General features: G+C 37.6%; 1 non-coding gene across 1 annotated transcript; it reads right to left on the bottom strand.

Moving 5' to 3' along the window:
- Positions 1 to 46,324: 46,324 nt before the first annotated feature.
- Positions 46,325 to 46,488, bottom strand: LOC119621097 (U1 spliceosomal RNA). Its single transcript, XR_005237620.2, has one exon. It is a non-coding gene; the product is annotated as a U1 spliceosomal RNA (small nuclear RNA).
- Between the last annotated feature and the right edge of the window lie 25,601 nt (positions 46,489 to 72,089).

The raw sequence follows: 72,089 nt of genomic DNA, 5'->3' as shown, positions 1-72,089 counted from the left end.
GCCCAGGTAAAACTGCTGGAACTTGGAGCTGAGGAGAAGAGAGAGGAAAGATTGCAGTTCATGATTCTGATGCCACAAACTCGGTGTTCTTAAGGAGATTTGTAGATTTGCTTGAATGAATGTATCTAATACAATTTCCAGATACTTTAAATGACAGTGTTTTATAATTTTCACCTAATGGTTGTTTCAATGGGGAAACCATCCACCAAGGATCTTATTCATCATTTCTGAAGTCCCTCTATTATTTTACAGAGCCAAGCTTTTTCTTGCCTTGAGTCCTTTCCCATGTTATTCCCTCTGCCTGGAACCCACATCACCTGACCATTCACAACCTGAGCTCCTGCCCATTCTTCAGGTATTTGATTGAAAGTATATTCCTTAGGAACATCCTTCCTAATCCAACGTCCAATACATTCCAATCTGGATGAAATCATCTTGTTATAACAACATCCTAAGCTCTCATTACATCTGATACTTTCTTTCATAGTACATATTGCAATTGTAGTTGTAACAGGTTATTAAAGGGGATTTTTTCCTATTTCTGGCATTTGTAACTAAAGCTCCAGTGCTGAAAACAATAGGCACCAAGTACACCCACATTCTTCAGAGACAGCCCATAGGATTTACCTGTAGCAGAATCAGCCCTACCGTAATCACTTGGATTCAAGTCCATGTGACAGATAGTAATTTCTAAGAGGAGTTATTGGAAGTTATAGAGAGTTTCGAGAGAGGTATCCTCTTCCCCAAAGCCAAGACATATGTGTGTTACTCATGGGTGGAGTAGACACTGCAAAAGGTAGCCAGATTTGAGGAACTTGACTGAATCCTGCAAACAGAGTGGCCTTAGAGGTGAGGGGAGCTTTGCAGCAGGCGATTAACAGGCACACAACTGGAGGTAGAAGCAGGAGCTGAAGTGGAGCTACCAATCATAGCACTAGTTGATTAAAAAAACTTTTGCCTCTTTTCTGTATTTCTCCTTCCTTACATTCCCCCAAACCCACACTCTACAGATGGGGCCCAAAGCGACAAAGTGAGTCGGGACAAAAGGAATGAAAAAGACCATGCCTCCCTCCCCAGTGTCACGCCCTCATCAAAAATCATGCCAGAACTGGGAGAGGGAAAAAAATGTGGATCAGACAAGAGAGTTAACTTCTCAAATGACCTGGATTGGAGTTTTTATGCCAGATAGTAACTGGAAAGTTACTGAAGCTCACGAAAGGTCATTAAGGAGTGAGAAAGAATCACTAAATATACAGAAAGGCACGGACTAGAGAAAAGCACAACTGTTTCATGCTTGCATCCCACCATATTCATGCAGCTTAATTAGCTGATGTGATTATTCTGTAGTTTTACAAAATTCTTAGTGTGTTTATTTGCTTAACGTTTACGTCTTCCAGTAGACCATAAGTTCCATGGAGGCAGAGGTTACATCTCCAGCACCAGCCCAGCTCTGACACATAATGGGCCTCTAATTAATATTTATTGAATAAATAAATGAATATATGCAGAAGTGAATGCTTTTGATTTTCATCTAAAATTTTTCAGTTGTTCAGAATAATAGACAAAAATGTGCTTTGTGGTATCGACAAATAAAATATATAAATATCAGACTAGTCAATTAAAAAATGAGAATCTGAGGGGTAAAAAGAAATTTGGAGAAATAAAAGAAAGCCTCTGCTAAGAGGATTACTTTCCTTTGGAAATATTATTTTAAGTATAAACTTGATATTCTTTGGACAGGGAAGCTTGTGGAGAAACAGTAAAAGATCAGTCTGCTGGAAAAACAGGCTCCCTTAAAGTAGCTATTGCTTGTTCCAGAGAAAAGGCAGACGGGTGGGAGGTAGAGGAGTTCTTTATCCTGTACTTTTCTCTTCTTCTTATAATGTCTCTTAAGGTAATATTTCATCCAGAGTGATCGCAGTCCCTGAAATTTCAAGAACAGGCAGGTCTTCTTTTACAAGCAACAGTAAAAAATTTTTGAGCAGCTAAGCATGTTACCAGGGAATTAATAATAAATCTGTACAGATTGATATTCCCCTGAGATAAAAGGAAAGAGAAAATATTAAAAAACTGATGCTTCTGGCAAATGAAAAACTAATGGAGTGTGTATCTCTCAGTGGAGGGGAAGAACGCAGCATTTGCTTTTATTCCCAAGACTAAAGCCTGCCATGCCGGGTAATGATCAGCTCTCTTCTCACGTATGCTATGCTCTCAATACCACTGACAAAAACTAAATAGCATGGTGCCAAGACCCAGTAGGCTTCGGCTGGAATGCCAGTTCTACCACTAATTAGCTGTGTGACCTCAGACAAGTAACTTCATGTCCCTGGGCCTCAGTCTTTGCAACAGGAAACAAAGATAACACCTGCTTCATAATGTTTTCAGAATTAAGCAGGAGTACGTGCACATTGGCTAGTATCTAGTAAGGACCCAGTAAGCTTCTGATTCTTTCCCATAATATGGTACATTTTTCTAGGTCATTTAATCTTTATGTTAAAAAAAATCCTTTACTCCACATAAACTGTCAACTCTTTACCTACTAGCTCACATGCTACTCTATTTTAATAACAAGTCGAGGTCCATAACCTCAGGAAATTGTTCGTATCCAATTTTATAGACATCAGTTTCCTGAAAATGTTAATCATGCTTCTTTGGATTTTATCTCCTTCCACCAGCACTTCCATCCCCATCCTTATTAGTCACCAGTAGATTATAAGAGCAGGGAAGCCAAGTTCTATACATTTTTTTCACTGTTGTAACATCAGCATATAACATAGAATTTAGCACTCTGTAAGTAATCATGACGTATCTATTACATGAATGGAGGAATGTAAGATATATTCATCAAAACAAGCTAACTGCTGTATCAAACAACCTTGATATCTCAATGTCTTAAATCAGAGAACACTTATTTTTTACTTAGCCACAGTCGAATGTGAGTCAGCAGGTGGCTGTAATCTGCACAACCATTCAGACACTGAGATCTTTTCATTTAATGATTCCACTCCCTCCACAGCCTCAAAGTCTTCCACTAAATCTTCTGCATTCAACCAGCAATTAAAAGAAGAGCAATGCCAGACGCAGTGGCTCATGCCTATAATCCTAACACTTTAGAAGCCCAACGCAGTCAGATCACCTGAGGTCAGCAGTTAGAGACCAGCCTGGCCAACATGGTGAAATCCTGTCTCTACTAAAAATTAAAAAAATAAAAAAATAGCCAGACATGGTGGCAGGCATCTGTAATCCCACCTACTTGGAAGGCTGAGGCAGGAGAGTCACTTGAACCTAAGAGGCGAAGGTTGCAGTGAGTCGAGATCATGCCACTGCCCTCCAGCCTGGGCAACAGAGTAAGACTCTGTCAAAAAAAAAAAAAAAGAAGAAGAAGAAGAAGAAGAGTAAACCAATGAGAAGGACTTACAGGGAGATTTTAGGAGCCAGGCCTGCAAATGATATCCATCACTTCCCCCTCCCATTCCATTGGCCAGAACTCAGGCCTATGTGCCCACCTATCTTTAGAGGAGCCTGAAAAATGTAATACAACTGTGTCCCCAAAAAGAAGAAGGAATTGGTTTGATGGAACCCTAGCCAAATTCTCTAACTTAATAGGCAGTCCATGTCTGTTGAGTGACTAAGTGATGAGCATTAGGAACTGGACAGACAGTTGTATCCAACAATAATAGTGAAGGTTAGGGAACAGGAATCTAGGAGTCAGAAAAATATGAAAATAAAGGGAAGGAACACGTAAGGAAAAATCAAGATCCAAAATAAAAGACCAGGACTGAAAATCAAGGCAAAAGTTCTACAACTCCAGAGACACTGGCCAATATCATAGATCAATATTATCAAATATTTGCACCAAACCAATAGCAACAAAAGTAGCTGCTCAAGTTATGCCTGTTTCGAGTCCAAACTATTCTGGAAACTGAAGTAGGGTAGGCTTCACATAAGATGAATGTGTTTAAGTATGCAGAAGTATAAATTCAGAGGCAGAGACAGTCAATAATATAAACAACCAAAGCCATAAAACAGCTTACATGAAAGCTACTCTTGGCTATTACTCACTGAACATGATTGGGAAAAAATTGGCTCTTCCATAACCTCAGGCGTCTTCATTCTTTGTTCCTTACTGGCGTACTTTCAGACCAAGGGGCAGATTCTAGAAAGGTCATGCTTTGCTGGAAGGAACAGGCCTCATTCTGGAAGACAGGCACAAGATTCCCTGTAATACATAAGAGACAGAACCTGCATCTGCAACCCTCACCTTGGCAACTGGCACCTTTGCCTGAACAAGAACAAGGTGCAGCACTATCCATCCAATTACCCTGCAGCACTGCCCTTGACAGGCCAATGACAAGACCATTCTCCCATCTCACTTGTAGGTTTCCCTTTTCAGCACCTTTTCCCCCTGCTAGGCATCGTAATTAGTGCTTCTTTGTGGGCTTAATTGTACATTTGTTTTGATTAATTAGCCTCAGAGCTGACTTGGCAGTTATTGAGACATTGGAAAGGGTTCTGGATTTATTTAGTGTTCATACCCCTGCACCCTCTGAGACTCCTCTTTCTGTCAGCAGCGAAACTTCAAGCTGAAAACTGTCTGTGTTAGAAAATGTTTTATGTGTCCAATTAACTATTTGTCATGTTGAGGTAAGTACAAAGATAAAATCTCACCATCTTGTGTAAAGTGATGGATGTGTATCTTTTTATAGTGCCATGGACCAGGAAACTCACGAATCAATTTCTATACTCTGAAACAATGACAAAATTGTCTAATATATTAATTTGTGCTGTGACACATTACTCATGATGTAACCTTCCAAATGGCTTCTCAAAATCTTAACTTTCCCCTACCCCCACCCTCTGCCCCTGAAAGTTTTCTTAAATCTCTACCTCCAGGATTCAATGCAAAAACTGAAGCTAGTAATATTTAGCCCAGCAAAGTAGAGCCAAGCATCACAGTAAGGTTTATGGAGAATCCAATCAAGAGATTGAAGATCTGGGTTTGGACTGTATCCTTGTCACTAAGTAGCTGATTAGGACTCCCAGACATCCAACTATAAGGAGTTTAAAGTAGGGAATGTATTAGCTCCTATAACTAAAAGGTCCAGGGACTGGTCTGCAGACACAGCTAAATCAAGGGGATCCAACCATGTTGCCAAGGCTCTGTGTTTCTCCCTCCTGTGCTTGGACCTTCTTTACTTTTTATATTGGCTTTTCTCTTCAGATAGTTTGTTCAAGACAGTTAGAGCAGACAGCCAAGGGCAGCCCTAAGTACACATGGGTCTTGCAACTCTCTGTCTCATTAAAAGAGACTGCCCCTCTCTCTCTCTCTCTCTGAATACCCACAAACAAAATTTTACATTAGTTTCTGATTCCTCATTTGGACCATGGGCCCAATGCTGAGCCAATCACTGTGGCAAAGGGATAAAATAATGTTAATCATGTGAGCCATGTAGACTGCAAATTACACCCCTCTCTATGGGAAGAAACGAGGAGGAGAAGAGATCAAAACACAATGATAGACTTATCATAACATTTTGGAAATGTCATCCAAAAAATGAAAGATCAGGTGCTATTACTAGATGCAAAAGACAGAAAGGATAAACAAACAAGAACACCAGAAATTTGCTACTTAATTATTTAAACCAATCACTTATTCCATCTGAAAAATAAGCGTAAGAATAACACTATTGACTCTACATGGAAGTGCAAAGACAAAGCACAAAAAGTGCTTCCAAAAAAGGCCTTTGGGGAGAAATCTGTTAGATACTTTACAGAATAAATTACATTGCTTGTACATTGCTATTGAAAGTATAAATTTGCATGATGACTTCGGAAAACAATTTGGCATTGCCTTGTAAAGCTACATATTATAAACTCTAAAGCCTGGGAATTTCTTTCCCAAGTGACTGAGACAGGGGTGATCATCAAACATTTCATCTGCTCCCCTACAGTTCTTACTTCCCTTGAGTTATGTTTGGCCACTGGGCTACTTCAGGTAAAGGAAATGTGGATAGAAGTTGTATTAGTCAGTGTTTGCCAGAGAAACAACCGATAGGGAATGTGTGTACGTATGTGTGTGTGTGTGTGTCTTCCTAGATATTATATTAGCCCACATGATTATGGGGGCTACATCTTACAATCTGCCCTCTGCAAGCTGGAGATCCAGGAAAGTAGGTAGTATAATTCAAAGACAGCTAGAGATCTGCTGGTATAGATTTTAGTCCAGATCTGAAGGCCTGAGACTGGGAGCATTGAGGGCAGGAGAAGATCAATGTCCCAGCTGTAGCAGTCAGGCAGAGTTAATTCAGTCTTCCTCCACCTTTTCTTCTACTCAAACCTTCAACAGATTGGAGGATGTACACACACACTGAGGAGAGCCACCTGCTTAACTCAGCCTGCCAATGCAAATGCTAATCCCTTCTGAAGAAAACACCTTCACAGGCACACCCAGGAGGAATGTTTAGTCAGATATCTGGGCATCCCATCACCCAATCAAGTTAAGACATAAAACTAACCATTACAAAGGTCATCTGTCACTCTCAGATGAAGCACTGAAAGGCCCTCTGCAGTTCTATCACATCCCTCTTCTCCTGCCAAGGAGCCAAAGGAGGTCTCACATTCCTGACAGCACAGTCTCTGTCAGCCTTCATCCCTGAAAGTCCCCCATTAAGGAATAAGCTTTATTGTGTTAAGCCATATAAGGATCGGAGTTAATTTGTTATCACAGCATAATGGTTTATATGTCTGATAAAATCCTGAAGAGAACTTCTGTACATGTGCAAGATGACAATAGTCACACTGTCAGTAATGGTAAAAATGCTCAGGCAACCCAAATGCTCATTGACGAATACAATGAATAAAAGAAGAATCATGATGTATTTATGCAGTGAAATGCTGTGTAGTGGTAAAATATATTACTATAAGCAACACTATGTATGAATCTTAACATAATATCAAGTAAAAAAAAAGAGTCAGTCACAGGAGACTACATATAGTTTGATGCCCTTTTCAAAGGTTTAATAATAAGCAAGGAAAATATATTATTTAGGTATACAGATAGCAAAAATTAGGATTAACCCAATTTTATATAACTAAGGTCCAAATAAAGAGATATGTATTAATAATAATAACAATAGAAATACAAGTGATAGCAATTGCAAGTTTAGAAATACTGAAACACTTTAGGCATACAGACCAAAACTGGAACTGGTAAAAAGAACTTAAACTGTTAATATCATAAACTCAAAAATATAGATTTAGTTTATTTTTATTTACTCTGTCATTGGCATGTAGCATCCTATCCAGCTTCCAGCTTGTATCTTCAGTAAATGTGTATAAACGTCATAGAATGGGGTTTGGTTTGGTTTGGTTTGATTTGATTTTAGGAGGATGGAGATGACATCTAAAGAATGCTATTGGAAAAGACAGTCTCAACGAGGAAACTAATTCCAGTTGCTTTCAGTTTTCAAATTTTTATGAAGAAGAAGCAGTCATTAGCAAAACTGGGAAGTCACTGAACTCTGCTTTTGGCTAACATATCTCCTAAATTTGAGCCCTTGTTCCCTTATATTGAGCCCTTCAGCCCCTTACTTTAAGGCATCTTTATCTTCATATTCTCTCCAGTCTCTTATCTGCTGAAACATGGTTTCAACAACAAACCTGACCTCTTTCTCTGTAATGTATTCCTCTTTTCTCCACTTTCTAAAAACTATCTCAAGGCAGTCTCAACAACAAATATGGCTTTGAAAGCCACTATAAGCTGATAACCCCCCAAATTTACACATTTCTCTCCTGAGCAACAGAATGGTAATGATAATGTCTCATTTGTCATCTCCACTTGGGTGTCTGACAGACACCTTCAGTACAAAACGCACAATAATCACTTCTTAATTTCCCCTCAAAATTTGTTATTCCTCTACTTCTCCTTCCCCTTTTTAAAATCTCATACTTTATTTCAAAACCCCTTTTTGTTTAGTGGGTAACCACTAGTTACCCAGTTTCCAGAACCATGGATCTGGAGTTCATCCTAGACAATTTCCTGTCTTTAGATGCCTGAGAGAATGTTTCCTATGGGATTTCAACAGCAGTGATCAGGGCAAAAATGAATGGCTAGAGAGGAAGACATAAAGACTGTTTTTGAAGACATATGAATTACTCCCAGGAATCCCCATAACTGAGGGGAGTATTAAAGAAGGCAGGATACGTGATATCAAGAACAACTATGAACCACAGGAATTTAAGTTACTCCATTTTACCCCTAAGCTAATAAAACCTAGACATTTCCAAATTCTTTGTTGTCTGATGCCTGTTTCTTCCACTATATTATAAATCTCTGGAGATTATGAGCTGTATTTTATTAATCTTTGATTTCTCAGTGCCTATCATGGTACCCAACATATTGTAGATACTTAATACTATTTAATATTTAAATGAATAAATTCATATAAAAGGTAACTTTTCCAGAGCCATTTACTTTTTTATGATTGAGGCAATTTAGTGGCAGAAGGAGCCTTCCTCTGAGTCCCTGATCAGCAAAGGAGTCATTGCTCCATTATCCTTCACATCAGGCCATTCCCAGTGAGAGATACGCTTCAGGCCGGGGCTTCCGGATTGCTTGTCAGCAAGTCATCTTGCTCTGTACATAACATGTTTTCTAGCTCCACATAAGTAAACAAACAGCAGAAGAAAAAAGGGGAGAGGCAAAAGATCAGGAACAAATAGATTGCTATGTTTTGGAAACACTTGCCTCAAAGGATTTGGCAGCACTACTCATAATAATTTTGTCTTTGTTTTTTTGAAGCATCAACAAATAATATCATAAAAAGCAGCACGATGTTTTCAAAGAATGCAAATGAGAGGAAATAAAAAGGATATTATTTCCACTAGCATAAATACTTACCAATCTGGTTAAACTTTATAGAAGTCATGATAAAGGGATGCCTGGCTATGGTCAAAGGAGCACTGTTCACTGTATATTAGTTATGAGCTATCCACTGTGAACTGACTATATTCTTCCTTGTATAATTTTAGTGTTGCTTTTTAGAGTATGTTTATTTATTTACCTTTTGGGATTCCACATTTTTGTCAGGTCATTTCCCTTATGTTATAAGAACTAATGTCAGATGTTCATGATGGTGGCATTTGTAAAACCACCCAATGGAATATAATGAGGCCTGCAGTCAATGAATAAATAATGTTGACCTGAAAAGAATAGTGAAAACACAACTTATACCCACAAGTAACTACTGACTATAAACTGCTCTGCAAAATATCATGAAAAGAACACTGTGTCCATGACAACCCAGCAGTGGGGCTCTGATGGTGTTTTGTCGGGTTTTGTTTTTTTTGGTTTTTTCCATCTTGGGAGGGGAGTGAGTGTGTATTCACATGCTTACCAGAGTTAATAATAACTTCTAAATCTGGCATTTCCTGATAATTCTACAAGCTTATAAAACAGCTTTCATCCAAGAACCTTTAAAAGGCCTAAAATCAAGCTAGTACTATCAGCATTTGAAAGATAAAGAAGCCCCAAAAGATTACACAATTTGCCCAAGGTCAGTCTGAAAAACTTACTAAAGCAAAAATACAATTCAAGGTAACCAACTCCCAGTCTGTTGTTCTGATTATTAGACAATCCTCTCCTGTGTCAGGCTTGAAGCTTTGCCTTAGATTCTCAAAGCCTTCAATGGATTGCTGAAGTCCAGGGAATGTTCCCAAAGGGCAGCTGTGGTTAATTGAACATCTTGCAACTTGCAGAAATCTGTTATTACTCTCATTAATTAGTTTAAAGCATTTCTAACCAAACAAATTCTCAAAACACATGAAAATTAAGGATTTCCCTTTTGTTTTATAATCGCACAAATGAAGATGTTAGAAACAAATTATAATTGAAATGAATGTATCACATTTTCGTTTATAACTCAATAGAAAATAAAGCCTTAATTATACTACGTTAGGGTAGCAACAAAAAGGTTGGACGTGTAAAGCCCTTCCATGAACACTCTCTTTGTGGTGCAGAGAGCATTCTAAATTAAGTAGCATAAAAACAATAGAAGTTCATTGTCTAAAACAGCAAAACACTGTAAGATACTAAGCAATAATGTCTAAGGCACTTTCTCTTTCATCTTTGTGCTGCTATACTCACTCTTCTTTTAACCCAGACCATCTTTCCTCTCTCATCTCTCCTTCTTCAACATGTTAACTACCAAAACACAACTCAGATACTGCCCATCTCCTGAATCCTTGCCTGCCTGCTCTTCCCATCCATATTCCGTCCCATCCCCTCAGGCTGGAACCCAGCCCTCCTCTGTACTCCGATAGCCTCCTGACATATCCATCAACCACCTATCTTCCTGTATTTAAATGATCTCTTTTGTACATTAGACTGAGCTCCAAGAAAGCTGGGAAAGTATTTATTTTGTAAAGGTGTGAAAAGATTATTCATAATTTCCTCTGATCTAGCTCAACCATTTAAGAGTTTAGGAGAATTGTCCCAAATTGGAAAAAAGATTTCCCTACTTCAGCTCCAACATGTAAAAAATTAAGAAATTGCCTGATATGGTTGGGCTTTGTGTCCCCACCCAAATCTCATCTTGAATTGCAATCCCCAGGAGTTGAGAGAGGAATCTGGTGGAAGGTGATTGCATCATGGGAGTGGTTTCCCTAGTGCTGTTCTCATGATAGTGAGTGACTTCTCATGAGATCTGATGGTTTTATAAGTGTTTGGCAGTTCCTCCACTGCTCTTCTCTCTCCCTCCTGCCACCATGTAAGATATGCCTTGCTTCCCCTTCACCTACCACCATGACTGTAAGTTTCCTGAGGCCTCCTCAGCCATGAAAAACTGTGAGTCAATTAAACCTCTTTCCTTTATAAATTACCCAGTCTCAGATACTATCTTTATAGCAGTGTGAAAAAGGACTAATACATTGTCATTCTCATCCTAACAACAAGAAGAAAGCTGAATATGGTGAAAATCAATGGCTTTCCTTGGACCCCTCATAGAACTGAAGTTGTGGGGAAAACAACCATCCCAAAATTTGGGGAAACAGATGAATCCAGAGAATCATGTACTTCTTACCTGGATCTGCTTACCTGGAGCAGAAGCTTTTGGAGCTATAAACTAGTAGGAATAGTTAAATGACAATTTTGATGAATTTCTAGAGGCTGTGTATGGACCAGTGTGAAAATGAGAAACTCCCAGGAGCCTCAGACTTAGGGGCCCCCACACTTTTCTGGGTTTTATGTCTGGGAACTCTGCCAGGTTCTCATGGTAAAAAGCCAAAGCCAAGAAAGATATTGTGGCTCTGACAGGTGCAAGAGACAAGTAACCAGTATGAAATGCCCAGAGCATTTTCCATTATAAAGCCCACTTTCCAGAAAAAGACTTTACCAGAGCCTTATCCTACATGAAGATGGGTACCTCCCTGATTCCTGTTCTTTCTAGCCTTCTAGTCTCACACAAAGGGTAAAAATAAAACTAAGAAACACTTGTGAAGATTATAGCCCAGGCCTACTAAAGGACTGAAATTCAATCATAAGATTATAGAGTCTTTCTCCTGCCCACACCTTTACCATCACACCAACAGGGCTCTAGTGTAATAGGAATGGACTGCAGCTGAAAGGTCTGCAAAATGCATACTCTATCCAAGGAAGAATTTAGGAAGAGCAAGGACAACAGAAGGAGAAAAACAAGGATGTTCAAAGAATGTGAAGCCTATGACACCTACGGCTACAGTAAACATTAAACACAGAACAACTCCCACTCAGATTAATAGGCATATTCACCCTAAGACCTATTTACCTCAGTCCCTATTACTCAATGCCTGTTTGACTTTCAAAAAAAAAGTTACAAGCTGCCAAAATGCAGGAAAAACACAATCTGAAAAGACAAAACAAGCATTAGAACCAGAATCAGATATGACACAGATTTTTGAATTATCAGACAGGGAATTTATAATAATTATAATTGATATATTAAAGATTCCAATGAAAAACAGTGGAAAATATGTAAAAACAACTGGGTATTAGAAGCAAAGATTATGGAAACTCTAATATCAAAAGACAATCTAAAACTCAAAAACATTAACAAATGAAGAATATCTTTGATGAGGTGGCCAGTAGACTGAACACAGCCAAAGAAAGATTCAATGAGCTTGAAGGTAGGTCAGTAAAAAACTTCCCCAACTGAAATGAGAAGACAAAAAATAAATTTTAGCAGAAAAACATCTGTGACCCAAACACTTCCCATTAGGCCTCACCACTGGGAATCAGATTTCAACATGAGGTTTAGAAGAGTCAAATATTCGAACCGTAACAGACACCAGATCACACATCCAGGAAGCTTAGAGAACACCAAGCAGGATAAATATCAAAAAAAATTTACACTCCAGAAACTTCAACTATGGAAAACAAAAGTCAAAGTCTTGAAAGAAGTCACAGGGAAAAAATAAATCTCAACCTATAGAGGATCAAGAATAAGAATTATAATGAACTTCTCATCAGAAACTATGCAAACAAAGGAGAGTAAATTAAAATATTTAGTGTTGAAAACAGAAAACCAAAGAAAGTTTTAAAAATGGATTTATTAACTTTTATTGAAGAGAGGATATTCTTTTTAATAGCTTTTTTGATATATATAATTGATACATAATATATACTGTACATCTAAAGTATATAACTTAGTAAGTTTTTACATATGTACATACCTATGAAACCATTATCACAGCCAAGATAATGAATATATCCATCACTTCCCCTAAGTTTCCTTGGACCATTTTGTGATCCCTCCCTCCCAGCCCTCTTTGGGCAACACCTGAACTGTCACTGTGGACTAGTTTGCATTTTCTGTAATTTCATGTAAAGAAATCATACACAATATTATTTTGCATCTCACTTCTTTCAGCAGAATTATTTTGAGAATTATTTATGTTGTAGCATGTATCAGTTGTTCATCCCTCTTTATTGCTGAGCATTAAAGGGATTACTTTGTATCTATGTTCCACAATTTATTTATCCATTCACCTATTATTTGGTTATTTCAGTGGTTTCCAGCTTGGGGCTACTGCAAATAAAGCAGTTTACAAACATTCATGTAAAAGTCTTTTGTGCACATGTATTTTTATTTCTCTTGGGTAATACATAGTAGTGATATAGTTGGATTATGCAGTATGTAGATGTTTATTTAAGAAACTGCCAAGCTGTTTTACAAATTGGTTATACAATGTGTTGTTCCCACCAGCAATGAATGAAAGTTGAGTTTCTTCACATCCTCACCAATACTAGGTATAGTAAGTGTTTTTAATTTTAGCCTTCCTAGTAAATATGTAATGATATTTCATGGTTTTAATGACCATTTCATTAATGACTCATAATGTTGGACATCTTCATGTGTTTGTTTGACATATGTATATCTTTGGTGATGTATTTGCTCAAATCCTCTGCCTATTTTTTAACTGAGATGTTCAGATTTTGTTGAGTTCAGAGAGTTGGTTATATATTCCTGATTCAAGTTATTTATTAGATGTGTGGCTTGAAAATACTTTCTCCCAGTCTGTGGCTTGTCTTTAAAGGCATTCTTAAGTTTGGTAAAAGTCCAATTCATTCATAAGGTTGTTAATGAATTATGCTTTTTGTGTGTGTCATGCCCAAGAAATGTTTGCCTAACTGAAGGTCACAAAAGTTTTCTTCTAAGGTTTTTCCTAGGAGTTCTATAGTTGTGGTTTCATAGTTTTGCATTTAGTTTTATGATATATTTTGAGTTAATTTTTGTATATGATACAAGATATGGTTTGAAGTTCCTTTGTTTTGCCCATGCATATCTAGTTGTGCTAGCACCATTTATGGCAAAGGCTATCTTTTCCCTCTTTACACCTTTGTGAAAAATCAGCTGTGTGCCATGTATGTCTGTGTTTATTTCTGGACTTTCTATTCTGTTCCACTGGTCTATTTGTCTACTTTTGTACCAATACCACACTCTCTTGATTACTACACCTTGTAAAAGTCCTAAAATCAGGTGACATTAGTCCTTCGACTTTTTTAAATTTTAAACTTATTTTAGCTATTCTAAATCCTTTATATTTCTATATAAATTTTAGAATCATGTTATCAATATCTATCCAAAAAATATATGCTGGGGTTTTATTGGAATTTTATTACATCTATAGATCAATCTGGGGAAAATTTACATATTAATACATAATCTTTGAATCCATAAACACAGTATATTCATTTTTTAGGTCTTTTTTTTTTTTTTTTTTTTTTTTTTTTTTTTTTTTTTTTTTAACCAAACCTCACTGTTGCCCAAGCTGGAGTAAATATTGTGCCTCAGCCTCTTGAGTAGCTGAGACTACAGATGTGTGCCACCGTGCCCTGCTAATTTTTGTATTTTTAGTAGAGGCGAGGTTTTACCATGTTGGCCAGGCTGGTCTCGAACTCCTAGCCTCAAGGAGTTCGTCTTGTCTTGGCCACCCAAAGTGCTGGGATTACAAGCATGAGGCACCATACCTGGCCATTTGTAAGGTCTTCTTTAATTTCTTTAATTTATAAGTTTTCGTGTATAGCTATTGCATATTTTGATAGATTTATTCCTAAGTATTTTATATTTCTGTTGGTATTATAAATAGTATTGCTTATTGAATTTCAATTTCCAACTGTTTGTTACCAGTATACAAAAACAGAATTCATTTTTGTATATTAATATTTTATCTTGCATCCTTGGCAAACTTAATAGTTTTACTGGCTTTATGTTTTATAAAGGTTCCATCAAAATTTTTACATGGATGGTTATGTTGTCTCAAAATAGAGTTTTACTTCTTCTTTGTGACTTGAATTGCTTTTTTTCTTATTTTTTTTTTTTTTCCCGAGTTGGAGTCTCGCTCTGTCGCCCAGGCTGGAGTGCAGTGGTGCGATCTCAGCTCACTGCAAGCTTTGCCTCCCAGGTTAATGCAATTCTCTTGCCTCAGCCTCACTTTTTCTTACTTTTATTGCACTGGCTGGAACCTCTACTATAATGTTAAACAGAAGTGGTGAGAGGAGAAATCCTTGTGTTATTTCTGATCTTAGAGAGAAAAGATTCACCGTTACATTTGGTGTTACATGTAGGTATTTTACAGATGCACTTTATCAGGTTAAGGTGATCCCATTTATTTTTAATTTGCTGAATGTTTTAATTAAGAGTAGATGTTGAATTTTGTCAAATAATTTTTCTCTATCTACTGAGATGAATTTACTTTTCAAGTTATTAATATGATAATTTAATTGACTAATTTTAGAATGTTAAACAAATTTTGCATTCCTGGGATAAGCTCCTCTGATCATGATGTATATACTTGTGATATTTTTGAATATAATGTTTTTATTTAGAATTTTTGTACTTATGTTAATAAGAGATATTACCTTTAGTTTTTGTTCCTGTAGTGCCCTAATCTTGTTTTGGAATTCAGTTATGATGAACTCATAGACTTAGTTGAGAAGTATTATCTTCTTTTCAATTTTCTGCATGAGTGTGTGTATAATTAGTATTATTCTTTCTCAAATGTTTTGTAGAATTTACCCACAGAAAAGCAGACAAGAAAAAAAAAAAATTACCCCAAATCTCCCACCCAAAATAATTACTGTGTGTATGTACTTCTGAATAATATTGTTAAGTTACACTCCATATTATGTTAAAATAATAGAAAATTGAAAGTAATCTAAAGTACAAAAATACAGATATGGCTCAATAATGTAGCTCATCTTTACAATGGAATATTATATAATCACTATAAATGCTAAAATAATTTTAACTATATGTAAGTAGTTAGTATCCTGGGAGGGTGGGCTTTTCGTTTGCTGTTTTGGGGATTTGTTTTTATTTTGTTGTCATTGGTTTTATTTTGTTTTGTTTAATAAAACCTTGTTGATATAATCTAACAAATGACTTTTTAAAGATACAATAGTGTTCTGCCTCCCCAGAATTGAGTATTCAATTGACCTTTGAGTTAAATTTGTTTTGTTTTTTTTTTTAAAATGTTGATACAAATGTAAATAAAGTAGCCACTGAATGGGCTTGAAGAAAACTGTGACACAGTGACATCACCTAATTACCTAATTCAGATGTTTTTGACTTAAAAGATGTCTTTTTGTGTTTATGGTTAAACCATGGCTGTCTCATTCTTTCAATTGTGTTTATATGAAAAGGGACAGGAAAGAAGGAAATGTCTTACCTTTGTAAAACTTATGCTTCACATCTCCATATGTAGCTCATGTGCTCCAAACTGCTACCTATTCTTTTAAGAACACATGTTGAGGTTGTTTGTTTGTTGTTTGTCTGAGATGGCAGATAGGAGGCAGTGTCAGCATGCCTCTCCCATTTGGAATGACAGGATAGTGTGAAAAGATTCACACTGTGAACTTTTGTTCCAAGAACCACCAGGGGAACTTATCAGGAAAACCAAAAGAACTCACAGATCCTTTGAAAGAAGGAGTAGGCCACAGCATACTCCATGACACAGGTGAAAACTGAGTTTCTGGAGTGTGAGAGGAGGAGGGCATGCCTCCAACTGCACATTTCCACTGGGGAATCCGAAAATCCAGATCACGGGAGAAGATCTTAACCCTATCTAGAGCTGGAACAGATTTAGGGAGTGGTGTGAAATATGAAAGTAAAAGCCATGATGGGAAGAGCCTTGCAGGCATTCCCAGTCTCCAGCATGAGCCCAGGGAAGCCATCTCTGACTATATCTCACGGGGGCCTGCAGGGAAGTCAGTCAGTGAATTCTGGGAGGGGTCACAGGGCAAAAGAAGCTCTCAACTGAATTTTATGGTATAATTTCAAGTGGACATGAACTCCCTTGAGCAGAATCTAGGTGGTGAGCAGGAAGTGCCACAGATACCAGCACAGGAGCTAGGCACCTGGCATTGTGGGCAGATAAGTAGGGGTGTGGTCTGAAAGTCATGCTTGCTTTCTCAACTGGGAAGCTTATGGCCTGGGACAGGTCTGAGTTCTGAGCACAGGCTGCTTGGATCTAAACCCAGTGCTGTTAGAATGGCACTGAGGGAATGAGACTGGTCTCATCAGCTGCATGGGAGCTGGGTAAGGCCTAATGCTGCCAGCTATTCCCCCACTTACCTTGCAAACGCTACTGCACAGCAGAGGCAACCATAATCCTCTCTGGAACATTAACTCAGCAGCCTGAGAACCATCCCTTGTACACCACAGTGGCCACAGCAGGCCCTAGCCAAGGAGAATTAGAGCTCAGTTCCAACTAACCCTGCCCCTATCTGATGATATTTCTCTACTCACCCTGGTAGCTTAACACAAAGGACATAAATTTTTGGGAGCTTTACAGCCCATCCACCACCTAAGAAATCAGAATACTTACGCAGAGCATGGTGGGTCACACCTGTAATCCCAGCACTTTGGAAGGCTGAGGCTGGTGGACCACCTGAGGTCGGGAGTTCGAGACTAGCCTGACCAACATGGAGAAACCCCGTCTCTACTAAAAGTACTAAATTAGCCGAGCATGATGGTGCATACCTGTGATCCCCGCTACTTGGGAGGCTGAGGCAGGAGAATCGCTTGAACCTAGGAGGCAGAAGTTGCAATGAGGCAAGATCGTGCCATTGCACTCCAGCCTGGGCAACAAGAGCTAAACTCTGCCTCAAAAAAAAGAAAAAAAAAAAGAAGAAGAACAGTCACTTAATGGCACAAAAGCAGCTATATGTTACCCTCACCTTGAAAAATTGAGTAACCTTGACAACTTATTAATAATATTATCCAAAATAGAGGGGTGCTATATATTATGTTATATTATATTATATATAATGTGTAGGGAGTAAATATATAAAAATGTAGGGAGTTTATATATATATTAATATAAATATACTCCCTACATACATATATATATATATATATATATATATATATATATATATATATATATATATATAAACTCCCTTTATTTTTACAACAATCTTATAAGGAAGGCACTACTATTAGCCAAATTTTATAGTGGGGCCACAGAGGTTAAATAACTTACCCCAAATCAAACAACCAGGAAAGGAATAAACCAGAATTCAAACCAAAGCCTGGACATGCAGATAGGCACTCAGACTAGCTTTTAGCTCTAGGAACACAGAAGGAAACATTCACACACATATGATACAGAAATGGAAAGTGCCTTAGTCCATTTGGGCTGCTATAACAAAACACCATAGACTGGGTAGCTTGGAAACAATAGAAATGTATTTTTCACAGTTCCAGAAGCAGAGAAGTCCAAGATAAAGACACAGGTAGAGTTGGTGTGTGGTGAGGATTCACTTTCTGGTTCACAGACAGTGCCATCTGGCTGTACCCTCAAATGATGGAAGAGGCAAACCAGCTCTCTGAGGCTCTTTTGTAAGGTAAGGGCACTAATTTCATTCATTAAAGCTCCATTCTCATGACCGAATCACATCCTAAAAGACCCCCCCACCACCACCACCTTCCCATGCCATGACATTGGTAACTAGGTTTCAACATACAGATTTTGGGGGGACATAAACATTTGGACAATAGCAGAAAGAATCTTCAGCATACATTTTATAATTGTCCCAAAGCTTTTCCCAGCACTGACCCCACTGACTTCAGAATTGTATATTGGCTTACAGTTTTGAAGCTAAATGGGAAAGGAGAAAATACCACCACTAAAAACATTGAAACATAAGAACATCACACACCTCTCTATGCATAACATCTAAAAACAGTATACTCTAAGTCTGGGAACTAGGCAGTACAGTAGGCTTTTTTTCTTTTCTTGTCATTATAGAATGTAAATGTCATTCGTCCATTTGTTGCTTTATTCCACAAATATTCCCACATGCCTGTTCTGTTGCAGGTACCGTGTGGTAGGCATTGATGGTGGTCTCAACAGTTCACTTAGAAGCACTTTATTTTTTATTTCGAGCTTCTCAGATCACCACTCACTGAAATTCAGAGTTAACAGAAAGAAAAATATACCTGCCTCCAAGCACATGCACACTCCCGCATGGCCATAGACCACAGGTTTCTCTTATGTTCCCCAAAAAAGGCACAAATTTTTTATTCTCCTTTAGCAACAATCAATTTTTATATATATATATAACATATATATGAATTATATATACACATATGTATGAATTATATATATGAATTATAGTGAAAGCAAATATCTATACAAATAAATGCAAATACAGTTGAAAGACATATATACCCTGTACGTGTCTTTGTAATCGAGGATTCATTTATCCCTAATGATTTTTAAAAAAAAAAGCTATGAAAATGACCATCCTCTGTAAATGGCGGCTAAATCTAAGTCTGTACCCATTGAGGGCACTTTGTTTTGATGGTGATGGCATCTTCCTCCTTCCTCCACTTCAGGGAGAACTCTTGATGAGTACGCCTGCATCCTTTATGATGGAAGGCATGCTTTGTAATGGAGTCATTATCTGGCTGAGGACTGAGTAAGAGAAAGTGTTCCTTCTTTTCTGTACTAAAGTGCCTGCTCCTTGACTCAGTTATTAAAATGAGGACGCAAATAGCTCCTTGTTCTAATTTTCCTTATCAGCCTCCACAGGGCCCATTTCAGGCTGTCTGTGAAGTGTTAGAATGCAATTGTGTGCTTGAATAAAATGGAGAAACTGAATTAGAGCCTCTTAAGACCATTATATTGTCTTATTTAGTGACACTGTTTGCCTCACCATTATGAAGCAACGAGCTAAGTGTTCTTCCGGAGTAATAATAATAATATCCACATTTAACCAGCACTTTACACTTGCAAAGCACTTTCACATACTTTACCTCTTGTGAACCATGCAACAATGTGAAGCAGATCAGGTGGGTGTCATGATCACCAATTTACAAAGAGGGGGACTGAATTGTGGTTAAGCTATAGGTTTAAAACTTCAAAGCAGGACATGAAAGCCAAAGAACCTGGTATTGGAGAAGATGAAGGAATTTGATAAATGGCAGCACAGGAAGACTCTCTGCCCTTTCTCTGAAGCAGGTCATAAGACACTCATCTAAGTGCTGCCCTCTCTATACCTGGAGGAAAGGAGCATCCTTACCACAGAAGGCAGAGGATCAGGTGAGAGGAATCTGAACCCACAGGCCTTGCTAGGTTTCCCTAAGTTGCCCCTTTTAGCTCATACTCTTTTCTCCTATCGTATTTCTCCACTAATTTTCACACTTCATCAAACCTAGTATAAAAATGCTCAGGTTTAACCACTTCTTCAGGTCTTCATTTCCTTATGAAGGCTCCCATGTCATGTAAGGCTTCTATTAAATAAATTGTATGTTTTTATCTTGTTAATCTGTCTTTTGTCATGAAACCTCAGCCAATGAACCTAAGATGGGTAGAGGGAAAAGATATGTTTGCTCTCCTACAACCACCTGACTAACTTCACTGATCAATTTGTATTTTGAGTAAATATAAGGTTTTCTTCAAGCAGAATGCACGTATATGACTTGTAGACATTTTATTTGTTGAGCTTCTACTATGGGCCAGCACTCTGCTGGAGACTGGAAATTTAAGATAGAGGTACAAACCCTTGTACTCAGGTTGTTCACAACACAGCCCTGGGTGGAAAGAAACTAACTAGGAAAATGTTTGAATTTCCCATTTGATGATGAAAGATTTCAGTAAATGCCACACCTAAAATATGCTGCCTTGGTTTACAGGTTGAGTATTCCTTATCCAAAATGCTTGGGACCAAAAGGGTTTCAAATTTCTGATTCTTTTGGATTTTGGATTATTTGCATTATACCTAGCACTTGAGCATCCAAAATCTGAAACTCTAAAATCCAAAATGCTCCAGTGATATTTCCTTGGGCATAATGTCTGTGCTCAAAAGTTTTGGATTTTGGAGTAATCAACCAGTACTGATTCCTTCAAGCCGAAGGCACTTGGTGAAAGTAAATGAAGGGAGGAGCTTTCCCTGAACTCTCTCATCTGCCTAAAGACAAATGCTCCAAAAGGAATTCAATTGTCATCAATCCCCTCCCCAGGAATTTCATGAACCAGAGGAGATTAAATTCACAGGAGAGGAAGACTAGAAGTCAACAGCACACCCAAATTTTGTCGAAAGCTACCATCTATTCTTCAAAAAACCCATTCCTCCCTCCCCTAAATCATTTGCTCTCCCTTAAGTTGCCTACATGCCCGCTCTTCTCTCCTAGATGAAGGAGGTATATAGGCTTCTATATCTCACTGGGTTGGGGGGTATTCACTTTTCTTTCATGTGATGCCCTCATGCATATAATAAATACTATCTTTCTTCCTATAAATCTGCCTATTGTCAGTTAATTTCATAGACACAGTTATCACACTCTCAGAGGGTAGAGGGAAAGCCAAGTCTCTCATTCAGTGGTTTGTAAATCCCCAGAGGTTTCTAAACATATTTGCGTCATTGCCAAAAATAGGTTGCATCATTACCAAAAAGTAGCATCACATCTTAGCCTCCAGAAAATAAAGCCTTGACAAGTATCAAGATGGTAACACTCTGGATAGGAGTGGAAATGTAACAGCAGGCAATAACAGAGAAAGGGAAGGAAAGCAAGGGAAAAGACATGATGCGATACAGTAACACGACTATAGGGGCTCTGACTTCACCATGAGCCAGTAAGTTGAGGAGCAGTTGTGTTTATTCTATCTGGGAGCTTCTCCAGGAAGGTTGTAAGAAGGAGCTACTCCTCAAGGTAGTCCCTAGAAGAGAGAAAGGATAGGGAGCTTATGTGCCAGGCTCCTGGTTTTTGTTTTTTGGTGTTTTGTTTTTGCCTTGGTTGAGATTCAATTCATGGCGAGCTAGATTGTGTAAATAATCCACTCCTGTTCATTTAGAAAACTAGTTTCCCCTTCTAAGGGATGGTGTTTTACCTGAGTCAGAACATGGAAGGAATGCCTGGTAAGAGTAAAGCATCGATCAAGAGAAAGAGGCAGGGAGGGAGGGAAAAATAAAGGGAGTCATAGAGGGACTTTGAGATAGTGCATGATCTTTGATCTCAATAGAGCATCTTACATTTTTAGGTTTTCAACTCAATACATAAAACAATTACCTGATTTTTTATTTTTTCGCGGAACACACTGAGTGGAGGTTACAGATGCGATTCCTTTTTTGCATGATCTTGACAAATTATGTTTCCTTCAGAATGCTTTCCAGTTTATACTCATTGGTATTATTTGATTGATAACCATAGCTTCCAAAAAATAGTAAATTTTTGATAAGAAAGATCAAGTCTGATTTTAATTTTCATTATATCTCCCGGAGCTGGCACTTAGTAGGAGCTCAGCAAATACTTGTTGAGTAAATAAGTGAATGGATAAGATGAGTGTGCTCAAAACAATCCCTGAGTTGTTGGCACTTAGCTACATTTCAACTAGCTTCTGTGGTGAAGTTGTCGTACAGACCTAAAACACTTCTATGTTTTGTCTTTTTGTTGTTGTTGTTCTTAATGGGTTATAAACAAGAAATGTTTTTTTTCCTTGTCTGTTCTTCAACTCCTCTGCCCACTCTTCACTTTCTAATTCCTGGGTCCTTTGGACAAGGAAGGGAGATTAGAGGAAATGGCATGTTTTTATTTGTGGATGCTCCTGGGTCTCTCTAAGATGCGGATGCCCTTTGGGTGGCAAATGTCCAAATACTGGCTTTTTTGTGGAGTGTGTGTGTGCATCCTTGGAACGGAGAAGCTTCTGCAGAGGCCCCAGCTGCACTGTTGTCCGTTGATGTGGGAGATCAGCTCCAGTTCAACCCTTCTAACATCCCCTTAGCTGCTACTTCTGGTAGCCTACCCCTCAGGATCTTGCTCCTGGGGTCTCTTCACCAGGAAACCTGCCCTCTTAGGCAGATGGGGGGAAAGTATTAGCAAGATGGCCCAAGCCTAGCTACTTTCCAAAGTATCTACTTGTCAAGGAGGATTTTCAGTCATAGCAACGTGAAGGGCCAATAATTGCTCTCCACAAAAAGACAGAAAAGAAAAAGTGTAAAACTGGATAAAATTGTCCAAAACACCCATTTCAGAGCGCTGGGCATCCTCACTCCAAGCTATCCATCTTTCCTAATCCTCTCCAACATCGGACTTTCTGGCCTTTGCCCTTTGTACTCAAATCACACCCAGGTGATTAGATGACTAAAGCTAATCTAATTCCTGTCATGGGTATTGATAAGTATGCATGATATAATGGTTTAGCACATGCACATGCCACATTTGCAGATTACTGGATGCTTCAAATCCTTACCCATAAAGAAGAAGAAATAACAAAAAACTTTAGCACTATTAAAAATTAGTGAGAGATATATTTTAGATAGGAAAGAGAATGATTTTTTTAGTTCTTGCTAAGTCTATCGCATTCCTACGTTGCTGCTTCTTCTCCCTCCTATAAGCATTAAAATCTACATTTGTAGTTAAGTTAAAGAGAATTAACTAACTTTATAAGATTTTTGTGACACACATTTTGAGATAATTGAAGACCTCCTGATGTGCCATAAATCCAGGAACTGAAATTTCCTGCACTAAATGATTTAGTAGTTTGTGGAGAGCTTATTCACTCAAGATTACTTCCAAAACAAGACCAGATACCCAAATCTTCCCTCCAGAGCCTTGGCTCTAATCCTTAAATTATTGTGATCTGCTTTCACTGGAGCTTCTTGTGAAAACTGAGCTATAATTGCTAGAGGCACTATAAATTAGATGGTATGTTATGTCTTTTTCTTTCCTAAAGTTAAAATGTTAACATTAGTAAGAAATTGATTTTGAGTCATTTATTAATAGATTGAAGGTTCACAGCGCCACCTAGTGGTATAACAAGTAAGTTTATGCAACTTTCCTTGATTCGAGTTGTGGTCAGAATTCTATACCAAAAATAAATTTTTAAAAAATTAATTTTCTAATGGAAATAATGAACATACATACAAGTGTGCATACATTGTTTGTGAGATCATTCAAAAATTTCTTTAAAATTACTGAATTCAGTGTGATTAGGTTGGTGCAAAAAATATTGCTGTTTTCCTTTTTTTTTTTTTTTTTTTTAAAATGAAAAAACAGCAATTGCTTTTGCACCAATCTTATAGAAAACCTGGCTTGGCTCTGCTAACTTCTAGCCATATGACCATGAGTAAATTTTTAACATCGTTGTGCCTTGAGTTTCTAATCTGTAAAATTTGGGGGGAAAAAAAAAAAAAAAACTATTTTTGAAGAAGTAAGATGCCACAGCATGCTGAAGAAGGATAATGAAAGTGCTGAGGGTGATGGGATTCAGGACATGCTACCCCAAAATAAGTCACCTTGGCATTTGAGAAAACAGCAGAAACAGGAAGGCCATAAAACTTAGCTGACCTTCTTCTAAAGTAGGTTATAAGAAGCTTATATGCCCTGCCCAGAGGAAGGGAATGTCTCACAAGGACACAGAGGAGAGCCTGACAAACAGGCCCTGCTAAGTTCCCCCAGTTTATTACCCGTTAGATCATACACTTGTCCTCCCAGCATACTCTTGCATGCCTAGCCACAAAAATTACCCAGTTTGCCCTGTTTCTTTGCGATGAGAGAGAAATACTATTCCCCACAAGGGTTAAGAAATAAATGCAGAGCAAGGAATTTACTTATATTAATTCAAGTTCTGAAGAATGAATTTTGCTGTTTGATGGAAACATGAGAAAATAAGATACTACTTAGAGAATTTTAAAAATTGTACAAGCAATGCAGCCTGGCAAGAGAAAAAGAAAAACCTGGGACATGGGAGAAAAAAGTCAAAAGGCAAGAGACTAGTGATCATACTGAGGTGAGAGAGCCAATAAGCCATAAATAAGGAAGAAAAAGATCCAGAAGGATAGGAGGTAACAGAGATTCATTCCAGAGCTTTCCAGATGAGGACGATGTCACAGGTGTGCACAGAGGTGGATGTCACAGGGGTAGAGGTACCATAAGACTGGGTGTTGGCTGATTTGTCTGGATATGGAATGCTCAAGGGCAGCAGAGAGAAAAGACCATCAGCAGGAGTCAAAACCTTTAATAATTTATGCGAGAGAGACCGATACTTAAGAAGATGACAATAAGAAAGGAATAGAGATGGGATGGGCAGATTCCATCAGTCCCAAAGCATGTAGAATTTTGGCTCGAGGGTGTCAGTTTCCTCAATCGTTCAATCAGCCTCTCAGTCCATCTGTGTGTGGATACATGGATATGTCTGTGTCTCTGTCTCTCACGTCTCTCTCTCTCTCTCTCTCTTTCCCTCTTTGTCTGTCTTCTGCATAGTGTCCCAAAATTCCTAGTGTGGTTTTAAGTTTTAATAACTTCGAAAGTATAAATGCTACCAACAGACACACACGTTCACACATATATATGCACATAGAGACCAATTCAGAATCTTGAACTTGGGAAAGCTTCCAAGTTTATTCCTTGAGGTACACAAAACAGCTGGTCAACTATTAAGATGTGGCACTATTTCCATTTCAAAAAATAAGATCAAGCTCCTGGGAAATTTTTGCTAAATTACCCAGGTAACAGCTTAGAGTCCCTGACTTTTAGCTTGCCCTTACCCCCCTCATGAAAAGAAGTAAATTACATTAAAAACGTATTTTAATAAAAGTGCAGTCAATTACTTTTTATAACAGGGTTCAGGACATGCTATACCAAACTGTGGTACCGTGGCATACTGAATAAGCTGAAGGAATTTGAGAACCTCAGGTACGCGAAGAACTCTCTGACCTTCCCGTGAAGCAGGTCAGAAGACCTCCATCTGCGCGGTGCCCTCCCTATACCTGACAGAAAGGAGCATCCTTATCTCAGAAGATGGAGGCTCAGGCAACAGGAATCTGAACCAACAGACCTTGCTAAGTTTCCCCAGTTTACTGCTTTTAGCTCATACCCTTTTTGTTCTATCATATTTTTCCATGACTTTTCACTTATCATCAAACATAGTATAAAACACCCTAGATTAACCATTTCTTCAGGTCTTCGTTTTCTGATGAAGACTCTGACATCACATTATGTTAAATAAATCTGTATGTTTTTGTTTCTTATTAATCTATTTTCAGTTAATTCAGGCTCAGATGAAAACCTAGAAGGGTAGAAGAAAAAAATATTTTTCCTCCCTTACATATATGGTAGTATATGTTATATGTTATACTATGTCAGCATATTGTTTATTATGTATTATGTATGATACACTTTTATAAAAAAACAAAACTGAAGCTATCCTATTGTTAGCATGTGTTCAGGGGTGGTGGAATATAATAGCTAAAGCAAGGACTGTAGACTTAGACTATCTCAGTTGAAAATGTGATTCATCAACTTAATAGCTAGGTAATCTTTGGTTAGATACCCGTCTTAATTAAGCCTCAACTTTTTCTACTACATAATGGGGTGGTACTAATACTACTCACCTCATAGGGTCATGGGAAGGATTTAAAGATATAACATGGAAAGCCACAGTAATGCATCAGAATGTTTTCCTTTTACTATAAAATTAGCTCAACCTCTTTCTATCATTTCTCTCCTCTTCCTTTTCTTCTTCACATATTAACTTGGCCTGCCTCAGCAATAATTTGAGGTAGGAAGTTTAGCCTAACTTGCTTCTGAATCTACTTCTTCCAAATTCATTATAGAAAAAAAGTGCTTCTTTTTTTCCTAATCTCCTCTCCCTATATGAGAATTTGGGACCAAAATGTAAAACAATTCACTTTATTTGAATTCCAGGGAAATCTTAGCATATTTGAGCTTTGTGTCTACTGACTGTAATAGATTTTGTTAGGTTCTAGTCCTTAAACCAAAAAGAAATGTAGATTTATTCTCAGCAAGTCAAATTCTCATTTCTTGCTGTTCCCTGGACACAAATGAGATGGAGATTATTAAAAGGTTAAAATATTTTTGGAAACCATAACTATTATGCCTAGCTTTAATTAACCCTTCCATTGAATTAATGACAGGGTTAATTAGCTCAAATAGGATACAGCTTTTAGTTTGGAAAAATAAAGCCTTAGAGATTAGAGTCATTCTTTCGCCATCTTGTGGTTTCATTCCCACACTGCAGTGTGTTAAATAGATCTTTTCTATAAAAGCTGGATAGCTACATCGTTTATCTACCTAATTTTAGTATATCTTGGCATGTATTTAAAGCTGCCACTTAAAACTACTAGACGATTGCATTTTGTCCTTTTTTCTTAAATGCCACATACTCAAATGTTCAGTCTTGATATCCCTCTAAAAATGGAGAATGTTTTCATATACATTTGGCAATAAATGAGAAAAGATGCAATGAGGAACAGCTGAGTTTACAAAGGAAGGCTGACACTTGCACAGTTCTGTGGGTTTCTTACTTATACACTACATTCTCTGCCAGTGTCTCATTCATAGTTTTAATCAAGACAAATAATGATACCCTTAAAGGACTCAATCAATACAATTTGACTACTTAACTTGAAGACGGTGTTTTTGCTGTTGGTTTTATTAACTTTTTATCCATCTGTCTGGATGGTCACTTTCTACATCACCCTTACTTCATTCAAACTACTGACAAGGAGAGAGCCTGAAAGCTACCCTCATGGGCAGAGTCTTCTGCATTGGTGAGGTAGACACAGCCTGAGGGTATCAGTGCCAAGGTCAAGAAAAACTCTTAAGTTTTCTAATTCCTCATCTACTTTTATTTCCATCACAGGCTTAAAATACGTTCTTATTTACATCGCGCAAATAAAACAAAAATTCTCTTATGTTTCCAAAACAAAGACTACTAGAGCTAACCTTTGAAGCCAAAATGGAACCAACAATCGGAACAAGCAAGTCTGTAATTTTCCAACTAAAATTATAACTGAGCTTCAGACTACAGATAGATCCATCCTTAAATAATGCCCTGCTTTGTCTCAGATACAGCATTATAAATGAATTCACTAGAAAAGACTTCCTATTCTTTATCAGTTAGCTATTGTAGCAAATAGCTAGCTATTTCTATCAGTTAGCTGCATATGAAACTATACCAAAACTTAGTAGCTTAAAACAGTAATTCTGCAGGTCGGCAATTTGGGTTAGGCTCAGCTGGTCAATTCTTCTGATCTTCACCGGGCTAATGCATACATCTGTGGTCATTTGCTAGGTTAGCCAGAAGATGGCCGGTCTAGCATTGTCTCAGCTGGGATGACTTACCTCTGCTATACATGGTCTCTCATCCTATAGCAGGTTAGCTGAGACTTGTTCTCATGATGTCTGAGCAGGTTTCTACGCCTTATTAAGGCCTAAATTTGAAAGAGGCCTGAGACACATTCAAAGACTCTTGAGGCCTTGGCACACTGTCACATCTGCTGCATTGTATTGGCCAAAGTAAGGCCCAAGGCCAGCAGGATCACATTGCAAAAGGCATTTATACAGGGAAGAGTGAAGGATTATGGCCCATTGTTTGCAATGTGCCATTTTTATACCCAACATATGTGACTGTATCACTCTTATTTGAATACTTTTATATTCATTCCTATTCAACTTAGGACAGTATTATAATAGAACAGACTCCCAATGTTACCAATAAGCTAATAATGTTGCCATAGAAACTTATTCAAATCATTTATACACATTTTCCACATAATACAAATTCTGTTTTAACATAACCATGTTGTACATTAACCCCACAGGTTATAGCTGGGAATTGATAATTAACTTCAATGCCACACAGAAAACCAATGTATCCCAGTGGGGAAAAAAAAAAAAAAAGCAGTGAACTACAAATCAAATAAAACAGTTTTACTTTGGTTCTACCAATAACACCCTATGATGGTGTCTTCACGATTAAACCTGAGGACCATGTAGTTAAATGAGTTCCTAAGTTCCACTCAATTAAAATGAAAGGAACTAATAAAGAGGAGAGAGGAGAGGTAGTGCTTAGAAGGAAAAAAGTTTCCAAGTCTCATTGGATATAGACATATTTCAGGATAGTTTCCTAAAATATTCTTGTTGGGAGAAAGCCTGGTAACCTAGAAAGCTAGCTTGAGAAATAGAAGACCTGGTCTCTGCTCCCATCTCTACAACTTATTTGTCGGTGACTTTGAGAAAGAAATTGCTATCCATAAGCCAGCATTTGCTCATTTCCATAAATTATGGCAATAGACTAAGTGATTTTTTTTAAATCTCTGCTAATGCTTAAAAAAAAAAAAAAAAAAAAAAAAAAACTGTGGCGGTTTGAGTTCTGAGTTCACTGTATATAATTACTATGCGTGCCTAACTCCCATCCTTACTCATCCTCCCACTCCACTTTCCATCCATCCTGGAAAAAGAAAAATCCAAAAATGTGTATGTCAAATGGCCTTAATCCAGTTGGGCTAAGAGTACTTGCAATGTAAATGAGAGAATTCAATATGCTAACATTTGTAGTGAGTGACAACTTGTTTGACAATCAGATTATATGACAGACGAGACAAGAGAAGGCTGCCAACAGCATACTAGATGTGTGACTGGGGGTGGGGTGTGAGAAGTGACAGTGACATGAAAGAAATAAAGGCTTTTTTCAGGAAACGGGTGATCCAACAGAGTATAAATGAAGCTGTTCTGGGGAAGGCAGATAAGACTTTCTAGATAAGCTGCATGAACACCTACAAGGCACTGGCAATTAGAAAAGGTTTAAAACCAAAATTCAAAATAAGAGAGAATAGACTTCAGGGGAGGTGAGCAGGGGTGTATGCCAGAAGAGAGCAAATTTAGAGTGATTTCTAGGAATAGGACTCCAGAAGAGAACCAGCACTCAGTTTAACCCAACAAAGTCAAAAGATACTTGCACACACATGTTTATAGCAGCACAATTCACAATTGCAAAAATGTTGAACCAGCCTAAATGCTCATCTGTCAACAAGTGGATGAAGAAACTGTAGTGTACATATATAGATGTGATGGAATACTACTCAGACATAAAAAGGAATGAATTGATGGCATTTGAAGCAACCTGGATGGGATTGGAGACTATTATTCTAAGTGAAGTAACTCGGGAATGGAAAACCAAACATCATATGTTCTCACTCGTAAGTGGGAGCTGAGCTATGAAAATGCCAAGGTTTAAGAATAATGTAATAGACACTGGGGACTCAGGGGGAAAGGGTAGGAAGGAGGTGAGGGATAAAAGACTACAAACTGGGTTCAATGTATACTGATCCGGTGATGGTGCACCAAAATCTCACAAATCACCACTAAAGAACTTACTCATGTAACCGAATATCACCTGTTCCCCCCAAACCTAAGGAAATAAAAAATTAAATAAATAAATAAGAATTTAATTTAAAAATGCCCTTTCCTCGTGGAGCATTTTAGAAAGCGAAAACAGATAATTTTTATGGGATAAATAAAGCAGGAAATAGGTTCCTGGGTAGGGTCAAGGAGGTTGCAATTTTTAAAAGGTTAGTCAGGGAAGACTTCAAAGAGAAGTGGTATTTAAGTACAGACTAGAAGGAGAGGAGTGCAAAGGTTCTCTACCACTTGTATGAGCCTGATAATTCTGAATACACACAAGACATCAGGCGAAGCAGATTTATTACTCACAGATAGGCAGCAAGAACAAACAAAAGCCTAAGATCCATGGTGAGCCAACCTCCCAAGGCTCAGGAAAGCTGCTCAGGGTGGATGGAGTCTCACCTGTATGTGTCTCTTGTCAAACAGCAGCCGAGAGACCCCCAAAGCATGCACCACATCTTGGGTTTTACACCCTGGGTGCTGCTTGGACCACCAAGTTCAAGCATTGCAAGACATTCTGTTCTAGGAGGAACAAGGATATATCCTGGGCTGTTCCAGAGAGTTCCTTCTTATCTCAGGACATTGCATTCTTGGTACATTCTACAGCTATTCTAAGTATTACAATCAGCAGTCTGAGAGAGACAGGTCAGTCCAAACCAACCAAGGACCTGTTCTACTGCAGTGAGGGGGTTATACAGGCTGACATTTGAGGACAGATGTTCAAAGCAGATCATGCCTCATATATAGTAGGATCTGCAGAGGCCAGTGCAGCTGAAATGGAGTGAGCAGGTAGGGAGAGATGTAGGAGTTAAGAAAGAAGAACTAGTTTGTGGGCATGTTAGAAGGCCTCTGTGAGGACTTGAACTTTTACTCAGAGGATCACAGGAAGTATGGGATGGCTTTGAGCAGAGAGACCTGACCTGATTGTCATGAAAGTCACGGGGCTTTGGGCTCAGTCTGGTCATGTTGGTTACACAAACTTATTTGAATGTCAAGAAGGGCAAATATACAACAGAATCAAGATCTCTACATCAGTTTGTTCTTTATTCAATAAACAAATATTTAAGTGAACAAATGTAAGCCTAAATTCTAGAGATACAACAATGAATATAACACAAACGTGCCATAGGAACTTAAGATTTAGCAGGAGAGATAAACAAGAAAAGAGGCACAACTCAGATGTAACTTTATTTTTTTATTTTTTTTATTTTTTTGAGATGGAGTCTCGCTGTCTCCCAGGTTGGAGTGCAGTGGCCTGATCTCGGCTCACTGCAAGCTCCGCCTCCCGGACTCAGGCCACTCTCCTGCCTCAGCCTCCTGAGTAGCTGGGATTACAGGAGCCCGCCACCATACCCGGCTTTTTTTTTTTTTTTTTTTTTTTTTTTTTTAATTTTTATTTTTAGTAGAGGTAGGGTTTCAGCGTTTTAGCCAGGATGGTCTCGGTCTTCTGACCTCGTGATCTGCCTGCCTTGGCCTCCCAAAGTGCTGGGATTACAGGCGTGAGCCACTGCACCTGGCCACTTTATTTCTTTAAAAATCTAATTTGTTGTAGGTCTCCACTCAATAGTAGAAAATAAAATAAACCCTCTTCCAATTTAGTTTAGTCTCTGGTTCTCCCAGAGGTTTGGGTATTCTCCCCTCAGAGTATGGAGGAAAGCTTATGTGACAAGAGAGAAGTGACTCTTTCCATGTGTCCCACTCACTTGGCTGTGCTTGTGTGCATCTCTCCTTTCAGCCTCTTTCAGCTGGAGTGTCTGGAGTATCGGAGTGCAGGCTGTTCCAGCACTGTCAAGAGCAAAGGTCTTCCCCACCACTGAGGACTAAGCTTGGGCATGGCCCCCACAGAAGGTGCTGGTCTTCTGCATCTTTCCGAAGACTGCTAACTGGCCCCCAGCTTTGGGCTACCCACTGCAAGCGAGTTGGCCCTATGCTATCAGCCACCTTCCACACACCCCAGAGGGACATGCACACACGTCCGCATCTTCTTCATGCCACTCACAGGCTTCAGAAAATCAAGGAGGTTAAACTCCTACAACCACTTCCCATTGGAGGGAGGCACTCTGCAGGGCATCTCTCTACAGCCTCTCAGATGGAAAGCCAGGCACAAATGCCCTTAGTTTTTGTTTCTTCCAACCTCTCTGACTAGTCTTTATTTTCCCAACTAAAGGTGCAAACCCTGAGGTGGAGGCACGGAACAAGCTCTACACTCTATGTTCTGCTACTCTTCTCTCCCTCCCCAACCCAAGCTCCTATCCCAGCTCATGAGGACTTCCAGCCTCCTTCAGCGTGATAAATGCCTTGACATAGCCTGTATCTACTCAACAGCTTTGTCTCAAGATCCTTTACACTCGTAAAAAATGTGAGGAGTTCAAAGGGTTTTTGTGCAGATTACATACATTTATATTTGATGTATTAGAAATCAAAACCGAGGTAATTTTTAAATATTTATAAATTAATTTAAAAATAATAAATTTATTACAAATTAACATAACTCATATAACATTTTAGGAAAAATAACTTAATTTTTTTTCTTTTTTTCTTTTCTTTCTTTTTTCTTTTATTTTTGGAGACAGGATCTCCCTCTTTTACTCAGGCTGGAGTGCAGTGGCACAATCTTGGCTCACTGGAACCTCCACATCCCAGACTCAAGTGATCATCCCACCTCAGCCTCCCCAGTAGCTGGGACCACGGGCATGCACCAAGATGCCCAGCTAATTTTTGTATTTGTTTATTATACTTTAAGTTCTGGGATACCTGTGCAGAACGTGCAGGTTTGTTACATGAGTATACATGTGCCATGGTGGTTTGCTGCACTCATCAACCCATCGTCTACATTAGGTGTTCCTCCTAATGCTATCCCTCCCCTTGTCCCCCACCCCCTGACAGGCCAGGGTGTGTGATGTTCCCCTCCCTGTGCCCATATGTTCTCATCGTTCAACTCCCATTTATAAGGGAGAACATGTGGTGTTTGGTTTTCTGTTCCTGTGTTTGCTGAGAATGATGGTGTCCAGCTTCATTCATGTCCCTGCAAAGGACATGAACTCATTCTTTTTATGGTTGCATAGTATTCCATGGTATATATGTGCCACATTTTCTTTATCCAGTCTATCGTTGATGGACATTTGGGTTGGCTCCAAGTCTTTGCTGTTGTGAATAGTGCTGCAATAAACATACGTGTGTATGTGTCTTTACAGTAGAATGATTTATATTCCTTTGGGTATATGCCCAATAATGGGATTACTGGGTCAAGTGGTATTTCTGGTTCTAGATCCTTGAGGAATTGCCACACTGTCTTCCACGATGGTTCAACTAATTTACACTCCCAACAACAGTTTAAAAGCATTCCTATTTCTCTACATCCTTGCCAGCATCTGTTGTTTCCTGACTTTTTAATGATCACCATTCTAACTGGTGTGAGATGGTAGCTCATTGTGGTTTTGATTTGCATTTCTCTAATAACCGGTGATGATGAGCTTTTTTTCATATGTTTGTAGGCTGCATAAATGTCTTCTTTGGAAAAGTGTCTTTGCCCACTTTTTGATGGGGTTGTTTTTTCTTGTAAATTTAAGTTTCTTATAGGTTCTGGATATTAGCCTTTTGTCAGATGGATAGATTGCAAAAATTTTCTCCCATTCTGTAGGGTGCCTGTTCACTCTGATAATAGTTTCTTTTGTTGTGCTGAAGTTCCTTAGTTTAATTAGATCCCATTTGTCTATTTTGGCTTTTGTTGCAATTACTTTTGGTATTTTAGTCATGAAGTCTTCGCCCATGCCTATGTCCTGAATGGTATTGCCTAGGTTTTCTCCTAGGGTTTTTTTGGTTTTAGGTCTTATGTTTAAATCTTTTATCCACCTTGAGTTAATTTTTATATAAGGTGTAAGGAAGGGATCCAGTTTCCGTTTTCGGCATATAGCTAGCCAGTTTTCCCAATACCATTTTTTAAATAGGGAATCCTTTCCCCATTGCTTACTTCTGTCACGTTTATCAAAGATCAGATTGTTGTAGATGTTTGGTGTTATTTCTGAGGGCTCTGTTCTGTTCCATTGGCCTATATATCTGTTTTGGTACAAGTACCCAGCTGTTTTGGTTACTGTAGCCTTGTAGTATAGATTGAATTCAGGGAACATGATACCTCCAGCTTCGTGCTTTTTGCTTAGGATTGTCTTGGCTATACAGGCTCTTTTTTGGTTCCATATGAAATTTAAATAAGTTTTTTTCTAAATCTGTGAAGAAAGTCAGTAGTAGCTTGACGGGAATAGCATTGAATCTATAAATTACTTTAGGCAGTATGGACATTTTCACGATATTGATTCTTCCTATCCATGAGCATGGAATTTTTTTCCACTTGTTGGTGTCCTCTCTTTATTTTCTTGAGTAGTGGTTTGTGGTTCGCCTTGAAGAGGTCCTTCACATCCCTTGTAAGTTGTATTCCTAAATGTTTTATTCTCTCTGTAGCAATTGTGAATGGGAGTTCACTCATGGTATGGCTCTTTGTTTTTCTATCAATGGTGTATAGGAATGCTTGTGATTTTTTCCACATTGATTTTGTTTCCTGAGACTTTGCCTAAGTTGCTTATCAGCAGGGATTTTTTGGGCTAAGACGATGGGGTTTTCTAAATATACAACCATGTCATCTGCAAACAGGGACAATTTGACTTCTTCTTTTCCTAATTGAATACCCTTTATTTCTTTCTCTTGCCTGATTGCCCTGGCTAGAACTTCCAATACCATGTTGAATAGGAGTGGTGAGAGAGGGCATCCTTGTCTTGTGCCGGTTTTCAAAGGGAATGCATCCAGCTTTTGCACATTCAGTATGATATTGGCTGTGGGTTTGTCATAAACAGCTCTTACTATTTTGAGATACGTCCCATCAATACCTAGTTTATTGAGTGTATTTAGCATAAAGCAGTGTTGACTTTTATCGAAGATCTTTTCTACACGTATTGAGATAATCATGTGGTTTTTGTCATTGGTTCTTTTTATGTGACATATTACGTTTATTGATTTGCATATGTTGAACCAGCCTTACATCCCAGGGATCAAGTCTACTTGATCATGTTGGATAAGCTTTTTGATATGCTGCTGGATTTGGGTTGCCAGTATTATATTGAGGATTTTTGCATCGATGTTCATCAGAGATATTGGCCTGAAATTTTCTTTTTTTGTTGTCTGTCAGGTTTTGGTATCAGGATGATGCTGGCCTCATAAAATGAGTTAGGAAGGAGTCCCTCTTTTTCTTTTCTTTTCCTTTTTTTTTTTTTTTTTCTTTTTTATGAGACAGAGTCTCAGTCTGTCACCCACGCTGGAGCGTAGTGGTACTATCTAGGCTCACTGCAAGCTCCGTCTCACAGGTTCATGCCATTCTCCTGCCTCAGCCTCCTGAGTAGCTGGGACTACAGGCACCCGCCACCACGCCCAGCTAATTTTTTTGGGTTTTTTTTTTAGGGGAGATGGGGTTTCACCGTGTTAACTAGGATGGTCTCGATCTGCCGACCTCATGATCCACCCACCTCAGCCACCCAAAGTGCTGGGATTACAGGCATGAGCCACTGCACCCAGTCAGGAGTCCTTCTTTGTCTCTCTGGTACAATTCAGCTGTGAATCCATCTGGCCCTGGGCTTTTTTTGGTTGGTAGGCTGTTAACTACTCTTCAATTTCAGAACTTGTTATTGGTCTATTCAGGGACTCAACTTCTTCCCTGTTTAGTCTTGGGAGGGTGTATGTGTTCAGAAATTTATCTACTTCTTCTAGATTTTCTAGTTTATTTGTGTAGAGGTGTTTATAGTATTCTCTGATGGTAGTTTGTATTTCTGTGGGATCAGTGATGATATCGCCTTTATCATTTTTTGTTGCATCTATTTGATTCTTCTCTCCTTCTTTATTAGTCTGGCTAGTGGTCTATTTTGTTAGTCTTTTCAAAAAACCAGCTCCTGGATTCATTGATTTTTTGAAGGGTTTTTCGTGTCTCTGTCTCCTTTACGTCTGCTCTGATCTTAGTTATTTCTTGTCTTCTGCTAGTTTTGAATTTATTTGCTCTTGCTTCTCTAGTTGTTTTAATTGTGATGTTAGGGTATCTATTTTAGATCTTTCCCTCTTTCTCCTATGGGCATTTAGTGCTATAAACACAGCTCTAAACACTGCTTTTGCTGTGTCCCAGAGATTCTGGTATATAGAGTCTTTGATCTCATTGGTTTCCAAGAACTTATTTATTTCTCCCTTAATGTTGTTATTTACCCAGTAGTCATTCAGAAGCATGTTGTTCAGTTGCCACGTAGTTGTGTGTAGTTGTGCAGTTTTGAGTGAGTTTCTTAATTCTGAGTTCTAATTTGATTGCACTATGGTTTGAGAGCTGTTATGATTTCCATTCTTTTGCATTTGCTAAGGAGTGTTTTACTTCTAATTATGTGGTCAGTTTTAGAATAAAAAACTGCTATGTGGTGCTGAGAAGGATGTGTATTCTGTTGATTTGGGATGGAGAATTCTGTAGATGTTTATTAGGTCCACTTGGTCCAGAGATGATTGTCAAGGTATTCAGAACTGAGTTCCTAAATATTCTTGTTAATTTTCTGTCTCGTTCATCTGTTTAATATTGACAGTGGGGTGTTAAAGTCTCCCACTATTATTGTGAGGGAGTCTAAGTCTGTTTGTGGTTCTCTAACTACTTGCTTTATGAATCTAGGTGCTCCTGTATTGGGTGCATATATATTTAGGATAGTTAGCTCTTCTTGTTGCATTGATCCCTTTACCATCATGTAATGCCCTTCTTTGTCTTTTTAAATCTTTGTTGGTTTAAAGTCTGTTTTATCAGAGACTAGGATTGCAAACCCTGTCCCTTTTTTTTTTTTTTTTTTTCCTTTCCATTTGCTTGGTAAATCTTCCTCCATCCCTTTATTTTGAGTCTATGTGTGTCTTTGTGTGTGAGATGGGTCTCCTGAATACAGCACACCAATGGGTCCTGACTCTTTATCCAATTTGCCAGTCTGTGTCTTTTAATTGGGGCATTTAGCCCATTTATATTTAAGGTTAATATTGTTTTGTGTGAATTTGATCCGTCATGATGCTAGTTGGTTATTTTGCTCGTTAGTTGATGCAGTTTCTTCCTAGCATCAATAGTCTTTACATTTTGGCATGTTTTTGCAGTGGCTAGTACCAGTTGTTCCTTTCCATGTTTAGTGCTTCCTTCAGGAGCTCTTGTAGGGCAGGCCTGGTGGTGACAAAATCTCTTCGCATTTGCTTGTCTGTAAAGGATTTTATTTCTCCTTCACTTATGAAGCTTAGTTTGGCTTGATATGAAATTCTGAGTTGAAAATTCTTTTCTTTAAGAATGTTGAATGTTAGCCCCCACTCTCTTCTGGCTTGTAGGGTTTCTGCAGAGAGATCCTCTGTTAGTCTGATGGGCTTCCTTTTGTGGGTAACCCAACCTTTCTCTCTGGCTGCCCTTAACATTTTTTCCTTCATTTCAACCTTGGTGAATCTGACAATTATGTGTCTTGGGGTTGCTCTTCTCAAGGAGTATCTTTGTGGTGTTCTCTGTATTCCTGAATTTGAATGTTGGCCTGTCTTGCTAGGTTGAGGAAGTTCTCCTGGATAACATCCTGAAGTGTGTTTTCCAACTTGGTTCCATTCTTCCCGTCACTTTCAGGTACACCAATCAAACACAGGTTTGGTCTCTTCACATAATCCCATATTTCTTGGAGGCTTTCTTCATTCTTTTGCATTCTTTTTTTCTCTAATCTTGTCTTCATGCTTTATTTCATTAAGGTGATCTTCAATCTCTGATATATTTTGTTTTTCAGCTCCATCAGGTCATTTATGCTTTTCTCTAAACTGGTTATTCTAGTTAGCAGTTCCTATAACCTTTTATCAAGGTTCTTATCTTCCTTGCATTAGGTTAGAACATGCTTCTTTAGCTCAGAGGAGTTTGTTGTTACCCACCTTCTGATACCAACTTCTGTCAATTTGTCTAACTTGTTCTCCATTCAGTTTTGTTCCTTTGCTGGTTGTGATCCTTTGGAGGAGAAGAGGCATTCTGGGTTTTGGAATTTTCAGCCTTTTTGCACTGGTTTTTCCTCATCTTCATGGATTTGCCTATCTTTGGTCTTTGATGTTGGTGACCTTCAAACGGGGTTGTCATGTGGTCATCCTTTTTGTTGATCTCGATGCTATTCCTTTCTGTTTGTTAGTTTTCCTTCTAATACTCAGGACCCTTTTCTGCAGCTCTGCTGGAGTTTGCTGGAGGTCCACTGCAAACCCTGTTTGCCTGGGTATCACCAGCAGGGGCTGCAGAACAGCAACAATTGCTGCCTGCTCCTTCCTCTGGAATCTTCATCCCAGAGGGGCACCTGCCAGATGCCAACTGGAGCTCTCCTGAATGAGGTGTCTGTCAACCCCTGCTGGAAGGTGTCCCCCTGTCAGGAGGCATGGGGGTCAGGGACCCACTTGAGGAGGCAATCTGTCCTTTAGCAGAGCTCGAGTACTGTGCTGGAAGATCCTCTGCTCTCTTCAGAGATGGCAGAGTTATGTGGATCATTCAAATGCTGATGCATTTCACTATACCATATCAAAAACTCACATTTGTTAATATGTCATCCACAAAGTCTTTATGTATTGGGACGCAGTGAAGTTCAAGGTAGTAGATACAAGTCTTCAAAAATAATTCTAATTTTCACTTGAAAACTCAAATTTAACATTGGAAACAAATACTGTCAGTTGTTTTCCCTGAAGTTGTAGGCTCATGTAATTCATTTCCAAGAAAAGATGTTTGCCAAATATCCGAGTCTTAATAACAATTGCTTATCTGTCAATTGGTTACTCAAAAATTATGTTTCATAAAGATAGTGTCTGGTCCAGCTCACAAGTTGAAAAAAAGTGCTTTTCCTTTGGACAGTTATGATATTTTTTAATAGCTTTATCAGGATACAATTCACACAATTCACTCATTTGAATTGTACATTTCAATGATTTTTAGTATATTCACAGAGTTGTACATTGTACATCATAACCACAATCAATTTTAGAATGTCTCAATTACCAGCCAAAGAAACCCAATACCCTTCAGCCATCATCTTCCAATTCCTTTATCCTCCCCAGTGATAGGCAACCACTAGTCTACTTTCTGTCTCTATACATGTATCTATTCCAGACTATCATATAAATAAAATCATGTGGTTTTTGTAACAGGCTTCTTTGACTTACCATAATGTTTTTGAGGTTCATCTAAGTTGTAACATGTATCAGTACAGCACTTCATTCATTTTTATGGCCAACTTAAGATCTAGGTTATCTATATGATGAAATATTATTTGGTCATAAGGCCTCAAAATAAACAGCTGATGCTGTTTCCATTTTGGGCTAAATAATGCTGCCATGAACATTACTGTACAAGTTTTTGCATGGACATATATTTTAATTTTTCTTAGATATATAACTAGGAGTGCCATTGCTAAATCATGTGATAACTCTATGTTCAATCATTTGAGGACCTGTCAGACTGTTTTCCAAGCAGCTGCACTATTTATCATTCATACCAAGGGTGTGTGAGGGTTCCAATTTCTCTTCATCCTCTCTAACCCTTGTCTTTATCTGTCTTTTTTAATATTAGCCATCCTAGTGGGTGTGAAGTGGCATCTCACAATGGTTCTATTTGCATTTCCCTGATAGTTAATAATGTTGAGTATCTTTTCATGTGATATTATTTGTATACCATCAGTGGAGAAATGTATTTTCTAATTATTTACCCATTTATAAATTGAGTTATTTATCTCTGTATTATTCAATTGTAGGAGTTCTTTACATATTCTAGATACAACTCTCATCAGATTTAAAATTTTCAAATGTTTTCTCCCATTCTGTGGTTTGTCTTTTTGTTGATGTCATTCTTTGAAGCATAACTTTTTTAAAATCTGATGATTTCTTCTTTATTTTTACTTTCATCCCTTATGGCATTGGTGTCATATCTTAAAAAAACCATTGCCTAAGGTAAGGTCCACAAGAGTTACATCTATGTTTCCTTCTATAAGTTTTATAGCTTTAGCTCTTAATTTATGTCTTTGATTCATTTTGTATTAATTTTTATATACATAGTGAGGTAGATGTCCAAATTCATTATTTTGCATGTGGATATCCAGTTGTCCTAGCATTGGTTGTTGAGGAGACTATTCTTTCTCCATTGACTGGTCTTGGTACTCCTTTTAAAAACCAGTTGACCATAGATGTATAGATTTATTTCTGGATTCTCAATTCTATTCCATTGACCTATATGTCTATCTTTATGCCAGGACCATACAGTTTTGATTACTGTAGCTTTGTGGTAAGTTTTGAAATAAGAGAAAAATGAGAGTCTCACTTTGTTCTTTTTCATGATTGTTTTGGCCATTCTATAATAGGTCCCTTGAATTTCCATGTGAATTTTATTGTATTTTATTTTTGAGATAGAGTCTTGCTCTGTCACCAGGTTCAAGTACAATGGTGCAATCTCGGCTCCCTGCAACCTCCACCTCTTGGGTTCAAGCAATTCTCATGCCTCAGCCTCCCAAGAAACTGGGAATACAGGCACGTGTCACCATGCCTGGCTACTTTTTGTATTTTTAGTAGAGTCAGGGTTTTGCCATGTTGGCCAGGCCAGTCTCGGACTCCTGGCCTCAAGAAAATCCCCCATCTCGGCCTCCTAAAGCACTAGGATTACAGGTGTGAGCCACCGTACCTGACTATGAATTTTAATTTGTCAGTTTCTGAAGAAAAAAAAAAAAAAACAGCTATTATTCTAATAAGAATTGTCTTGAATCTGTAGATTAATTTTGGGAGTACTGCTACTGTGATGTTTAATTTTAGGTGTCAATTTGACTGAATTAAAATATACCTGGATAGTTAGTAAAGCATGACTTCTTGGTGTGTCTGTAAGGTTGTTTCTAGGGGAGGTTGACATGTGAGTCAGTGGCCTGAGTGGGGAAGATCTGCCCTCAATGTTGGTGGGTGCTATCCAATAGCCTGGGGCCCAACTGAAACAACAAAAAAAGAGGGGAAAGGATTTCTTCTCTCACCCTCCAGGACCTCAGCTACACTCTCCTCCTCTGCCCTTGGAAAGCAGAATTCCAGACTCTGCAACACTGGGACTCCAAGAATTAACACCAGCAACTTTCCAAGTTTTCAAGTCTTTGGTTTCAGACTGAGAATTACACCATTGACTTTCTGGTTTTGATCATTTTAGACTTGGACTGAGCCATGTTGCAGGCATCCCAGGGTTTTGAGCTTGCAGATGGCCAGTTGATATGGTTAGGCTTTGTGTCCTCACCCAAATCTCATCTTGAATTATAATCTCCATAATCCCCACATGTCAAGGGAGAGACCAAGTGGTGGTAACTGGATCATGGGGCAGTTTTCTCCATGCTGTTTTTGTGATGGTGAGTGAGTTCACATGAGATCTGATGGTTTTATAAGTTTTTGGTAGTTCCTTCTGTGATCATTCTCCTTCCTGCTGCCTTGTGAAGAAGGTGCTTGCTTTCCCTTTGCCTTCCACCATGATCATAAATTTCCTAAGGCCTTCCCAGCCATGTGGAACTGTGAATCAATTAAACCTCTTTCCTTTATAAATTACCCAGTCTTGGGCAGTTCTTTATAGCAGTATGAAGAATGGACTAATACACTTGTCTTGGAACTTCTCAGCCTCCATAATTGCATGGGCCAATTCTAACAAATTCCCTTTCATCTATCTATCTATCTATCTATCTATCTATCTATCTATCTATCTATCTTCTATCTATCAATGCGTCTACTCTTCCCACTGATTCTGTCTCCCTGGAGAACTCTAGCTAATATAACTACCTTAACAATATTAAGTCTTTCAATCCACAAGTATGGGGTATCTTTTTATTTAAGTCTTTCAACCCACAAGTATGGGATATCTTTTTTATTTATCCAGGCCTTCTTTAATTAAAGCAAAGTGTTTTTTAGTGTTCAGTGTACAACTCTTGCACTTCTTTCACTAAATTTATTCCACAATATTGCATTTCTTTTTGATGCCAATGTTAATGTGATTTCTTTCCTAATTTAATTTTCAGATCATTTATTGCAAGTGCATAGAAATATAATTATATTTGTATATTGCTCATGTGTCCAGGAATGGGCTGGACTCCTTTATTTGTTCTAATAGTTCTTTAGCGGATTACTTACTATTTTCTATATACAAAATTACATCATCTGCAAATAAAGATAGTTTTAATTTTTCCTTTCCAATATGGATACCTTTTATTTTGTTTACTTTCCTAATTGCCCTTACTAAAGCTAACAGTATAATGTTGAGTAGAAGTGGCCAGAACAGCTTTGTCTTGTTTCACATAATAGAGGAAAAGCATTCAGTCTTACACCATTAATAAAATGTTAGTTGTGGGTGTTTTATAGATGCCCTTTAGTAGTTTGCATAAATTTCTTTCTATTTCTTGTTTATTCACTGTGTTTACTGTGAAGAAGTATAGAATGTTGTCAAATGCTTTTGCTGCTTATATTGGGGTGATCACGTGGTTTTTGTTCTTTATTCTGTTGATGAGGTGTGTTACATTAATTGATTTTCAAATGTTAAAACAGCTTCTATTCTTGGAATAAATCATACTTGGTTATGGAGTATAATCCTTTTAATATACTGCTTGATTTGATTTGCTAGTGTTTTGTTGAGGAACTCTGTTTCTATATTCATAAAAGACATTGATCCGTAGTTTTCTTTTCTTGCAATGTCTTTGCCTAGATTTGGTATCATGATAATATTAGCCTCATGGAATGCATTGGGAAGTGGTCTCTCATCTTTTATTTATTGGAGGAGTTTGTGAATAATTGGTATTAACTATGTAAATATTTGATAGCATTTACCAGTGAAGTCACCTGGTCCTGGGCTTTTCTTCATGGGAATGTTGATATTACAAATTTCATCTCTTCACATGTTATAAATCTATTCAGATTTTTTGGTGCTTCTTGAACCAGTTCATGTATTTTGTGTCTTTCTAGATTTTTTTTCATTTCATCTAAGTTCTCTAATTTATTGCCATACAGTTGTTCAACTATGGAACTTTTGTACACAGCAGAAGTACTCTCTCTATATTTCCCAATTCATCACACAAAATATTGAAAAATATATTAACTCAAGGATAAAAATTTAATAAAATTTTTTTTTACTGCTTCAGCAAAGACATTCTTAAGCTGTCAAAAGAAAAAAAAAAAAACTGTAACTCCTTGGTAATGAAGAATACAATGACTACTAGGGCATTTGATGCCAGTACCCAGAGGTTCACAGAGTATACTTTGAGAAGTACTGGCTTATAGTAAAGAGTCTGTACATCAAGTTTGGGCTATCTAAGTCATGCATATCCTTTTTCTCTTGTAGCGTCCCTGCAAGTGAAAGCCTTGCTTACCAGACTATTGTTTCTGCAATGCTCTTTGAACAATTTTTTTAAAACCAGTTAAAATGTTCAACTTAGCAATGTCTTCTTTGCTCTCAGTTATACCAGTTCTCACCCTGAAGCAATGGTATCTGAGCTTCAATAAATGGAAAGCTGCAGGGCAAAAAAATAACAATTTTGGGGAAGAAAAAATATTGTTTCAAATTTTATTTCCTTTCACAGGCAGTCATATTATAGTGCTGTGGGTGCTCTGATGAAGAAAAGCACTGGTGTCTATGAAAGCACAAATAATAGGTATCAAAAATCACTTCTGAGCAGAGGCAAGGCATGGAGGGTAAAGAAGAGCATGCCATAGAGAAAGGGCACATGCAAAAGATCCAAAGATCAGACAGCATTTGACACAGTAGTTAACTGGAAGTCTTTTCTTTTGGCTGCAAGGCAAACTGAAAGGATATAGATCTAGAAAGAAAACTGTCAAGGTAGGAATGGTATGATATCCACTCACATTGATGAGGGCAGGTCTTCTTTACTCAGTCCACTGATTCAAATGCTAAAATCTTCTGGAGACATGCTCACAACACTCCTGGAAATGTTTCACTAGCTATTTGGTAAAAATATTGTTTAAAATCCTCAAATTTTATTTCCTCTCATGGGCAATCATATTATAGTTCTGTGGGTGCTCTGATGAAGAAAAGCACTGGTGTCTACGAAAGCACAAAGAATGGGTGCTGCTCATTGTTACATTAAGGACATGAGACATAGTCTTCAGAGCAATAGGAGAGACATGAAAGATCACTTTGGCTACAGTGTGCAAAATAGATTAGAAGGGCAAGATAGGAGGTCAGAAGAGCAATTAGAAGACTGTTGAAACAATCAAAATGAGAGAAAATGGGGGGCCTGAAAACACAGTGGCAAAGGGTGAAAAGGAGTAGGTAGACTTTTAAAATAGAAACATAAAAACATCAGAACTGGTAAATTTTTAAGTGCAGAGAGTGAGAGAGAAGAAAATCAAGAATAATGCCTACATTTCTGATGGACGGTGTGTCATGTTAAGATACACAGGAGTGGCCAGGTGCGGTGGCTCACGCCTGTAATCCCAGCACTTTGGGAGGCTGAGGCAGGTAGATCACGAGGTCAGGAGATCGAGACCATCCTGGCTAACATGGTGAAAATCCATCTCTACTAAAACTACAAAAAAAAAAAAAAAAAAAAAAAAAACCACAAAAAACAAATTAGTCAGGCGTGGTGGCAGGCACCTGTAGTCCCAGCTACTTGGGAGGCTGAAGCAGGAGAAATGCATGAACCCAGGAAGCAGAGCTTGCAGTGAGCTGAGATGATGCCACTGCACCATCTGCCTGGGTGACAGAGCAAGACTCTGTCTCAAAAAAAAAAGATACACAGGTGGAGGATGGAGCTATTTAGGTAAGAAGTTAATTAGCTGAGTTTGGCACAGGCAGTTTTGGGTGTTTATGAGATATGTGAGTAGTGATATATGATGAATTATTTGTAGAGATATATGGTGAGTTATTTAACAGAAGTTTTCTATACATTGTTGAGAATAGCCAAGTTAGTTTCTGTTGATTTTTATACATACCAATCTGCAAGCGTGTGTGAGTTTCTTCAACAGTGCTCAGTAGCTTGGACGCGAGAGCTGGTATGGCCGATGACTTGGTAATGATGGAGCATGCTGGGATAATGACACTGGTTCTAGCAATTCTAATTTTCAAGTGGGGAAGAAGAGCTTGTGCCACAGAAGTCAGCAACTGTGGTCCCAAGAATAAGTCTCCAGAAGCATCCTTCAACTGTGCAATTAAAATTGAGGGTGGCCAATAAACAGGGCCCAGAAGAGGAAAGCCCATGGAGGAAAAGACAGAGATCAGCAGAGTTGCATTGTTCTCACCAGGGCTTTTTCAGAAGGCAAAATTCCTGTTGCGGCATGGACATCTTTATTCCATTCAATTTTTTCATTTTTTCACCTTTCCTTTCTGTTTTTCTACTCAGGATTCTGAGAAGGAAAAAGCACTGTATTTTAAGCTAGAAAAAATGATACAGGAAATTAGGTGCTTACAACCCTATTGGTAGGGATGATGTGGCAGGTCTTCTCAAATGATGCTCTTGTGACACAGAAATGATTTTTGGGGGCAGCTACCACCTCAGAGTCTGCCCTTGTAGCTATGCTGGAGCCACCACTACGACTGTCTCTGGATATCCAGGAAGATGGAGAATAGTCACCTGAAGATTCAATGCAAGGACTAGGATGTCATATCAAGAAATGACAATTGCCAGCATTACATCTCAACACCCAGAAAGCCGGAGAAGGAATACTAGAACAACATTGCGGGGAAACTTTGTGTTTCCATAGCATTGCTTGCCAAAATCATGAGCCAAGAACCACTGAAGAATGGCCCCCTCTTTACCTCTACCTTCCAAATCTCATGCAAGTGCATTTATTTGGCAAAATCTAATATACATTTAAAACTTATATGAAAGGGGGTCATGGAAATGTAATTTTTGCCTTTTCAATCAACAAATCTAGGACTCTGCCTATTAGGATCTAGAACACTAGCCTCTGCTTTGTTTTTTTCTGTCTTTGTTCACTAAAATTCAGAAAAATTCCTAGGTCTAATATCATGCAGGGTCACCCTATTACAATACTATGGAGTTTCAGAGAAAGGAGAGCTCACATTGGGTCAGGGGATGGGAAATGCTTCATTAGAGGGTGGCATTCAAACGACACTTCTTTTTTTTTTTCTTTAGGGGAAAGTGAGAACACAGTCTCTCACTATCACAAATTATGCAGTTCAGTTTCCTACATTTGGGGAAATTGCAGGAGTCAGCACATCCTGAGTGCATTGGATAAGCCTTGCCCCGGGAAAACCACCTTAGTGATCACGGTATCTCCTCTGCCAGCTAAGTATCAAACCATACATGAGAAGGATAGACCGCAATTAGCAGGCAGTATACTTTAATTGGAAATAAAAGACTAAGGAAATCAGTGAAGTCTGGAAAATTTTGTATTTAGAGAACACGGAATGGTTTCATATCATTAAAGCATGTATATGTTTAGGGGGATGGTGCATAACGGCTTTAAAAAGTATTCTAGAAACAAGTTACTGATGATTATAGTAAGGTTAAAAAATGTGGATATTAGCCCAAAGGACAAGTGTATTTCAACTCACATGGCATATCTGTTCAAAATAGTTTCCTGAGCCCCATTCACGAATGAATAAATCAGAATCTCTGCCAGCAGGCCTCCAAAATGTGCATTATAGTTAGCTTCCAAGATGCTGCTTATTATCACACTAAAATTTGAGAACTACTACAACAGATATCAGGAAACTATTAAATGGCCCTGCAAATTTTTGAGCAAAGAATAACCAAATTATATCTATACTTTAGGATGATTAATCTAATAGTGATAGGTATTCAAGACAAAGTAGATATGGGTTTAAGAAGTTGATGCACCAGTCAAGGCAAGAGACAATGAAAGTTTAGATAAAAGTGGATATAAAGGACTTTTTATCTTACCATGTAAAAAATATGACGAAGTTTGGAATGTAGAATTTTATAACTCACATATAAGAGGATGAGATAAAGAAGTATCGAGGAAGACTGTGATGGTTAATATTGAGTGTCAACTTGATTGGTTTGAAGGATGCCAAGTATTGTTCCTGGATGTGCCTGCAAGGGTGTTGCCAAAGAAGATAAACATTTAAGTCACTCAACTGGGAGAGGCAGACCTACCTTCAATCTGAGTGGGCACCATCTAATCAGCAGCCAGCACAGCTAGAATAAAGCAGGCAGAAGAAGGTGGAAAGAGCTGACTTGCTGAGTCTTCTGGTCTTCATCTGTCTCCTGTGATGTGACGGATGCTTCCTACATCGGACTCCAAGTTCTTCAGCTTTTGGACCATTGGACTTACACCAGTGGTTTGCCAGGGGCTCTCAGGCCTTCGGCCACCGACTGAAGGCTGCACTGTTGGCTTCCCTAGTTTTGAGGTTTTGGGACTTGGACTGGTTTCCTTGCTCCTCAGTTTACAGACAGCCTATTGTGGGACTTTACCTTGTGAACATATGAGTCAATATTCCTTAATAAATTCCCCTTCATATATACATCTATCCTATTAGTTTTGTCCCTCTAAAGAACTCTGACTAATACAAAGACTAAGGATTAAGTTGTGGTAGGGTTAATTAGAAATAGGGGCATCATAAGGAAAATCCTGTTGAGCATTTAAGCAGGAGTACATGATGTATTCAGACTGAGACATGTTGAATTTTCCTATTCTGGTAGGACACCCAGAGCAAGACATTCAGCTGGCTGTCTAAAATATAAGCTGGAGTCTAAGAGCGATGTTTGAGCTGAAAATACTGATTCAACATTTATCTGGAAGAGATGATGATTGAAGCAATCTGAATGGATAACACTTGGCTCTTATCTATCCAACATAGGCCATAGGAGACAGTCACACAGAACCAGTGAATTTAATGACAAACTACAAGAATTGTAAATTGAAATTTTATTGTTATGATTTCTTATATTATTAAGTTTATAATAGTTTACATTATGATCAGTACCTAAAATTACATTCTCTAGGCCTTAGGTTCATTTTTAAAACTATAAACATACAGCCCTTACAATGTAATTATAATGAACACATAGTATTTTTCTTGTGAATCAAGTACAGTAACAGCTAAAGAATTGTGTCACCTGGGTCATCCTGGTCCTTACTGTTTCCAGTATCTTCTGTATTTACCTTGCAAATTCTCAGTTTTCTTTATGTGGTGCCCATTGGTTGAAAACTTTCTGAATCTTTTCATTTTGACAACTTATCTTACCATGACTTGATTGTTAGGTTACAGATTCAAGATTTGAAACCATTTTTATCTCAAGCTTGGGAAGAACTGTTATACTACCAGTATTGCTGATGCGCTCCCAATGCTGATGCTTATTCTTTTGTAACGATCTTGTTTTGTTTGTCTCTGAAAGCTTCTAGGATTTCCTTTTTATCATTAGGAGTACAAATTGTTATCAAAATGATGCTAGATTTTATTTTTCTTCTTGGCTCTTAGGGGACCTTTTCAATCTAAAGAAATCTTTCTATCTTCAGTTCAAAAAAAAAATTGTCTTCCATCATTTTCTCCTTTCTACTCCCTCAAGTGTGTCCTTATGTGATTTCTATGAATGCTATACCTACTAAATCTACCATGTCTCTTAACTTTTCTATCATGTTTCTCATCTATTTATTTTGTTATTTATCTCTGTGACTTTATCTTTCAGATTGCCAATCTTTTTCTCAACTGTGTTCTTTCTAATATTTAGCATGTATACTGAATATTTAAATTTCCAAGAACTCTTTTGTATCTTGTAATTGCTTCTTTTTTTATAGTAGTCATCTTTGTTTTATGGATCCAACTTCTTTAATACTCCTGAAGATACTAACTAGAATTTTAATTTTTTTAATTCTCTTCTCTTACCTAAATTGTTTCTTTTTCATCCAGGTGTTGGTTGTTCTGTCTGTTCATCTTGATCTGCCTCTTCCATTCTATTAATTTTCCTCCGTGTGAATTGCATCTGCAGTTTGGTTGTCCTGTTTCCCTAACAATCCTTTTGAAGAGGAGAGTAGGTTTCATAGAAAGGCATGACACTTGTCAACAGGCAGACTTCCCTGTTAGATAGGTGGCCTGGGAACAGACCAACAGACAGACAAGGCTACCATTTGACAAAATAAAGAGGGGTTTACTCTGAAGTCAAAGTGCTTTAGCCTTTTGTACCCATGGGTGCACCACCCTATCCTTTTAATTTTCCTCCGTATTATTTTGAAGGACCCCAAGATCTATTCTACTTCTTTCTCCGGATCCACCCAAACCAGAAACCTGCCTCAGGACCCAATCAATTTCTTTCAAATTATGGTATTTAGTCTATTACCTGAACTAAAAACCTCTGGGTTAGTGTTTTAAACATTTTCCATCTTCTTTTAGCTAGCAGTCATAATTATTAAAGTTAAATAACATTGTGATACTGTACTTTACATTCAGTATCAACAACAAAATTACCTTGCTTTCTTTTAAGAGACTTTTTTAGAGTAGTTTCAGATATATAAAAAAAATTGAAAGGAAAGTACAGAGTTCTAGTATGCAACCTCTTTTATATACACACAGTTCCCACTATTAGCATCTTGCATTAATGTGGTACATTTGTTACAATTGATGACCATCACCTTCCATTGTTATAGCACTTTATTTTTATAAAAACATTTAGTTATCTCATTTAATCATCAGGTAATAGATGTCCAATAAATATTTTTGAATCCCCATGTCTTGTGGGAGGGGCCCAGTGGGAGATAATTGAATCATGGGGGCAGTTTCTCCCATATTGTTCTCGTGGTAGTGAATAAGTCCCACAAGATCTGACTGTTTTATAAGGGGTTTCCCCCTTTTACCTGGCTCTCATTTTTCTCTTTTCTTTATTTTTTCCTTTTCTTTCTTTTCTTTTTTTTTCTTTTTGAGATGGAGTCTTGCTCTGTCTCCCAGGTTGGAGTGCAATGGCATGATCTTGGCTCGCTGTAACCCCTGCCTCCTAGGTTCAAGCAACTCTCCTGCCTCAGCCTCCCAATTAGCTTGGATTACAGGCGTCTGCCACTACGCCTGGCTACGTTTTGTATTTTTTTGGTAGGGATGGGGTTTCACCATGTTGGCGAGGCTGGTCTTGAACTCCTGACCTCAAGTGATCCACCTGCCTTGGCTTCCCAAAGTGCTGGAATTACAGGCGTGAGCCACTGCACCCACCTCATTTTTCTATTTTCTGCTACCACGTAAAATGGGCCTTTTGCCTTCTGCCATGATTGTGAGGCCTCCCCAGCCACGTGGACCTGGGAATCCATTAAACCTCTTTTTCTTTATAAATTACCCAGTCTCCATTGTGTCTTTATTAGCAGTGTGAATACAGACTAATACTAATAATCTTCCTAGTAAGATCAGGAAGTTAGAGGAAGAAAATGCTCAAATGCTGAAAGACAGATATCTTATACTACATAAATCCTCCAAAAAAAAAAAAATAGCCTCAGTAATTTGTAACCTGTGTTTTCTGCTTTCATGAGCAGGATTCTCTTAGGCAAAAAAAAAAAAAAAAAAAAAAAAATTAAAAAAAAATTATCTGTTCATAGCGGTCAGATCTAAAACTTAATCCTTCATTGGGTAGGAATCCAGCTCCAATGACAGCTCAGAGTTTCATAGCATAGCCCTGTCATAACTATTATTTTCTTGTATCCTTAACTCTGATGGACTTTAGAAATCAGCATGTTGAGGGGCAACCCGCTCGGGTCCCCTTCCACGCTGTGGAAGCTTTTTTTCACTCTTCACAATACATCTTGCTGCTGCTAAAAAAAAAAAAAAAATTAAGAAAAAAAAAAGAAAAGAAATCAGCATGTTAAGAAGATCTGCCTATTGATTGCTGAGAGGAAAAACCTTGTGTTTACTTCCATACTGTTAACAATGAGAGGCCACTGGAGGAAAAAGAGCAATAGTCAAATAAGGAAACCATCATTATTTTCTTTTTGCATACGTTCTATATGTTTTGGCCATATTGCAGAGTAATCAGGATTCCCCAAAAAAACTGCCTATGAGTTTTAGAACAGGTAGGCATATAAGAATAAGATGAGGCCTGGGAGAGTTGAATTGTAACAGCGTACACGTAGAAGCCCACTAAAGAAGTCTTAGAGATTGTTCTTATCTTCATTTATCTTATACTTGTCAAAGAAACTTAAAAAAAATTTGGTTAAAAGGAGTATGTCAACTTCATATGCTAATTACTGTCTTGTGATCCTTTTACTTATTAAGCTTCTTAATATAAGCCAAGAACTCTGACATAACATAATGTTTAGACCCACTTTCCTAATAGAGTTGACCCTTGAACAATACAGGTTTAAACTGCATGGGTCAACTTACACATGGATTTTCTTCCACCTGCCACTCCTGAGATGGCAAGACCAACCTCTCCTCCTCTTCCTTAGCTTTACTCACCATGAAGATGACAAGGATGAAGACTTTTATAATAATCCACTTCCACTTAATAAACAGTAAACATATTTTCTTTTCATTTTGATTTTATAAGTAACATTTATATTCTCTAGCTTACTTTACCATAAAAATGTAGTATATAACACATACAACTTATGAAATATGTGTTACTTTACTGTTTATACTATTAGTGAGGCTTCTAGTAAACAGTAGGCTACTGGTAGTTAAGCTTTAGAGGAGTCAAAAGTTATATGCTGCATCAGTCTGTTCTCACACTGCTATAAAGAGCTACCTGAGACTGGGTAATTTATGATGAAAAGAGGTTTGATTGACTCACAGTTCCACAATCTGTACAGGAAGCGTGGCTAAAAGGCCTCAGGAAACTTACAATCATGGCAGAAGGTGAAGTGGAAGCAAGCACATCTTCACATGGTGGCAGAAGAGAGGGAGAGAAGGAGGAAGTGCCACACACTTTTAAACCATCAGATTTCATGAGAACTCACTCACTATCAAAAGAAAGGCAAAGGGGAAATCCACTATAATGATCCAATCAACTCCCACCAATTCCCTTCCCAACATTGGGAATGACAATTTAACATGAGTCTTGGGTGGGGACACAAAGCCAAACTATATCATATGGAAATTTTTAACTGTTTGATCAGTGATCCTTACCCCTGCATTATTAAAGGGTTAACTATAAATCTTTTTTTAAAAAAAAAAAAAACACACACAGAGAAGAATATTTACTTAACACTGCAAGGAATATTTAAGAATATTTATCTTAAACAGTATCTTACTTAAGAAGGTAAAATTAGATGTGTTACTTTAAAAATCAGTGATAAAACTTTGTTCTTAAAATTCTGGCCACAGAATTAAAATATAAAATACAAATTATGAGTTACACAAAGAAAAAATACACATTTCAGTGATGCACACACATATGTACATTTTTTTGCAAATAACTTACATACTGAATTTATATTTACATATAAATCTTTAACAGCTGAAAATTTATCAAATTAACAAGTTCAATAAGTGACTATACATTATATAAACATGGAAAATCAGTTATTTTCTAATATCCCATCATTATCCATAAAATATTTTATGAAAAAAATATTAATACCTACAACAACAAGAAAATTAAATGTCATGTGATAAATTGCTTACAAGAGTCCAATTATTTAGACCATGTAGTACCCATGTCCTTTGCTATGTGACTTTGCAGTTCCTCTTTCCAAAGAGGTGAAGTCTATCCCACCTTCTCACCCCTGCTAAAATTTGGGGTGGGAAGGTGATGATTTGTTTTGGCTAATACAGTAAGTCTAAGGTTCTAGAGACCTTGAATATTTTTGCTTGTTGCTTTTTTGTTTCTGCCATTGCCAAACAAACAAACCTTGTCGAGCTCACTAGCCTGCTAGAAAAGGAAAGATATACAGAACAACTAAGTTGTCTCAGCCATCCAGCAAAAACCATCTTAGATGAGGTAATACCAGGTGATCTCCAGATGTGAGTGACTGCAACCAAGATTAGCAGAGTTACCTCACCAACCAGCAGCTGACCACAGTCAAATAAGCAAACCCAGTCAAGATCATTCAAGCCAAGCACAAATTAAACAAGCCTGAGAGACTCATAAGCTAAGTAAATGTTTAATATTAAATGCCACTGAAGTTCAGCAGTTGTTACACAGCATTATTGTGGCAATAGATAATTGATACATACTATTTAAAGACTTTACTAACATGGAAATATATATATTCTTACATTTTCTAGATTTTCTAAATGGCTCTAAAAGAGTTAATACTCATATAGACTTTACTATTTGCCAGGCACTGCTCTTATTTAGACCCCATAATAATCCTCTAAGAAGGTACTATTATCATCGTTATTTAATAAACGATGTAACTAAGGCACAAAAATTTTAGTTTCCCCAGATCTCACAGCTCAGTGGTGGAACTAGGATTAGAACTTTAGTAATATGGCTTCAGAAACCATGGTCTTAACCATTGCACTATAATACATTTTGGACATTTTGCTTACAAAATTAAAAATATATATTCTTTATTATTATTATTATTATTATATGTTAAGTTCTAAGGTACATGTGCACAACGTGCAGGTTTGTTACATATGTATATATGTGCCATGTTGGTGTGCTGCACCCATCAACTCGTCATTTACATTAGGTATATCTCCTAATGCTATCCCTCCCCACTCCCCGCTCCCCACAATAGGCCCCGCTGTGTGATGTTCCCCTTTCTGTGTCGAAGTGATCTCATTGTTCAGTTCCCATCTATAAGTGAGAACATGCGGTGTTTGGTTTTCTGTTCTTGTGATAGTTTGCTAAGAATGATGGTTTCCAGCTGCATTTATGTCCCTACAAAGGACACGAACTCATCCTTTTTTATGGAAGCATAGTATTCCATGGTGTATATGTGCCACATTTTCTTAATCCAGTCTGTCACTGATGGACATTTGGGTTGATTCCAAGTCTTTGCTATTGTTAATAGTGCTGCAATAAACATATGTGTGCATGTGTCTTCATAGCAGCATGATTTATAATCCTTTGGCTAAAAATATATATACATATATATTTTCATGTATTATAAATATACTATATATGTGTGTGTGTGTATATATATATATAGAGAGAGAGAGAATATAATTTTAATAAAATAAAACTATCTGGTATTATGCTAGCTTGGTACAACCTACATTCCAGCCTACCCATACATACATCTTCAGCTGTGTTGAGAGTAGAAACTAATCCAAACCAAGCCAGTCAGATTTTTTCATCAGAAAGTATAAAATTGGAACAAAGAAAGAATCTGTCAAACTTTGAACTGGAACTCTACAGGGTCACCTCTGAAGCATATGAAAAAGCCAAAAATATCGGGCTACAAAGAAAAAGATGGTGAAGCAGATTTTTAAATAGAACTGGAAATCAAAGACCATGATGCCTCCTAAAGAGAGGTGTTGTCTTAGTTCCTGATAGATTTTCAGACATGGTTTCAGCACCTCATGAGATTCAGTAACAATCTTGGCCTTGATTCCGATAAGAAACCCATATATTCTCTTATTAATTTCTTCCTTTCTCCTAAAATAGTTTGAGTAGTTTTATGTGGTAGATAGAATAACATTACCCCGAAAGATGTCCACATACTGATCCCAGAACCCAGCAAAAGGAACTCTACAGATACGATTAAGGCAGGGATGTTGATATGAAGAGATTATCCTGTATTACTCAACTGGGTCTAATTTAATCACAAGGGTTTTTATAAGTGAAGGAGGGATGCCAATAGTGAAAGCAACAATAAAACAATGGGTTGAGAACATAGAGGGGAAAAGTAGAGGCAAGTTGTTTTTTCATTGCAAATTTGCCTAAGGTGTGATTTTACAAAACAGTGTTTAGCAGTTTCTTTAAAAGTAAGGATAGTCCTGCCATACAATCCAGGAACTGTGCTCCTAATTTTTGGCCAATTGAGTTGAAAACATACAGTCACACAAATACCAGCACACAAATGTTTATAATGGTTTTATTCATAAGCAAATGTCCTTCAATGGGTGAACAGATAAGCAAACAAAGATGTATTTATACAATGGAATTTTATTTATCAGTAACAAAGGAATGATTGACCTCCAGTTTCCAGTCCAGCATGTAAGGAACTCTAAGTCACCATTTCATCCCAAGAAGTAAAAAACTGAACAAACAGAAATCAATGACTCCTTTGAGATATAACAGACAGTTGGTGTCACAGGGCAGATCACTGCACCTCAAGTTGGAGAGACCAATAGCCATAGCTTGCTGTAGCAGAAACTCACAAATACAAACTCACCAGGGGAACCAGTGGTGGAGTAGGGAAACATTAACTATAACTGATGAATTGCTGAAATCTCAGCACGGAAAAGTCTGAGAGATAAAAATTCCAGTGGGGGGTCAGTTAGCCAATCACTGACGGTCCCACACTTTTTGAGTTTTGCCTCCAGGAACTCAACCAGGTTCTCACAGTGAATATCAGAGAAAAAAAAAAAAAAAAAAAATAGCCTGTGCTTCTGGCAGGGGGAGGGAAAAATAAACCATTTTGAAATATGCCAGAGCATTCTGTTCTTCTTAACAAGGTTTTCCCATAGGAGAAACTAGTTAACCAAACCCTAACATGCTGAGGCTTTATCAAAGTCTCACTAATGGGGGATGGGAAATACTCAACTCCAGCTAGCTCTGGTGTTACGTTTGAAAGAAGAGAAATACCCAGTGCCAGCCCATGTTAGCCATCCTTTCCCACCTAAGGGGAAGGAGGTGGAAACTGAGAAATACGTGTGAAGTTCAAAGTTCAGAGGCAAAGGCTCACTAGAAGACGGAGACCTATTCAAATGACTACAGAGTGATTCCTCCTCCCCACACTTAACCACATGTTACCAAAAGCCTATTTACTGCAGTTCCTTTTATTCTATACCTTATGTCCAGCTACCAAGAAAACATTACAAGACACATTAAAAGGCAAAAACCACGGTTTTTAAAGAGACAGAGAAAGCATCAAAGCCAGGCTCAGATATAGCAGAGATGTTGAAATTATTAGACTAGGAATTTAAAACAACTATGATTAGGTTACTAAGGGCTCTAATGAATACAGTGAGCAGCATGAAAGAACAGATGAGCAATATAAGCAGAGAGATAGAAATTCTAAGAAATAACCCAAAATAAATGCTACAAGTAAAAAAAAAAAAAATACTGTAAAAGAAATAAAGAATGCCTTGGATGGACTTATTGGCAGACTGGATATGCTGAATAAAGAGTCTCTGACCTGAAATATATCTTAATAGAAACTGTCAGAATTGAAAAGCAAAAAGAACAAAAGAACAAAGACGTTATATATATAAAATATATCCAAGAAGTATAGGACAACTACAAAATATATAACTACATGTAATGGGATTTCTAGAAAAAGAAGAAAGAAAGGAACAAAAGAAATATCTAAAAAAAAATGATCGAGAATTTTCTCAAATTAGTATCAGACACTATCCATGGATCCTCAAAACTCAGAAAAAAATTCAAGTAGGATAAATGAAAACAAAAACAAAAACAAAAAAGGACAAAAACCCTACACCTAGGCACATAATTTCAAACCACACAAGATGGAAGATAAAGAGAAAAAATCCTGGTCTATGGCCATAGCACTCTGAATGTGCTTGATCTCATCTGATCTTGAAAGCTAATCAGGCAAGAGAAAGAAAGCAAGCGCATTCAATTAGGAAAAGAGGAAGTCAAATTGTCCCTATTCACAGATGACATGATTGTATATTTAGAAAACCCCATCGTCTCAGCCCAAAATCTCCTTAAGCTGATAAGCAACTTCGGCAAAGTCTCAGGATACAAAATCAATGTGCAAAAATCACAACCATTCCTATACACCAAAAACAGACAAACAGCCAAATCATTAGTAAACTCCCATTCACAATTGCTACAAAGAGAATAAAATACCTAAGAATCCAGCTTACAAGGAATATGAAGGACCTCTTCAAGGAGAACTAGAAACCACTGCTCAATGAAATAAAAGAGGACACAAACAAATGGAAGAACATTCCATGCTCATGGATAGGAAGAATCAATATCGTGAAAATGGCCATACTGCCCAAGGTAATTTATAGATTCAATGCCATCCCATCAAGCTACCAATGACTTCTTCACAGAACTTGAAAAAACTAAAGTCCATATGGAACCAAAAAAGAAACTGCATAGCCAAGATAATCCTAAGCAAAAAGAATAAAGCTGGAGGCATCATGCTACCTGACTTCAAACAATACTACGAGGCTATAGTAACCAAAACATGGTTTTGGTACTGGTACCAAAACAGATATATAAACCAATGGAACAGAACAGAAGCCTCAGAAATAACACCACACGTCTACAACCATCTGATCTTTGACAAACCTGGCAAAAACAAGAACTAGGGAAAGGATTCCCCATTTAAAAAATGGTTCTGGGAAGACTGGCTAGCCATATGTAGAAAGCTGAAACTGGATCCCTTCTTTACACCTTATACAAAAATTAATTCAAGATGGATTAAAGACTTAAATGTTAGACCTAAATCCATAAAAACCCTAGAAGAAAACCATTCAGGATATAGGTATGGGCAAAGACTTCATGACTTTTAACACCAAAAGCAATGGCAATAAAAGCCAAAATAGACAAATAGGATCTAATTAAATTAAAGAGCTTCTGCACGGCAAAAGAAACAACCATCTGAGTGAACCGGCAACCTACAAAATGAGAGAAAATTTTTGCAATCTACCCATCTGACAAAGGGCTAATATCCAGAATCTACAAGGAACTCAAACAAATTTACAAGAACAAAACAAACGACCCCATCAAAAAGTGGGCAAAGGATATGAACAGACACTTCTCAAAAGAAGACATTCATACAGCCAACAGACACATGAAAAAATGCTCTTCATCACTGGCCATCAGAGAAATGCAATCAAAACCACAATGAGATACCATCTCATGCCAGTTAGAATGACAATCATTAAATAGTCAGGAAACAAGAGATGCTGGAGAGGATATGGAGAAATAGGAAAGCTGTTACACTGTTGGTGGGAGTGTAAATTAGTTCAACCATTGTGGAAGACAGTGTGGCAATTCCTCAGGGATCTAGAACTAGAAATACCATTTGACCCAGCAATCCCATCACTGAGTATATACCCAGAGGATTATAAATCATGATACTAAAAAAGACACATGCACATGCATGTTTACTGCAGCACTATTCACAATAGCAAAGATTTGGAACCAACCCAAATGTCCATCAATGATAGACTGGATTAAAAAAATGTGGCACATATACAGCATGGGATACTATGCAGCCATAAAAAAAGGATGAGTTCATGTCCTTTGCAGGGAAATGGATGAAGCTGGAAACCATCATTCTCAGCAAACTATCACAAGGACAGAAAACCAAACATTGCATGTTCTCAGTCATAGGTGGGAAATGAACAATGAGAACACTTGGACACAGGGCAGGGAACATCACACACTGGGGCCTGTTGTGGGGTGGGAGGCAGGAGGTGGGATAGCATTAGGAGAAATACCTAATGTAAATGACGAGTTGATGGGCACAGCAAACCAATATGGCACATGTATCAAACCTGCACGTTCTGCACATGTACCCTAGAAATTAATTTTAAAAAAAAAAGGAAGAAAGCTAAGCAAGATTGGATTTGGTTAGTATTTGAATGGGAGACCATTAGGCAATACCAAGTGCTGTAGGCAAAAACAACAACAACAACAACAACAAAACAGCAACATCCTGAAAGCAGGTAGAGGAGTAAAGAAAAAACCCCATAAAGACCACCTTACTTATTGAGAAGAAAAGATAAGAATTACATCTGCAGTTTCAGAAATTATGCAAGCTAGAAGACAGTAGGGTGAAATATTTAAAGTGTTTAGCAAAAAAACCCCAAAAAACAAAAGAACTACTAACCTAGAATTCTGTAACCTGTGAAATTATCCTTCAAAAATAAAGGAGAATTAAGACAATAATTGATCATGCAAGGATGCAGAGAAAAGAGAAAAGAGAACTCTTATACATTGTTGGTGGGAATGTAAACTAGTACATCCACTATGGAAAATACTATGGAGATTTCACCAAGAAAACTAAAATAGAGTCCATTTGGTCCAGCAGTCCCACTATTGGATATCTCCTCAAATGAAAAGAAATCAATATATCAAAGGGTTACCTGTACTTACACATTTATTACAGCACTATTCCTAATAGCAAATCTATCAACTTGTGTGTCTATCAACTAATGAATGGATAAAGGAAATTAATAGGTGTATATATATATACACACACACATATATACACATATATGTATATTATTATGTGTATATATGCATACATATATATGTGTATATATACGTACAGGCATATATGTATATATACATATGTACAGGCATATATACATATGTGTATGTATATACGTACATATATACATACACATACACAACAAAATACTATTCAACCATAAAAATAGTGAAGTCATGTCATTTGCAGCAACATGGATGGAAATGGAGGTCATTATCTTAAGTGAAATAAGCCAGGCACAAAAAGACAAATATTGCATGTTCTCACTAATATGTGGGAGCTAAAAAATTTAATCACATAAAGGTAGAAATTGGAAAGATAGATAAGTGGGAAGGATGAAGAGAAGTGTGTTAAAGAATAAAAACATACTGTTAGAATAAATAAATTCAATGTTTGATAGCAGAGTAGGGTAACTACAGTTACACAAAAATGTATAGTACTCAGGTGTTGAACACCTTAAAACCCTGATTTGATCACTACACATTATAAAAACGTAACAGAATTTCACATAACAACATAAATGTGTACAAATAAAAATAATAAAGACAACTTTGAAAGTCAAAACTTATAATAAAAATAAAAATTGAAAATTGAAAAAAAATAGAAACAAAGAAAAGGGACAACAAATGAAAAATAGTAACAAATATGGTAGATACTAATCCAACTATATCAATAATCACTTTGAATGTCAATGGTCTAAATGCACCAATTAAAAGTCAGAGATTGCCTGTAATCCCAGCACTTTGGGAGGCTGAGGCAGGCGAAACATGAGGTCAGGAGTTTGAGACCAACCTGACCAACATGGTGAAACCCTGTCTCTACTAAAAATACAAAAATTAGCTGAGCATGGTGGTATGTGCCTGTAATCCCAGCTACTCAGGAGGCTGAAGCAGGAGAAGTGCTTGAACCCAGGAGGCAGAGGTTGCAGTGAGCCAAGACTGTGCCACTGCATTCCAGCGTAGGCGACAGAGTGAGAGTCTGTCTAAAAAAAAACCAACAACAACAAAAAGTAAAAGTCAAAGCGAATCAAGAAACAAGAACTAACCATGTGTTGTCTATTAGAAACTCACTTGAAATATAAAAACACATACAGATTAAAAGTATACTGATTCCAGACAGGACAGACTTTAGACCAAGGAAATTTATCAGGGATAAAGATAATCATTGCATAATGATAAAGGGGTCAATTCTCCAAGAAGATATAACAATCCTTAATGTGTATATGCCCAACAACAGAGTATCAGAATACATGAGCCAAAACCTGATAGAACTTTAGTGGAAAAAAGATAAACCCACTAATAGTTAGAGATTTCAACATCCCTCTATAAGAAATGTACAGATTCAGCAAGCAGAAATCAGTAAGGATACAGTTTTACTCAACAACCCCATCAAACAGCTGGACACATCAGACATGTATAGCCTACTTCATCCAACAGCAACCTAATACATATACTTCTCAACATCACATGGAACATTCACACAGATAAATCATATTCTGGGTGATAAAATACATCTTAACAAAATTTTTTTTAATATTTCATACTGTATTGTATTGTACCTTTTCTATCTGTAGGTGTTTCTTTTTTTTATACTTTAAGTTCTAGGGTACATGTGCACAAGTTGCAGGTTTGTTACATATGTATACATGTGCCATGTTGGTGTGCTGCACCCATTAACTCGTCATTTACATTAGGTATATCTCCTAATGCTATCCCTCCCCACTCCCGACTCCCCACAATATGCCCTGCTGTGCGATATTCCTCTTCCTGTGTCCAAGTGATCTCATTGTTTAATTCCCATCTATGAGTGAGAACATGCGGTGTTTGGTTTTCTGTTCTTGTGATAGTTTGCTGAGAATGATGGTTTCCAGTTACATCCATGTCTCTACAAAGGACACAAACTCATCCTTTTTTATGGCTGCATAGTATTCCATGGTGTATATGTGCCACATTTTCTTAATCCAGTCTGTCACTGATGGATATTTGGGTTGATTCCAAGTCTTTGCTATTGTGAATAGTGCTGCAATAAACATACGTGTGCATGTGTCTTTATAGCAGCATGATTTATAATCCTTTGGGTATATACCCAGTAATGGGATGGTTGGGTCAAATGGTATTTCTAGTTCTAGATCCCTGAGTAATCACCACACTGTTTTCCACAATGGTTGAACTAGTTTATAGTCCCACCAACAGTGTAAAAGTGTTCCTATTTCTCCATATCCTCTCCAGCACCTGTTGTTTCCTGATTTTTTAATGATTGCCAGTCTAACTGGTGTGAGATGGTATCTTATTGTGGTTTTGATTTGCATTTCTCAGATGACGAGTGATGATGAGCAATTTTTCATGTGTCTGTTGGCTGTATGAATGTCTTCTTTTGAGAAGTGTCTGTTCATATCCTTTGCCCACTTTTTGATGGGGTTGTTTTTTTCTTGTAAATTTGTTTGAGTTCTTTGTAGGTTCTGGATATTAGCCCTTTGTCAGATGACTAGATTGCAAAAATTTTCTCCCATTCTGTAGGTTGCCTGTTCACTCTGATGGTAGTTTCTTTTGCTGTGCAGAAGCTCTTTAGTTTAATTAGATCCCATTTGTCAATTTTGGCTTTTGTTATCATTGCTTTTGGTGTTTTAGACATGAAGTCCTTGCCCATGCCTATGTCCTGAATGGTATTAACTAGGTTTTCTTCTAGGGTTTTTATGGATTTAGGTCTAACATTTAAGTCTCTAATCCATCTTTAATTAATTTTCATATAAGGAGTAAGGAAAGGATCCAGTTTCAGCTTTCTACTTATGGCTAGCCAATTTTCCCAGCACCATTTATTAAATAGGGAATCCTTTCCCCATTTCTTGTTTCTCTCAGGTTTGTCCAAGATCAGATGGCTGTAGATGTGTGGTATTATATCTGAGGACTCTGTTCTGTTCCAATGGTCTATATCTCTGTTTTGGTACCAGTACCATTCTGTTTTGGTTACTGTAGCCTTGTAGTATAGTTTGAAGTCAGGTAGTGTTATGCCTCTAGCTTTGTTGTTTTGGCTTAGGATTGTCTTGGCAATGCAGGGTCTTTTTTGGTTCCATATGAACTTTAAAGCAGTTTCTTCCAATTCTGTGAAGAAAGTCATTGGTAGCTTAATGGGGATGGCATTGAATCTATAAATTACCTTGGGTAGTATGGCCATTTTCATGATATTGATTCTTTCTATCCATGAGCATGGTATGTTCTTCCATTTGTTTGTGTCCTCTTTTATTTCACTGAGTAGTGGTTTGTAGTTCTCCCTGAAGAGGTCCTTTACATCCCTTATAAGTTGGATTCCTAGGTATTTTATTCTCTTTGAAGCTATTGTGAATGGGAGTTCATTCATTATTTGGCTCTCCGCTTGTCTGTTACTGGTGTTTAAGAATGCTTGTGATTTTTGCACAATGATTTTGCATCCTGAGATTTGCTGAAGTTGCTTATCAGCTTAAGGAGATTTTGGGCTGAGACTATTGGGTTTTCTAAATATACAATCATGTCATCTGCGAAAAGGGATAATTTGACTTCTTCTTTTCCTAACTGAATACACTTGATTTCTTTCTCTTGCCTGATTGCCCTAGCCAGAACTTCTAACACTATGTTGAATAGGAGTGGTGAGAGAGGGCATCCCTGTCTTGTGCCAGTTTTCAAAGGGAATGCTTCCAGTTTTTGCCCATTGAGTATGATATTGGTTGTGGGTTTGTCATAAATAGCTCTTATTATTTTGAGATACGTTTCATCAATACCGAATTTATTGAGAGTTTTTAGCATGAAGGGGGGTTGAATTTTGTCAAAGGCCTTTTCTGCATCTATTGAGATAATCATGTGGTTTTTGTCTTTGGTTCTGTTTATATGCTGGATTACGTTTATTGATTTGTGTATGTTGAACCAGCCTTGCATCCGAGGGATGAAGCCCACTTGATAATGGTGGATAAGCTTTTTGATGTGCTTCTGGATTTGGTTCACCAGTACTTTATTGAGGATTTTTGCATCGATGTTTATTAGGGATATTGGTCTAAAATTCTCTTTTTTGTGTGTGTCTCTGCCAGGCTTTGGTATCAGGATGATGTTGGCCTCATAAAATGAGTTAGGGAGGATTCCCTGTTTCTCTATTGATTGGAATAGTTTCAGAAGGAATGGTACCAGTTCCTCTTTGTACCTCTGGTAGAATTTGGCTGTGAATCTGTCTGGTCCTGTACTTTTTTTGGTTGGTAGGATATTATTATTGCCTCGATTTCAGAGCCTGCTATTGGTCTATTCAGGGATTCAACTTCTTCCTGGTTTAGTCTTGGGAGAGTGTAAGTGTCCAGGATATTATCCATTTCTTCTAGATTTTCTAGTTTATTTACGTATTGGTGTTTATAGTATTCTCTGATGGTACTTTGTATTTCTGTGGGGTCAGTGGTGATATCCCTTTTATCATTTTTTATTGCATCTATTTGATTCTTCTCACTTTTCTTCTTTATTAGTCTTGCTAGCGGTCTATCAATTTTGTTGATCTTTTCAAAACACCAGCTCTTGGATTCACTGATTTTTTTGGAGGGTTTTTTGTGTCTCTATCTCCTTCAGTTCTGCTCTGATCTTAGTTATTTCTTGCCTTCTGCTAGCTTTTGAATGTGTTTGCTCTTGCTTCTCTAGTTCTTTTAATTGTGATGTTAGGGTGTCAATTTCAGATCTTTCCTGCTTTCTCTTGTGGGCATTTAGTGCTACAAATTTCCCTCTACACACTGCTTTAAATGTGTCCCAGAGATTCTGGTATGTTGCATCTTTGTTCTCATTGGTTTCAAAGAGCATCTTTATTTCTGCCTTCATTTTGTTATGTACCCAGTAGTCATTCAGGAGCAGGTTGTTCAGTTTCCATGTAGTTGAGCAGTTTTGATTGATTTTCTTAGTCCTGAGTTCTAGTTTGTTTGTACTGTGGTCTGAGAGACAGTTTGTTATAATTTCTGTTCTTGTACATTTGCTGAGGAGTGCTTTACTTCCAACTATGTGGTCAATTTTGCAATAAGTCCAATGTGGTGCTGAGAAGAATGTATATTCTGTTGATTTGAGGTGGAGAGTTCTGTAGATGTCTATTAGGTCCGTTTGGTGCAGAGTTGAGTTCAATTCCTGGATACCCTTGTTAACTTTCTGTCTCATTGATCTGTCTAATGTTGACAGTGAGGTGTCATAGTCTCCCATTATTATTGTATAGGAGTTTAAGTGTCTTTGTAAGTCTCTAAGGACTTGCTTTATGAATCTGGATGCTCCTGTATTGGGTGCATATATATTTAGGATAGTTAGCTCTTCTTGTTGAATTGATCCTTTTACCATTATGTAATGACCTTCTTTGTCTCTTTTGATCTTGGATGGTTTAAAGTCTGTTTTATCAGAGACTAGGATTGCAACCCCTGCTTTTTTTTTTTTGTTCTACATTTGCTTGGTAGATCTTCCTTCATCCCTTGATTTTGAGCCTATGTGTGTCTCTGCATGTGAGGTGGGTCTCCTGAATACAGCAAACTGATGTGTCTTGACTCTTTATCCAATTTGCCAGTCTGTGTCTTTTAATTGGACCATTTAGTCCATTTACATTTAAGGTTAATATTGTTATGTGTGAACTTGATCCTGTCATTGTGATATTAGCTGGTTATTTTGCTCATTAGTTGATGTGGTTTCTTCCTAGCATGGATAGTCTTTACATTTTGGCATGTTTTTCCAATGGCTGGTATCGGTTGTTCCTTTCCATGTTTAGTGCTTCCTTCAGGAGCTCTTGAAGGGCAGGCCTGGTGGTGACAAAATCTCTAAGCATTTGTTCGTCTGTAAAGGATTTTGTTTCTCCTTCACTTATGAAACTGGAAGAAAGAGTATCAGTGTTTGAAGATCAAATGAATGAAATGAAGTGAGAAGAGAAGTGTAGAGAAAAAAGAGTAAAAAAAAATGAACAAAGCCTCCAAGAAATATGGGATTATGTGAAAAGACCAAATCTATGTCTCATTGGTGTGCCTGAAAGTAACGGGGAAATGGAACCAAGTTGGAAAACACTCTGCAGGATATCATCCAGGAGAACTTCCCCAACCTTTGGCTGGATATGAAATTCTGGGTTGAAAATTCTTTTCTTTAAGAATGTTGAATATTGATCCCCACTCTATTCTGGCTTGTAGAGTTTCTGCCGAGAGATCTGCTGTTAGTCTGATGGGCTTTCCTTTGCGGGTAACCCGACCTTTCTCTCTGGCTGCCCTTAACATTTTTTCCTTCATTTCAACTTTGGTGAATCTGACAATTATGTGTCTTGGAGTTGCTCTTCTCGAGGAGTATCTTTGTGGCATTCTCTGTATTTCCTGAATTTGAATGTTGGCCTGCCTTACTAGGTTGGGGAAGTTCTCCTGGATGATATCCTGCAGAGTATTTTCCAACTTGGTTCTGTTTTCCCTGTTACTTTCAGGCACACCAATCAGACATAGATTTGGTCTTTTCACATAATCCCATATTTCTTGGAGGCTTTGTTCATTTCTTTTTACCCTTTTTCTCTACACTTCTCTTCTCGCTTCATTTCATTCATTTGATCTTCAATCACTGATACTCTTTCTTCCAGTTGATCGAGTTGGTTACTGAAGCTTGTGCATTTGTCACGTAGTTCTCGTGTCATGGTTTTCCACTCTATCAGTTCTTTTAAGGACTTCTCTGCATTGATTATTCTAGTTATCCATTCATCCATTCTTTTTTCAAGGTTTTTAGTTTCTTTGCGCTGGGTACGTAGTTCCTCCTTTAGCTCTGAGAAGTTTGATCAACTGAAGCCTTCTTCTCTCAACTCGTCAAAGTCATTCTCTGTCCAGCTTTATTCCATTGCTGGCAATGAGCTGTGTTCCTTTAGAGGGGGAGATGCGCTCTGATTTTTTGAATTTCCAGCTTTTCTGTACTGCTTTTTCCCCATCTTTGTGGTTTTATCTGCCTTTGGTCTTTGATGATGGTGATGTACTGATGGGGTTTCGGTGTGGGTGTTCTTTCTGTTTGTCAGTTTTCCTTCTAACAGTCAGGACCCTCAGCTGCAGGTCTGTTGGAGTTTGCTTGAGGTCCACTCCAGACCCTGTTTGCCTAGGTATCAGCAGCAGAGGCTGCAGAAGATAGAATATTGTTGAACAGCAAGTGTTGCTATCTGATTCTTGCTCTGGAAGCTTCGTCTCAGAGGTGTACCCAGCTGTGTGAGGTGTGAAGTGTCGGTCTGCACCTAGTGGGGGATATCTCCCAGTTAGGCTACTCAGGGGTCAGGGACCCACTTGAGCAGGCAGTCTGTCCATTCTCAGAACTCAACCTCCAGGCTGGGAGAACCACTGCTCTCTTCAAAGCTGTCAGATAGGGACATTTACATCTGCAGAGGTTTCTGCTGCTTTTTGTTTAACTATGCCCTCTCCCGAGAGGTGGAGTCTATAGAGGCAGGCAGGCCTCCTTGAGCTGCAGTGGGCTCTATCCAATTTGAGCTTCCTGGTGGCTTTGTTTACCTACTTAAGCCTCAGCAATGGTGGGCACCCCTCCCCCAGCCTCGCTGCCACCTTGCAGTTAGATCTCAGACTGTTGTGCTAGCAATGAGGGAGGCTCCATGGGCATGGGACCCTCTGGACCAGATGTGGGATATAATCCCCTGATGTGCCATTTGCTAAGACCCTTGTTAAAGCACAGTATTAGGGTGGGAGTTACCCGATTTTCCAGGTGTTGTGTGTCTCAGTTTCCCTTGGCTAGGAAAAGGAATTCCCTTCCCCCATGCACTTCCCAGGTGAGGTGATGCCTCGCTGCTTCAGCTCTCGCTGGTCTGGCTGCACCCTCTGACCAGCACCGACTGTCCAACATGCTCCAGTGAGATGAACCCGGTACTTCAGTTGAAAATGCAGAAATCACCTGTCTTCTGTGTTGCTCATGCTGGGAGCTGAAGGCTGGAGCTGTTCCTATTTGGCCATCTTGGGTGCCCCCAGTAACAAATTTAAAAGAATAGAAATTATGCATTGTCTGTTTTCCAAGCACAATATAATTAAAGTGGAAACCAATAACAGAAAAAGAGCTGGAAAAATCCCAAAATACTTGGAGATTAAAAAACACACTTCTAAACAATACACAGATCAATGAAGAAATCTTGAGAAAAATTTAAAAATACTTTGAACTAAAGGAAAATTAAAACTTAATGTCAAAATTTTGCAGGATGCAGTGAAAGCAGTGTTTAAGATACATTTAAAGCACTGAATGCATAAATTTAAAAAACTAAAAATAAAAAATTAATTACTGAAACATCCACCTTAGAAAACTAGAAAAAGAAGAGCAAATTAAGTTCAAAGTAACCAGAAAAAATAATAAAAAATAGAGCAGAGGTCAATGAAGTTGAAAGGAGAAGATCAATAGAGAAAATTAACAAAACCAAGAGCTATAATAGTTCTTTGGAAAGATGAATAAAACTGATAAACTTCTAGCCAAGCTAAGAAAAATATTAGAAGATACAAATCATTAATATCAGAAATGAAAGCTGGGACATCATTAAAGAGCCCATGGACATTAAAAGCATAATAGACAATGCAATAAAAAACTCTACTCCCCAAAATTTGATAACCTATATAAAATGAACCAATTCCTTGAAAGACACTATCTATCAAAATTCACACAATCTGAAGAGAAAATAGATTAAAAAATCCTCAAGAAAATATCAGCAAATCTGATCCAACAATGTGTTTAAAAATTATACATCATGACCAAGTGAGATTTATTCCAGGTAAGAAAAGCTGATTCAACACTGGAAAATCAACTAATGTGACCCTTAATATCAACAAGCTAAAAAAAAAAAAAAAAAAAAAAATCACATGATTATATCAATAGATGCAGAAAAAGCATTTGACAAAATCCAACACCCATTCATGATTTAAAAAAAAAAATTTCTCAGTAAACTGGGAATAGAGGGGAACTTCTTCAAATTGATAAAGGATATCTACAAAAAACTGGAAGTCCTAGCCAAGCATTCAAGAGAAAGAAATAAAAGCCATCCAAATAGGAAAAGAGAAATTCAAACTATCTCTTTTGCTTACAATATGATTCTTAAAGAATCTTCCAAAAGCATCATGAAACTGATAAACAATGTCAGTAAAGTTTCAGGATATCCTATCCATTTACAAAAATTAGTAGCATTTCTATAAACCAATAATGTTCAAGCTGAGAGCCAAATCAAGAACACAATCCTATTCACAACAGCTGCAAAATAAAATAAAATAAAATAAAATAAAATAAAATAAAATAAAATAAAATAAAATACCTAGGAATACATCTAACCAAAGAGGTGAAAGATCTCTACAAGGAAAACTACAAGACACTGCTGAAAGAATTCACAGATGACAGAAACATATGGAAAAACATTTATTACTCATGGTTGGGAAGAATAAATATCATTAAAATAGCTATACTGCCCAAAGCAATCTACAGATTCAATGTTATTTCTATCAAACTATCACTATAATTTTTCACAGAACTAGAAAAAATTAGCCAAAGCAACTCTAAGCAAAAAGCACAAAGCCTGAGGCATCACATTACCCAACTTCAAATTATACTATAAGGCTACAGTAACCAAAAGAGTATTGTACTATATAAGAACAGACACATAGACCAATGGAACAGAACAGAAAGCTCAGAAATAAAGCTGTACACTTACAGCCATCTTATATTTAACAAAGGTGACAAAAATAAGCAATGGGAAAGGGACTCTCTATTCAGCAAACGGTGCAGGATAGCTGGCTAACCACATGCAGAAGAATGAAACTGGACCCCCTACCTTTTATCATATACAAAAATTAATTCAAGATGGATGAAAGATTTAAATGTAAGACCTCAAACTATAAGAATCCTAGAAGAAAACCTAGGAAACACCATATTGGACATTAGCCTAGGGAAAAAACTTGTAGGACTAAGTCCTCAAAAACAATTGCAACAAAACAAAAATTGACAAGTGGGATGCAATTAAACTAAAGAGCTTCTGCACAGCAAAAGAAACTATCAGCAGAGTAAATAGACAACCTGCAGAATGGGAGGAAATATTCACAGACGATGTGTCAGACAAAGGTCTAATATTCAGACTCTATAAGGAACTTAAATAATTGAACAAACAAAAACAAACAACTCCAGTTAAAAATGGGCAGAATACATGAACAGACACTTCTCAAAAAGAGACATATAAGTGGCCAACAGACATATGAAAAAATGCTCCACAGCATTAATCATCAGAGAAATGCAAATCAAAACCATAATGAGATGCCATCTCATACCAGTCAGGATGGCTACTATTAAAAAGTTAAAAAGCCACAGATGCTGGTGAGGATGTGAAGAAAAGAGAATGCTTACACACTGTTGGTGGGAATGTAAATTAGTTCAGTCACTGTAGAAAGCATTTTGAAGATTTCTCAAAGAACTTAAAATTTGACTCAGGAATCCTATTACTGGGTATATATCAAAAATAAATAAATAAATAGTTCTAGCAAAAAGACACAAGAACTCATATGTTTATCACAGCACTATTCACAATAGCAAAGACATGGAATCAACCTAGGTCCTCATCAACAATGGACTGGATAAAGAAAATGTAATACATATACACCATGGAATACTACACAGCCATTAAAAGGAACAAAATTATGTCCTTTGCAGCAATATGAATACAGCTGAAGGCCATTATCCTTAGCAAATTAACTGAAGAACAGAAAATCAAATACCACATGTTCTCACTTATAAGTGGGAGCTAAACTTTGGGTACTTATGGATATAATGATTGCAACAATAGCCACTGAGGGAGAGAGAGAGGGATGGGAGCAAAGATTGAAAAAATAACTATTGGCTACTATGTTCAGTACCTGGGCAATAGGATTAATCATAACCAAAACTTCACATCATGCAATATAACTATGTAACAAACCTGCAAATGTACCCCTCTGAATCTAAAATAAAAGTTGAAATTATTTTTTTAAATGACATATACAAGAAACCTACAGCTAACATCATACTTAATAATTAGATACTTGAAGCTTTCCCACTAATAGGAACAAGGTAAGAATATCCCCTCTATCACTTTTCAACATCACAATGGAAGTCTTAGGAAATGCAATATGACTCCCCCAAAAGAAGCAAATAAAATGCCCACTAATAAATGGAGACAATCATAAAATTATAAAATATTTTCCTTTTCAATACACAAACAGGCTTCAGTATCATAACAAGAGGGTACAACTTAGAGAGCTGCAAGACACAAACTCTACTTAGATAGAGTTCTTATAGGAATTTCCTCAATTTGATCTACAAAAACAAAAACAAAAGGCTAACTTCATACTTAATGGAAACTAGACACTTCCCACTACAATTTTGAAGAAGGCCATGTTGTCCCCTCCCACTATTCCTATTCAACATCCTACTGGAAGTCCTAGTTAATGCAATAAAACAATAAAAAGACATAAAAGGTATACAGACTGGGAAGAATAATTAAAACCCTTTGTTCTTAGATGAATGATGATCTATGTAGAAAATCTGAAAGAATCAACAAAAATGCTCCTGGAACTAACAAGTAATTACAGCAGGGGTGTGGAATACAAGGTTAATACACAAAAGTCAAACCCTTTTCCATATACCAGTAATAAAGAAGTGGAATTTGAAGTTTAAAATAGAATATCATTTACATTAGCATCCAAGAAATGAATTTCTTAGGTACAAATCTCACAAAATATAGACAGGATCTATATGAGGAAAACTACAAAACTATTGATTAAAGAAATCAAAACGGAATTAAATAAATGAAGAAAATTTCATGTTCATGAATGGAAAGACTTAACATTGTCAAGATGTCAGTTCTTCCCAACTTCCCAGATTCAAGGCAATCCCAGTCAAAATCTCAGCAAATCATTTTGTGGATACTAACAAACAAATTTTAGAGTTTATTTGCAGAGGCAAAAGACTCAGAATTGCTGATAAAATATTGGAGAAGAACAAAGTTGGAGGACTACCACAAGCTGACTTCAAGACTTATTGTAAAGCTACAGTATTCAATGTAAGGCAGTATTAGTGAAGTCTTTCAACAAATGGTGCTTGAATAATTGGCCATGTTTATACAAACAAAACAAAACAAAACAAAAAACAAAACAAAACCAAAAAAAACACACAAGAACCTAGATACAACCTCATTTATTGCTGGTGGGGATGCAAAATGGTACAACTACTTTGAAAGAGAGTTTGGCAGTTTCTTACATAGCTACATATACTCTCATCATACCGTGCAGCAATCATATTCCTTTGTATTTATCAAAGGAATTGAAAACTTATGTTCTACACAAAATCCTTCATATGGATGCTTGTCAGCCTTATTCATAATTGGCAAAACTTGGAAGCGACCAAGGTGTCCTTCAGCAGGTGAGTGGATAGACTGTGGTACATCTAGACAATGGAATATTATTCAACAGTAAAAAGATAGCCATCAAGCTTTGAAAACATGAAGGAAATATGAATGCACATTACTAAGGGACGGAAATCAATCTGAAAAGGTCATATACTGTATGACTCAAACTATATGACATTCCGGAGAAAGCAAAACTACGGAGACAGTAGAAAGATCAGTGATTGCCAGGGATTAGGGAGGAAGGTGGGATGAATAGGCAGA

This window comes from Chlorocebus sabaeus, chromosome 7 (genome assembly GCF_047675955.1).
Source record: "Chlorocebus sabaeus isolate Y175 chromosome 7, mChlSab1.0.hap1, whole genome shotgun sequence".
NCBI lineage: Eukaryota > Metazoa > Chordata > Mammalia > Primates > Cercopithecidae > Chlorocebus > Chlorocebus sabaeus.
This window is presented reverse-complemented; position numbering and strand designations above follow the sequence as displayed.